Source organism: Electrona antarctica (assembly GCF_951216825.1).
Source record: "Electrona antarctica genome assembly, chromosome: 7".
NCBI classification, from domain to species: domain Eukaryota; kingdom Metazoa; phylum Chordata; class Actinopteri; order Myctophiformes; family Myctophidae; genus Electrona; species Electrona antarctica.
Window position 1 is genome coordinate 44,450,592 of NC_136812.1, and position 72,089 is coordinate 44,522,680.

The 72,089-nt window shown below is 42.4% G+C and overlaps 1 protein-coding gene across 1 annotated transcript; it reads left to right on the forward strand.

Moving 5' to 3' along the window:
- Window positions 1–9,961: 9,961 nt before the first annotated feature.
- LOC306926276 (neuromedin-U receptor 1-like) lies at window positions 9,962–35,203 on the forward strand (the record flags this gene model as incomplete). The annotated part of the gene is made up of 5 exons (XM_079505545.1): window positions 9,962–10,228; window positions 11,660–11,803; window positions 12,588–12,926; window positions 13,877–14,066; window positions 34,779–35,203. 5 exons carry the CDS (start codon window positions 9,962–9,964, stop codon window positions 35,201–35,203), a joined length of 1,365 nt encoding a protein of 454 aa, XP_079361671.1.
- Window positions 35,204–72,089: the final 36,886 nt, after the last annotated feature.

Here is a 72,089-nt window from a genome sequence, read left to right on the forward strand (position 1 = left end):
TTTTTTACGCTTGCGTTGTTGCGCCCCTCTTCAACAGACCTGTTGCAAGGCCCTTAAAGGGCCTTGCAATACGAAATACGCTTGCGTTGTCGCACCGCAACTTCTCCGAGCAAAAACGCAGGCGCGTTTTATCGCTCCCCTTTTGCAAGGCCCTAAAAGCATACAAGTAGCGGATCCACAAGCTTGAAACGCAGGGCGATAAGCGACGCGTCTTGAGCTTGTAGATCTGCTCCTTTGGCATTCGAATACTGAAAAGTAACAGTTTGGAACTTATGAGGTTTCAACCTGACAGCGACGATAATGCTACACTGAATCTTGACACAAATACTGAAACTATGCATGACATGGTGTGGTCAACAGTAACTGTGTGCGTGTGTGCATGCGTGCGTGCGTGCGTGCGTGCGTGCGTGCGTGCGTGCGTGCGTGCATGCGTGCGCGCGCGCGTGTGTGTGTGTGCTCTAAAAAAGTAGTGGATCAACGGCCAAACCCTGAAGAGACAACATCAGACAGACCAGGGGGGGCAAGTGGTAGAGAGAGAGAGAGAGAGAGAGAGAGAGAGAGAGAGAGAGAGAGAGAGAGAGAGAGAGAGAGTCAGGGTACTGGAGGCAGAGCTTGCACACACAGCTCACACTCCACAGCAGAGCACTCTGTCATCAGGGTCTGCCGGCACACAGCTGCATGTACAACAACCAGGTAAGGTTTGATTGACTGATTGATTGATTGAATACTTTAGTCAGAAATGTAAACAGCACGTGTCTTACTGTAGTAAGACATTAACCTAAACAGGGAAAGCAGCTGTCATACAGATCTTAGCCATATGAGTGCGTGTGTGTGCGTGTGACGTGTGTGTGCGTGTGTGTGTGTGTGTGTGTGTGTCACTGTCACCATTTTACAAAAATAGCAGATATACAAGCTTGTACTTCACACAGGTGTGATTTTTTTAATGACATTTTGATTGGTGCAAATCTTTGAATATATGATTAGTAGTAGTAGTAGTAGTATTATTATTTGTTTTCAGTAGTATTGATTGATGCATTGATTCATTGATTCATTGATTGATTTGCAAAAAGTACAGTGGTATCATTATACAATGGTGCTAAAAGGATAACCCAAAATATACTGAGAGCTTGTTTCAATTGTGGTCCTATGTATTCAATTAATCAGACATTATAGCCTACATTATAGGATGTGTTGCCGCATGCATGTGGTTTGGCTGTGTGTGTATAGTCTTGATCTGATTACATGTCCGACACATCTCAACTTGTAGCATGCCGTGTAAAACATTCGACGACCATCCTCGCCGCTGAACTCTTGGGTTAAGAGAATGTATAATTAATTAAGTTTCATTGTGGTCTTTCTTCACCTTCATTCAGTAAAGTGGAAGCTCTATAATAACAGGATTATGATGGTGGTGGTGGTGGTGGTGGTTGTGTGTGTGTGTGTGTGTGTGTGTGTGTGTGTGTGTGTGTGTGTGTGTGCGCGCGCTCTCTCATTGGCTTAGAGGTCGGCTAGAGAAGTGTGTGGTTGCCTAGAGACGAGGTAGCCAATCAGGACCATAGGTCTCTACTACAGAAAGTGGGCGTGATAGCACCGGCAAGAGAACATTGACCAGCTGTGCTTATAGAGTGTGTGAGATGTCCAATAATTTCATTGATGACCGTCCAGGCCTCCCCGTACTGCTTCTCACCTTTGCGCATCCTGCACTCTCCGTACCCTCTCCATCAGTTCCTCCCCTTTGATCTCTAGGTCCTGAATAAGATATGCTGTTTGCAGCGCCTGTTTGCAACGCCCCTGTTGCAGCCTAGGCCTCATTTCACCATTTTTTTCCAGAAAACTAAGCCTCAGGTCTTAATGGGTTATGTCCATCATACATACTGTATGTCACACATGTAGCACGTCGAGAGTCATCCCATCTATTCCTCATAATCATAGTTCATAGAGTCCAAACTGGATATAGATTTATTTTTCACACAGCTGTGAAGAGATGCCTTTGATTGATTTCTGCAGGGGGGAGGGTTGGGGGGGGGGGGCTGACCAAAATCAGCAGAGAAATTTCCTCACACATGAAAGAGTGCAGTTATTACAGGAATATTAAAGAGCCATTCACACTGAGTGAGCATCTATACAAATATAGTTTTAAAACTTGTTCTTCAGTCTAGACGAGGATGGCAGAGTTCACACCGACTATAAAAATATAATGGTGAATGATATACAGTAGTTAGAGACTACGGTAGTTACCTTTTAATAGTATAGTGTGTGAATGGCACTTTAACCTCCAGTCACCTCCAAATATTGCAATGATAAAGAAATGGCTTACTTAGTATGGTTATATGTTTATTTTAACATTACATTGAACTCAAGCACCACCCTATGCATCATCCTGCAACACATCCGACATGACCGGTCGCATCTCAGAGCACACCCATCCTCACTGGGGACTAGGATTTCGTAGTCCTTTTTCGCACTTTGTCTCACCTTCCTCCTATGGATTACGGACTCGACCGTACCCAAAAAGGAGTTTCACGACTTCTACCTTCTCAACGGCTCGGAGGGCAAACATCTTCCATTTGGGTCTATGGCTATCCTCACGATGTTAACATCAAAACCCGGATCGTAAGAACAAGCCCCCGTCTGGTAGGATGGATCGAAGGCCCACAATCGTCCAATGCCTACTTATCTTGTATCATACTGTATACTCTACTTGTATTATTTCCCACCACGGAGTAACCTTGCATCCACCTCGGAGGACAGTCAGAACGGGCAGTGTCGGTAGGCCAATGACAGGCAGGCGAGGCGTTACCATGCCTGTGCTTGGACGCAAGCAAGATTCACGCATTACCAACGCAACCCGTCACGACTTCCAGGTCACAGAACCCACCACGGAAGCTAACGTTACACAGGGTCAGCCTGGGTGAGCTATGCTAATAGCATTAGCTCTCCATGCCGCAAACATCCAGCGCTCCCCCACTGACCAACGCAGCCGACCTCATCGCCTCCAGCCAACAGCGGGACGCTGCGGAAATCTCCCGCAACTTCCACTGAGGCCTGGCTAATACCCGACACCGCGGATCGGAGATACGTCATGGCCGACACCAGACCCAGTGGCGTCACCCCCCTCCCCCCACCCGGATCCCATCTACCGACTCCACTGAAAAAACACCCCCCTCCCTGCTTTCTGGTGAAGGGATTTGTTGTACAACAACCCTGCAACCCCTCTCTCAGCTGATCAGAGGATCTAGCTGCATAGGTTTTGCATTCATGTTCCTTGGCAATCAAGAGGTTTCATAATTAATTTTAGAGTTTGACTTTACACATTAGGCAGTGGCATTTAGTGATATTTTATTTCTTCCAGAAAATAAACAGAAAACAGTGTTAAATGAAATTCAGCATTCTTTTAAAAAAGAAGATTTACTGTAAATGCAGCAGAGGTTTCGAGGCAGGTTATTCCAAAGAGACTATCTATCTCTATCTATAAATAAATAAACAACCTCCTTTAAAGCATTGGTTCTTGGACCAGGTGATTCAAGTTGCCCCATTACTGCAACACGTTATGACGCTACAGTACTTACAAGATTCTCTCCACAGGTGCGTTTTCAGACCTTTTGACTTATGGTGACTTATTTGACTTCACCTGGTGTTAAAATAAGGACAATTTCAGACTCGGTGTGAAATAAATGACACAGGTAAAAGCCCTTTAATCCCTGAGCCATGTTACAGCCGACATATGAGGCGCTTTAAGGAGGATAGTTTGTTCAGTCTTGAGTGTGCTCCGATAGACAATCGCCCAGTGGGCAGTGTATTGATGCGACGAGAGGCTCCCAGTGCGCTGTCAAATATCACAGTAGGATCTGAGCTGAGGCCCATTCTACAAATGTCTTCTGAATCAGTAGTGCCCACACTTTCAAGATCTTTAAAAAAAATTGAAAAATGCGCTGTGAGGTTGTATATCTGCTTTTTTCTCTTTCTTTTTTTTAATAGCCAACGCTAATGACACGAATGCCACACTCTCAGGCTGTTGCAAACCACTCGTGTTTTATGAGAGAGCCTTGGCACCTGCATATTATCTGCATCTGTATTTCTGATTCCAGCCCAATGCCTGGCTTAATTGAAGGCTGCATCCACGGCATGCAGAGCTCTCACGCTATTAAATTGGAGATATATTATGGTCTGAATACTATTCATGGGGTCTAAAATGTTGTTTTTTTCTCCATACAGATACTATACATACAGAGCATGTCATTAGCAGCAGGGTGCGTTAAGCCATTCTCATTCTCTCGGTTCTCAGTTTAGTCAGGGAATATTATCAGAAAAATGTCCAATCTGAGAATAAATTCCTTTACCAATATATTTCTTTACCAATGTGTTTGTAAGCGTAACACATCTCATAAAGACAAAGTTATATTTGTTATATTTGTGATATACATACAGTAGCTGAGCCCGCTATTCCGACGCATCGCCATTCTGACTCACCGCATTACTAACCCTGTCCCTAACCCGCATGCAGAAGCCACGTAGGTCGGAATGGCGGTGTGTCAGAATGCCACTCTGTCACCATAGCGAAATGTGATGACCCGGAAAAGTTAAAGTAATATGTAAAGTAATATTAATATATTACTCTTGCTTAGACAGTGACAGTAACAACCCTAGTTTGACCTCTCACATGCTAGCAGAATAGGGAAGCTGAATTTGCACATCATTGTAGCTTCCCTTCAAAAACATAATTTGCATGCACAGTAGCCTACTACGTATGCATGCATGTATTGCGCCTGTCTGTCTGATCACAGTCAAAAGCAGCACGTCTACAGTATACAGTATTCATATTAATCTCTTCCTGTACCATACAGATACCCTTTAAAGACACTGTGTTTACGTGAAACATCACTGGAATCTCGTGCTGCGCGTCTGTCTTCAGATGAGCGACCCAACAGGTCTACAGTAATTGATTGCAAATCGTAATTTCACGTTTCAATCGTCAAAAGTGATGGATGTCCCCATCTCCTATAGCAACATCTGGAGATGTTATCAGAATAATAATGTCTTCAGATTGGGAAAAGGTTGCCAGGTGGCATGTTTTAGAATGTAGATAAATAAATGTCATCGGCTCTCTGAAGTTTGTCCCTTTTTAAGGACAAGTGCTTCTCAAGGACATTCCTCTGACAATCAGCCCGGTTATAGTGCATGTTAGTTAATAGTTAGTGCGACCAGGCCCCTTCGCTAACTCTTCATTCCTCATGTTTCTTTGACGCACTTAAGGCCCACTGTGAATTAAGAATTTGAGACAGTTCTGTGCCCTCTACTTTATTTAACTAATTGAAAATAGGGCTATACTTTTAAGATGTATTGTCTAGGATATTTTAGGCAGTTTATTTTTTCAAGTGGTCAAATTTGTGCTTGTAGAAAAGCTACAAAAGCTTTATCTTAACTTATTGCATTGTCACCTTACAGTAACTGACCATACCATCCCCACAACATCCAGACCCCCAGGAACGCGCCCAGGGGGGGGGGGCGAGACGGTTCGGACTGTCCGGAACGGTCGAGAAATGACAGACTTACCTTGTTGTAGCTTTCCGTGCTCGGACACGTACGTACCTTAGAGTATATATGAATAGAGACGTCACCCGAGTTCTCCTCCCATCCACTTGCATTAAGTTGCTCAAAAGCGCATGAGGCGATTTCACTCCTCCTTCCTTGTAGGAACAGAGTGCATTCTGGGATTGATTGGGCCAAACACATGAACGCGCTGCCATTGCACTGAAACCGCGTTCACGTGTCATCATGAACGTGCGCAATGATAGTCAACGGACCAGCGCGTTCATGTGTTTGGCCCACGCTGCAATACCAAATTCGGCCACTATGTCCATTGCGCCTCAGGGTTTCCTCCGGGTGCCGTCTCTATTCATATATACTCTAAGGTACGTACGTACACATACACGTACACATACCTACAGACACACATAGCTGCATAATGGAGCGGAATAAATACAAAAATATACAAAATAGCTGATCTACAAGCTATGTTCGTTTGAATGTCAATTAAAGACACATTGACCAAGGGGCAAGTAAAGTAATCTCGAATGCTGAACTTGAGAATCCAAATCCAACATACTGATCGCCCCTTGTAAGTGCAGCTGCAAGTTAAAGACTTGGACAAATTGGTCTTATCTTGAATCTTACACAAAGTCCGAGCTGTGAGTAATTGGCTTGTGACTCCAACCATAGATCTATCGTTTGAGCAATGCTAGCTCATTGTCCGATATAAATTAGAGTGATGATAAGAATCTGTCAGAAGGGTTTGGTTTTGTTCACAGCTGGCGCTGGGAGTGTTGTGTGGGTGGCTGTGACTTAGATCAAAGCAGACCACACGCATGCATGGGTCAGTGGCCTAATACATTGATGGACTAGCACTGTTACACCCAACGTCACTCTGTGTCCTAATTGGGCTTCACAGCCAGCTAAACTATCTCCTATAAGTCTCCTCCAATAAGGAACAGGCAGATGTGTTGTACATGGACTGGCTTTATTATAGTTAAGTGTGTAACTGAAAGACATAAAGAGAAAGAAAAAGACAAACCGCTTGTTACAGGTAACGCAAACAACAAGTAGACATGTCAGGTAAGTGTTAACTGCACAGTTAAGCATTTGGTACAACTACAAGCAATCAGAACTTAAGGTATGGTAAATATTGTATAACAGCATCCAAAAATAATAAGTAGGCCCAAAGCCTGAACTAACATCCCTACCATGCATGGCAATAAAGTATACAAGCAGGTAGAAAATATGTCCCAATAGTTCCCAATAAATACTAACAATAATAGATAACACATCCACTTACTCAGTTTGCCACTCAAGGGCTAGAAACCAACTGATGGCTTTGGATGAAACTTCAGAATACACTCAAACATGTTGCTTGTGTTGCCAACGCGTATATCTAGTGTGCGTCTGAGCATAGACATGGTAAAGGCCTATTCGGTGGTGAGGTGACCACCGGAGCTGTAATAACGTGGAGCGGTGGTGAGTACAAACAGAGAGAAGGGCTGGGGAGAGCGATGGTTTGCTCTTCACCGCGGCTCAGTGACGTCATGTTGTAGTTCAGTGGTCACCTCACCACCGAAAATATTAGACTATGAATAACGCTTAACGCCTCTCCAAGGACCATCATCTTATCGTAGTTTCCTTTATGGTGCCATTTGTCTTTCCACCACTGGTTTTCTGTGATGAAGAAGGACACCTTTCTCCACTGAGTGGCTTTCTCACCCCTCTACTCAGCCTCCTCACGATAGCTGGTTCAGCCAAACTGCTGATCATGGCACCCTGCTTGCACCTTTCTTCTCCCTCAGACATCTGTCCATAGACGTGTTCTGCTTCAGATATGACGCTGAAAGATGAGAAGCCGCCCATCTCCACAGCCATCTCATTCTCACCGTCCTCCCCGTCCTCTTCTGCAGGGTCGGTCAGCTGTTCCTGTTGGATCTCTTTCAGCTGCAGAATGTTCTCCAGAGCCTGAGGGGTCTCCTCTCCTCCCTGCCATGTCCCTCTTCCATCCTCTCCTGGGGGTGTCTCTTCTTCCACCTCTTGTGTGTTGTGTTTTTCCTAATGAATAACTGACTGTATTGTGTATCTACAGTTTCATGATTACTGTGATGTGCTGCTTGCTCTTTCCTCTTTTTGTTTTTGTCTTGTGTTTTTCTTGTTTGTATTGTGCTTTTAATTTATACCTTTCTAGTTTGTCTTACTTTATTTGTATACATTTACAATTCATCTTGTGTGAAAACGTAAAAAAAATCAATATGCCTAAAAAAAAAAATGCATGGCACTTGAGATGCAGTGCCATGTTTTCTTCTTGATAGCCAATGTGCCAAATCAACATTAATTTCAATTATTTATGACACCACATCAAACTTAAATATTTAAATATAACAGATTTTCTCTCCGCCTTTTCCTTTCTTCACCTTTCTGACCCCGCCCCGTAGCGGGAACTCACCCAATGGAACAAAAGTCATTTCAGACAGAACAATAACCTGCATGGCTTAAATTTCACCCTTAACACAAATCAATGTCGCAGGGAATCAATCCATGAATCTCAATCACAAAGTTTATTTGCGATCGAAACTAAATTGGAAATTAAACTCCAAACACTGACAAGTAAATCAACATCTGAAGCCAAGGCAATAAACACACAGAGAATTGTCACAAATGGATAGAATCTGGCGAGCTGCAAACTGAAAAGCAGGGTTTAAATTACAGTTGAGTGATTGGTAGCATGGTGTGCAGGTGTGAAGTTAAGGAGTCCAGTCTTGATTGGTTGGAAAATAATGAGCTGATGGAATGAGTGTACATGGAGACTAATGTCTCCATGTACTGAAATTGACACGGTGGGGCAAACACAGCATGGGCGCAATAAACACCTGCACCTCCTAAAAGACACGCATGCACACACACACACACATCTTTCTTTCTCGGTATCGCGCACGCACGCGCCTACACAGAACTGCTGATAAGGCTAAGCCTATATTGTTTATAGTGTATGAGAGTTTTAGACACACACACACACACACACACACACACACACTCACACTCACACTCACACACACACACACACACACACACACACACACACACACACACACGCGTAGACACATTTCTTTATACTGTGCTGCCTGCGGTGTCAAAAATAATCTCCTCTTTGATGGTGGACGAGGCATTCTCGTTGCGTGCAGAACACCAGCACCACAGAAGCGTTGCCTACTGGAGCCATACTGCTGTGCTGTGTTGCTTACCATTAGTGTGCGTTCAGGTAAACAGTTAAAGCTGTTGTTATGCAAAGTACCTTGAAAAGCGCTATATAAATTGTATGTATTATTATTACTGGGTACTTCACACGGTGTAAAAATAGGGGGGCACCGCCAGTAAACCTAGACTGGGTACTTTATAGCCGGGGAGCCACGGGCTTAGGGCCGATTCATACTCCTATTTTACCGCTGTTTCGGCGCTGTAGTGCCGAAATGATTTCGGCTCGTCAGACATTTTCAGTAGCTCCGAAGAGCCGACTTTAGGACGGTACCCGCCCCCCCGAACCTAAAATGACGTCACATTGTAGGCTCTACAGAGCCGAACCGACTTTTATTCGGCTCTAAAATAGGAGTATGAATCGGCCCTTAACCTGTGATGTCATGCCGTAGTTTTTATTTGTGTTTTCTCTATTCACTTGGTCATTAAGGTCCACAGAATGAGAGGCCTGCTCTGCCGAAAACATCGCGAAAAAAAGTTATGGCCATTTTTGTATACCACACCATCATGCTAGCATGTGACAATTGTGACGTGTCAAACTAGGGGGTTTCCATTATTCTGAATCCATTTCAAGCATTTGTTTTGCACGAAAAACTCCTCCTTGGCCTAAAAACGTCTATAGCCGTCATCACAAATGTGATGAGGTCAGCACAAATGTGATGAGGTCAACACATTTGGGCACATTTTGGCAAGTGGCTATGGCCGAATATACAAAAATGGCCATAACCTTTTTTCGCGATGTTTCCGGCAGAGCAGGCCTCTCATTCTGTGGACCTTAATGACCAAATTAATAGAAAAAACACAAATAAAAAGTATGGCATGACATCACAGGTCCTGTCCAATTTTGGGCCTGTGGCCCCCCGGCTATTACTACTTGGTGCGTCTTGGAAAGTCTGGTGAGTGGTGAGTCTGTTGTTGTTTGACCGAGGTGGTTAGGTGTGTCTTCTCTTGAATCTAGGGGGATGCGTTCTGGTGTGCATGCGCGTGCACCGTTCCGTTCCTGCGTGTCACAATTTATTTTGGTACCACGGCATGGTACTGCGTTCTACGACCATGACACCACTGCAAATCTCATGAATGATCTAAAACCTAACGTACAGTCCCCCCCCCCCCCCAGGCGCTGAGTCTGATTGTCTCCACCATGTTGTCCGTCACCAATTGCTCTTCTGAAGCGATGGCTGGGTCCGTTAGCTTGAACTGCCTCCCAGAAGCAAGGTGCAACAACCTCAGCTTTGCTGTGAACCCCAATAACAGCAGCAGCGGCGGCAGCAGCAGCATTGAGCTAGAGAATGAGTGTCTCACCGACGAGGAGTACCTGGAGAAGTACCTGGGGCCTCGGCGCTCGTCCGTTTTCCTCCCGGTCTGCCTCAACTACCTGCTCATCTTCCTGGTGGGCGCCGTGGGCAACGGGCTCACATGCACCGTCATCGCGCGCAACAAGGTCAGTAGGTGGAAAGTACCAGTAGTGGGAAAAGTACTCAATTGTTTTACTTTTAAGTAAAAGTACCAATGCTGCAATTTAAAACTACTCCGTTACAAGTAAAAGTACGGAATTGAAAATGTACTTGAGTAAAAGTACAAAAGTATCGGCATCAAAATGTACTTAAAGTACTAAAAGTAAAAGTACGCATTGTGCAGAATGTGCCATTTCACAAGTTCAAAATGTGTACAAAATCGACGCATTGTGAGCTTGTAGATCGGCTATTTTCAAATGGCCGAAATGTATATGGTTGAAGTGGTTAATGTATGTTTTCTATTATATTCTATATATTTGCCTCTGAGATGTAGTGGAGTAGAAGTAGAAGTATTGGAAATTGGAAATACTCAAGTAAATTGTGTACAAATACCTCAAAATTTTACTTAAGTACAGTAAAAGATACTTTCCACCACTGGAAAGTACATTTACTCAACTACTGTACTTGAGTACAATTTGAGGTGCTTTACTGAGAGTATTTCTAATAGGCTATAGATATAGAATGCTTTTACTTCTACTGAAAGCTTTAGTTACCATACTATAGTTACTTTGTAGATTTTGATTAGTATAAAGCATACACTAACCACTTCAGCCCTTGTGCATGTCAGCAATTTGAAAATAACAGATCGATGCATTGTGAGCTTGTTGAACTGCTATTTTCAAACATATTTCTTTTATTTACCATGTGCTGTGTAAGCACAGCATGGTCAATGTTCTGTTGCCGGTGCTACCACGCCCACTTTCTGTAGTAGGGATCTATGGTCCTCGTCTCTAGGCAACCACACACTTCTCTAGCTGACCTCTAAGCCAATGGGAGACAGTGCACTGCGCACACACACACACACACACACACACACACACACACACACACACACACACACACACACACACACACACACACACACACACACACACACACACACACACACACAGACTAAACGGTGTGCGCACACGTCACCTGGACAGATCCTGTTGTTCACACACACACACACACACACACACACACACACACACACACACACACACACACACACACACACACACACACACACACACACACACACACACACACACACACACAAAACTTTTAACATTCAGTAGATTTTCTGTGGTCTGGGGGTTTCTGTTTTTTTCCCCCTGCTGTTTGTGATGTCACAACCTGCAAATCCCATATTTATATCAATGGGATTTGCCAGCAGATGTCACTGTTTTCACTGATTAGCCTGTTTTCATTGCAGCTCAAAAGGCTTCCAAACCCCAGAGACAACTCCAGACCACAGAAAATCCACTGAATGTTCAAAGTTCCGTTTTTTGCATGTATATAATTGAGGTCATAAAACCTAAAAGAAAAAACGAAAAATAAAAATAAATGACAATTGATGTCATGAAATCTTTAAGGTGATGTGGACGCCAACCAACTACTACCTGTTCAGCCTGGCCGTGTCTGACCTGCTGGTGCTGCTGCTGGGCATGCCGCTGGAGCTGTACGAGATGTGGCAGAACTACCCCTTCCTGCTGGGCGCCGGAGGCTGCCACTTCAAGGTTGCAATAGTTTGGGATTATTATTATTTTTTTCATTATAGTTTAGTTTCATTTGTTTTTGGTTTCTAATTCAGTTAGTTTTAGTTCGTTTTTAGAGCGGGTTTGCTAGTTTTTTATTTTTTGTGACAACGCTTTAGTTTTTATTAGTTTTAGAGTTCGTTTTAGTTTTCTTTATACTTTGGGTTATTTCAGGTGCAGGATTCAAAAAGGTCAGAGTAAGTAGACCTATTGTGTAATAAAAACTCAACAAAAGTAAAGTTAAATAGCATTTAAAAAATATAATATAAAATATAATATATTCAGTTACTGTTGGTAACGAGAAAAACTAAGGACATTTTGTCTATAATTTCAGTTAATTTTAGTTTTGTAAACACACAATACAGTTTCAATATAGTTTTGGTTTTGCCCAGCTTTGTGGGTCTGTGTGAACACAAACATTGGCTGATGATTTGCTGATCACTGCATAGCGATGATTTGATTGGCTGAGCACGGCATGTGATGTATGATGATAAAATGGCCTTTAGGATTAGCCCTGGGGACTTGAGGATAAAAGGACTTGAGGATTAAAAGTGAGGACAGAAAAGTGAAGATGTAAATTGTGATGTATGATGATGAGCGCTCCTCACTTCTCACAGGTGTGATTTTTTTAATTATACTTTTTATGTAGTTCAGTTAACAAAAAAAGTTTGTATTGTATTTATTTTTATTCTATTTTATTTCAGCTTACGTTACGTTGTTAGTTTGTCGTTAACAACCTATAACAACCTTGTGCCACCTCCTCAAGACCTTCCTGTTCGAGACGGTCTGCTTCGCCTCCATCCTCAACGTCACGGCGCTGAGCGTGGAGCGCTACATCGCTGTGGTGCACCCGCTGCGTGCCAAGTGCGTGGTGACGCGTGCGCACGCCAAGCGCGTCATCCTGACCGTGTGGGGCGTGTCGGTGCTGTGCGCCATACCCAACACCAGCCTGCACGGCATCGCCACGCTGCCCGATCGATCGTCAGGCGCCAGCGGCAGCTTGGGAGAAGGAGAAGGAGTGAGCGACGGCGGAGCTTCATGGATGCCGGAGTCGGCCATATGCACGCTGGTGAAGCCACACTGGATTTACAACCTGATCATCCAGGTGAGCCGGTGTTGTCTCGATTCGGTTCAAATAAAACATGTCAGTGGTGCTCAACCTGTTTCACGTCAAGGACACCAAAACATATCTGTATTTGGCTGCTGACCCCCATCTGAAAATGTGTTTTTTTCCAGGGACCTCCTGCCCAGAAGCAAAGATTTGAGTTAAAAACGTTTGCTCTGAAAGAATGTATATTCAAAGATTTGCACCACATTTTCACGATTAAAAAAAAATAGCAGATGTACAAGCTCGTAACGCGGCCGCGCTACGAGCTTTTAGATCTGCTATTTTTCTATAGCTTAAGTATAACATAATGCTTAAAACACCAAAAGGGGTTCCTATCCTGAATGGGTTAAATATATTTTATTATAGGGTAATATATTGGTATTGGAAATCTGTATCAGCTGATATGACCCTCAAAATAATCTGAGATCGGTCATAATTTCAATATCATGCATCTCTGTGAGACTTAATCAACTCGATTCAGTTTTGTCGACTGAAACTAAATCATGCAGTCATTATTTACGAAATTACGATGCCATCACGGCCTGCCAAAATACTTTGTTGTCGACAAAATTAACCAAAATCACATGATATAAAAACTAGACAGATGACCAAAATATGACAAAAACTAAATCAAATGGTATTTAAAAAAACAAACAAGAAATGTCATATATGATAGCAGCTTGCAGCACGTTTTTGCTCCTGATCAACGGGAATAAACCATAGTTCAGCAATAGCATAGATGGTACTCAAGTAATACAATATGTCGATGCCGTTCAGACTATGGGTTGTATGGGTAATTCTCCCATTGGCTTAGAGGCAGCCTAGAGGCAGCCAATCATGTAAAAGCATACACTACGATCGTCTTTACGGTCGTTAGTAAATGCAGATCAGCTCTGCAAGCTGATAAAAACTAAGCTAAACTGCCGTCCATTAAATCCCGGCTGCAGGTGACGGCCGTGCTGTTCTTTGTGGTGCCCATGCTGACCATCAGTGTGCTCTACCTGCTCATCGGCCTGCAGCTGAAGCGTGAGAAGATGCTGCAGGTGCTGGCCAAGGCCGGCCTGGAGCAGGACAGCTTCTGCAACGTCCGCTCGCAGCAGCAGAAGGCACGTCGCAGACAGGTCACCAAGATGCTGTGTGAGTGATTCACTCTGATGACATCCGTGCGTGCGTGCGTGCAATGCGTGCGTGCATGCATGCATGCGTGCGTGCGCATTTGTGTAAAATGAGTGTGAATTGTCACAGTGTGACCCCAAGTCAGATACAAAATGACTCGGACAAATTATATCTCTCATTTAATGAGAGATATAATTTGTCCGATTGTAGGATCAATCCATTTCACTTGCTTTGGTGGAAATTAAAGGTACAACAGGTCCAACTGGGAGGCAAAAGCAAAACAACCCCCAAATGCAGAATGGTTTGCATGTGGCGCTGCTGGCCACACACTCGTTCCTACGACTGATTATTCTCTATAGTGCTCTGCTAAGAATCCAATTTACAATTTTAGGCATTTAGCAGACACTCTTAATCCAGAGTGATTTACAGTAAGCAAGAACAAAAACATGGTTGAACCTACCACGAGTAGTAGCATATCCTACTTTGAAACCATAAACACTATAGATGCCAGATCAATAATGACCTGGCATCTGTGTACATAACATGGCATCTAAATTACACATATTATCCTTTGCAGGGGCGGCAGGTTCAGTTCACAACAATTAACGAACACATTAAATTGTTTCAGCATCTTGTTTCAACATTTCAGCATGATCAACAGTAAATAATTAAATTGTTTCAGCCATAAGCGGCGGGTGGATTTTACCTTTAGCTAGGTGGGACGACGACGACGCAGATTTATTTATTTATTTCCCCCAGATGGTCTAACAATGTCATGATTTGACCAATGTATTACCAATCTCGTACACCATTGCTCACGAAAGCAAGATCCTTGACCCAATTACAGCCACTGCATCTTACCTTTTAATTAAAGTAAAAGTAGTCTGAGGAAAGGGAACAGTTCTGTTCCCCGGACATTGTTTTGGGATATTTTGGCTGAGATGGCTCTGTTTGTCAAGTCTCAAGTCAGTGTGGAGATTGGCCGGCGGTGTTGCTGCCCTCCCCTCCCCTCCCGACTCATGGCTCTTTACAGACGGGCCGACGGTACACAGACAGCAGCCTCGCCGCTGACTGTGTTAGTGTTGTGTTGCTGCAGGAGACGGAGTGTGAATGAACCGTGCGGTCACTGGAACAAAGCCACCGTATTAGCATTTGAATACCTGTTCTGTGAACACCGTAAAGGTGTGTGCCTACGTGACAAAAGTACCAGGGGGAGGGGATCTTCAGCGGGTGCTATTTGCCTTATTCTTTTTTCAGTGGGTGCCCAAGCCCTCAGGCACTCCCAAAGTTGACGCCGTTGCATATGCCTGTGAGGTCGTCGAGGCTAGGGCAAGTGCTACGGCAAGTCCTTGGAGTTCAAAATAATCCCTATCCATTTGCATGGAGTTTCTCACCCAGTGCATACCCCCTTTTCACCCCTTCTGCGCAGCATATTTGGGTCCTATTTACATAATTGAATTGTATTCGAATCGTGTTGTAGCGCTCGCTCATCTGTGTGGCCCCAGCTGCAGTACCTATGGTTGGCCAAATGGTAAATTGTGCATTTATATAGCGCCTTTATCCAAGGCGCTTTACAGAGATTGTGCATTACATTTGTGACAGGGTCAAGGAGAAGGGTTCTCTATGTTTCTTTTTTCATTTTCTTTATTTCATTATGTTTGGATTTATATAATCAAAACAGTAATAATCTTGGCGCAGCAATGCATTGTGTTGTTTCCACAACAATGAAACAAAACATAAGATTGGAAATTAAATTGCATATCAATACGTGTTTATTTCTATCTGCTGCAGTTGGAGGGACATGTTCCACAGAGACAATACAGTAATAAGTAATAAGTAACATTCAGCAAACAATATAACAGTTTTAAACAGTATCATAATAATAATACAAATCAGATGCAATGAAGCAATTATGTAGATAGATTGATGCAGGGGGGGGGGGGGGGGGCAAAATGGCAGAAGAAACATAGGCTCTAACAGACTCCAACACAAGTCACCACCATACTTTTCTGTTCTAATATTGTCTCTGAAAACTCTTGACACAGTGAATAAGAAATACCACTAAAAAAAGAACAGGTCAACAGTATATTAAGCTTGCAATTAATCAACTTGGTGTTTCTAACATGAAGCTCTTGTCATACTGTTAACACTAAACAGATGTATCATTCATATGTGTGCGCTCATGGCTTTTCCGGGCGCTTGAGGTAGTGAAACTCTTTCCACACTGATCACATCCATATGGTTTCTCTCCAGTGTGAATTCTCTGGTGGCTTTTAAGGCTTGACATCATGTCAACCAGGTATGTTCGTACAAATACCTAGGAGTAGTAATAGACCATCTGTTGTCATGGAACTATCAGATTGATTCAGTGTGTAAGAAAACAAAGCAAATAATCTACTTCCTTCTCCGTCTTCCTTCGTGCACGTAGACAGATTCTTCTTTTGTTTTTCACTTATGTTATTATGAGTGTTCTTCAGTACTGTAGTACCACCTGGTATGGATGTTTGTCTGCAGCCCTAAAGTCACAACTGCTGCAACAACTGAACATTTGTTCAAAGATTGTTGGACAACCACTTCAGAAACACTTCAGAGATATGGTATACCAGCATACAATAAAGTCAGACTAAAGAGTCGCTGGTGTCGACTGTTCGCCGCTTCACCTCCCAATGTATGAATGAATGAACCATTGTAAAGCGCTTTGAGCACTTGGAAAAGCGCTATAAAAATGCAATTCATTAATTCCAAGTGTTACTTTTCAACATTTGTAGTACTACTACTACACAAATGTTGAAAAGTAACACTTTTGTAGTAGTTTATGTGTGCTTGTGGTTGCTGAGGTTCGTTGTGAGTTGTTGGGACAGGGTGGCTGTATTGCTTCATGACTGGCATGATGACAAAGAATGTCCCTATATATAGGCTCTTTCTTTCTTTCTTTCTTTCTTTCTTTCTTTTGCCAGCCAAGTCTATGGACTTCATGACATACATTTCCACCCACCCAACCAGAACTTTGAACATTGTGTTGCCTTTTAAGATGCAGTGAAAACAGGCAAAACAGTGTCACAAAACCCATGTCATATGGGATTTGTGGAGTCTTACCGCACAATCCACAGGCAAATCAGAGCACTTGTTTGAGCCAGAAAACGGAATGTTAAAAGTTTAGTCATTGGGGTGCAATTGAGCTCAGAAAACCTACAAGAAATAAGAAAAAAAAATAATGTCACAATCCCTTTAATGTTTGTTTGGGTCAGATGAAATTAAGTAATAATGTAGAAAACAACAGGCTCTAACAGACTCCAACACAAGTCACCACCATGCTTTTCTGTTCTAATAAGGCCTCTGAAATTTCTTGAGTGCATAAAAATGACCACTAAAAAAAGAACAGGTCAACAGCAAATAGAACAATGGGACCATCTCACACCAATCACTGTCTAACATACTGTCCTCCACCCTCCCTACTCCCCCCAGATGTGCTCAATGGATCCACAATGAATAACAAGAGGGAGGAGAGACAGTCCCATTCACACTCAAGGACATGAATAGTTACCATATGCATGTAAATGACAGAAGGAAATGCACAATGGACAGCAGTTTAGGGCAGTTTGAGGTGAACTATCCATGTAGGCCTACTGTGTTTATGGTAACTTCTTCAATCATATTACATTCTCAAATAGCCCACCATCACCAGGGATTAAAACACATACCAAAACTCAAAGTTGGTCTGATACTCCTCACAGACATCTCAATTCATGATGACAACTCATGAACTGAATTTACTGATGATTGCTCCAAATTCCTCCAGAACTTGTTTTGGGCACAAATGTTCTGTTCTTTAGTGGTCCAATGTTTATTATTATCTTCCAAGTGGTCTACAAATAAAATGTATAACGTCTACAAATAAAATGTATAACGTTTGAGCAGCCTCTGGGATAAAGCTCATCTAAATACAGCAAATCTGCAGGTCTAATTTCAGGGAAACAAATAATAAGATTGGGAATTAAATTGCATATCAAGACGTGTATATTTCTAGCTGCTGCATAATGTTGGAGGGACATTTTCCATGGAGACAGTAGTAACATTCAGCAAACAATATAACAATTAAACAGTATCATAATAATAATACAAATCAGATGCAATGAAGCAATTATGATTGATGCAGGGTGGGGGGGTGATATGGCAGAAGAAAGCATATGCTCTAGCAGACTCCAACACAAGTCACCACCATAATTTTCTGTTTTAATATTGTCTCTGAAAACTCTTGCCACAGTGAAGGCCAGAAAGTATTTTTTTGCCACTCAGTTGGTGTCCCTACATAACTTCCGGGTTTGATGATTATGTCACGCGCATACCCTCTATAAGAAATATCACTAAAAATAACAGGTCAACAGTATGTTAAGCTTGCAATTAATCCACTTGGTGTTTCTATAATGAAGCTATTGTCATACTGTTCACATTAAACAGATTTATCTTTCATATGTGTGCGCTCATGCCTTTTTCGGGCACTTGAGGTAGTGAAACTCTTTCCACACTGATCACATCCATAGGGTTTCTCTCCAGTGTGAATTCTCTGGTGGCTTTTAAGGTTGGACATTTCAGAGAAGTGTTGCCCACATTGATCACATCCATAGGGTTTCTCTCCAGTGTGAATTCTCTGGTGGCTTTTAAGGTTGGACATTTCAGAGAAGTGTTGCCCACATTGATCACATCCATAGGGTTTCTCTCCAGTGTGAATTCTCTGGTGGCTTTTGAGGTGTCCCATTTGAGAGAAGTGTTGTCCACACTGGTCACATCCATAGGGTTTCTCTCCTGTGTGAATTCTCTGGTGGCGTTTGAGGTGTCCCATTTGAGAGAAGTGTTGTCCACACTGGTCACATCCATAGGGTTTCTCTCCTGTGTGAATTCTCTGGTGGCTTTTAAGGCTTGACATCATGGAGAAGTGTTGTCCACACTGATCACATCCATATGGCTTCTCTCCGGTGTGAATTCTCTGGTGGCTTTTAAGGTCGGACAATTTAGAGAAGTATTTTCCACACTGGTCACATCCATAGGGCTTCTCTCTAGTGTGAATTCTCTGGTGTTTTTTCAGGCTGGACATTTCAGAGAAGTGTTGCCCACATTGATCACATCCATAGGGTTTCTCTCCAGTGTGAATTCTCTGGTGGCGTTTGAGGTGTCCCATTTGAGAGAAGTGTTGTCCACACTGGTCACATCCATAGGGTTTCTCTCCTGTGTGAATTCTCTGGTGGCTTTTAAGGCTTGACATCATGGAGAAGTGTTGTCCACACTGATCACATCCATATGGCTTCTCTCCGGTGTGAATTCTCTGGTGGCTTTTAAGGTTGGACAATTTAGAGAAGTATTTTCCACACTGGTCACATCCATAGGGCTTCTCTCTAGTGTGAATTCTCTGGTGTTTTTTCAGGCTGGACATTTCAGAGAAGTGTTGTCCACATTGATCACATCCGTAGGGTTTCTCTCCAGTGTGAATTCTCTGGTGGCTTTTAAGGTTTGCCATTTGAGAAAAGTGTTGTCCACACTGATCACATCCATAGGGTTTCTCTCCAGTGTGAATTTTCTGGTGGCGTTTGAGGTGTCCCATTTGAGAGAAGCGTTGTCCACATTGATCACATCCATAGGGCTTCTCTCCAGTGTGAATTCGCTGGTGGCTTTTGAGGTGTGACGCCTTAGAGAAGTGTTGTCCACATTGATCACAGCAGTGGTGTTTTTGCTTTGCCAAACTTCTTTGTTCATTCACCTCTGGTAGGTCATGGCAGTCAGGCTGATGATGCAACACTGAATTGGAAACAAATACAAAAGAAAGATTGTTGATAGGTAGAAAGACAGCTACATGACAGGGATTTGTTGCACAACAACTAGTCCACAAAGTGCTAACTAACAATGGCCTAAACTACCTTACTACATTGCATGACTAAAAATATAGGAATTAAGTGGCTATACTTAATATTTAAGTTGAGTAACATACCAAGGTCTTTGGGTTCCTCCTGTTCAGCAGAAATATCCCTGGTGGGGTGGAGAGAGTTCATCTTTAGCTGAAGTCTGGAGTCCACAGTCAGATGTGATCAGAAATGATTGATATCCTGGAGGAGTTGTGGAGAAATGACACAGACCAAGTCTTCTTATACCAGAGAGTCTGAGGTATAACCACTAACTGATTTGATATGATTGGCCAAATAGAACAATAGGACCACCTCTCTCTCCACCAATCACAGTCAAAGATACTGTCCTCCACCCTCCCTCCTCCCCCAGATATGCCCAATGGATCCAAATTGAATAACAAGAGGGAGGAGAGACATTCCCATTCATCTCAAGGACATGTCATTTGCATGAGCTGTACATGTAAATGACAGACAGGACATGCACAATGGATAGCAGTGACCTTTACATAAATAAGGTGAAATGTGGATTTGTAAAATTCACTTTTTTTGGTCACATGTTCTGTTCTCCAGTGGTCCAAGGTTTATTCTTATCCTCCAAGTGCACATCTAAATCTAATAGTAAAATTACAATGAAATGAAGAATAAGATTGTGAAAGAAATTGAATAAAAATGCAGCAATATTAACAATGCAACCTAAAAGGGTAGCCTATATTATGTTACAACTCTTGCCTTTGAATATGTATTTAAATAAATCAGACCTGTGTGAAGTGAGGGGCGCCCTTATCATCTTACAACATGATGATGTAAAACAAACATTGAGACAGAACAAACATTACATTCTCTTTATTGTCAATGGTGTTTTTAAAACAAACATTGAACTAAAAACAAACATTAAACCTGTACATAGGAGGGGCCCCCAAGGACAAAAATACAACGCAAAGAAAGAAAAAAGTCTGTTTTTGTTCGTTTGTTTCAAACTGACACCCACCCCATGAGATGGACAGTTTTCATGAATCGTACACTAACACCAGCCTTCACATCTACACTTTGCACATAGCCTACTGTATGTTATCACTGTGCCCTGCACGCCAACAAAGAGAGAGAGAGAGAGATTTTTACATGTAGCTGTCATGTCTCACTGACAGCTGTTTGATTGTGCTGCGCTCTTGCATATTCCTGTGTTGTTTGTGATGATTGGGGGGATTATCTGGGATCGACTACTTCAGTTTTGACATACAACATGATGTGTGATGATGTTGCTTTGCCTTATTATTGTCTCCACCAGGCCGAAGGCATGGGGAGAGAGTATGTTTTGCACTCCGTCCGTGTGTGTGTCGGCATGGGGAGAGAGTATGTTTTGCACTCCGTCCGTGTGTGTGTCCGTCCTTCCGTCCTTCCGTCCGTCTGTGAACAGCTAATCTCCGGCACCGTTAACCCGGTCGATGCCAAACATTGCACACACACTCCCTGGATGCCAAGGATGAACCTCTGCCCCACATTTTCCAGAACGGCCTGTTATAGCGCCACCATGAGGCAGCTTTTCACATTTTTTACCTAAAACTGCACCGATCTGCGTGAAACGTTCCATGCACACTCCCTAGAGGCCAAGGATAAACCTTTGACCTGCATTTTCCGCATCTGCCTTTTATAGCGCCACCAGGAGGCCGACTTTTGTAAAACACATTTTTTGATATTACTCCTCCAGATTCTGTCCAAAAATCTCACAAATCGTTACACAGTATCTCTATGGTCATGTGCTCAAGTCGGATCTGTCCGATATTTCATATTCCATCCTAATTGGCTATAATTGGCTTTCACAGTTTGCAAGATTGCCCCGTTTTGAACAAAAGCCTCAAATCATGAACGCAGCATGCAATTTACGTGAAATCTTTCACACATGTTCTTACTAGGCTGAGGAATATATCCCACCCTTTTCACATTGGCCTGTTATAGCGCCACCAACAGGTTGATTTTTGCAAAACACATTTTTGGAACAAAATGCCTCAAATCATCCAATTGCCATCAAAGGCGTATGAAGAAATGGCACCCTTTTCACATTGGCCTATTAGAGCGCCACCAGGAGGCCACAACCTGACCTGCCCTGGTGGAGACCTGTGCCCCGAGGGGCACTTTTTCTAGTTGACTCTGAGTTTTGAAAGTAAAGAAGAGTTGTGTTTAAGCTGTCATGGTCCACTGATTCACAATAGTAGCCTACTTTTAAACAGAGAGAGATTTTTACCTGTACTATAAATAAACATCTGGATTACTTAATTTACAATTAGTCATACACATGACTACATTAACCATAACTATGTAGCTATGTAGTCATAGCACTTTATAGTACACATGTATAATATATAATATAGTATAGTATGTATAGTATAGTAGTAGGCTATTATCTGTACATTATGCTATAAGTCTAAAAGGGGGTAATAAGTCTAACTTCTAAGGTTTTAAATTCCTGTAATCTATAGGACTATATGGACCTGTATTGAGGTTGGAGTATCCATAACTATGTAGCTATGTAGTCATGTAGTCTAAGGTTTGAAATTCCTGTAATCTATTCTATAGGACTATATGGACCTGTATTGAGGTTGGAGCATTTGCATTCTGTAGGCTACATTCCAGGCCATCATTGATTAATTGACTTAATTCATGGATTCTGTTCTACAGAATGGCCCATCATCAAAGGTATCTGGCACACCCTAGCCTGGAATGTGAATGTGACACACACACAGCATACAATAACATAAGGACAGAGATAAATCAAAGTTGTATTGTATTGTATGTAGTTCATGTACTTCCATGAAGTACAAAATAATACAATTTTATGTAAGTGGGAAGCAACAAGAACTTGACACACACACAGCATACAATAACATAAGGGCAGAGATAAATCAAAGTTGTATTGTATGTAGTTCATGTACTTCCATGAAGTACAAAATAATACAATTTTATGTAAGTGGGAAGCAACAAGAACTTTAATGCCACCTGCTGAAATAAATGCAAAATTGCAGGTAGGCTATATTATTATGTTATTATTATTACCATGACATGCAACATAAACATGAGTTCATATGGCTAGTAGTAGTAGACTAGTATGGAAGTCTGTGAAAGATTCCACGTAAATTGCACGCTGCCTTCATGATTTGAGTCATTTTCAAAAATCCACCTGTTGGTGGCACTGTAAGTCTGTGAAAGATTTCACAGGCTCCAGGTCCCCAGCTAAATCTTTAACTCTAACGTTTTTTAAACAATGAAATAAGCAACTCCATACCATGACATGCAAAAACTAATGTTACTGGATAACATTATGTAAACATGAGTGCATATGGCTGTGGCCCAATTTTAACATAATGGTAGTACAACAACAACTAATTTCAGTAATGGAGGAATGGAACACCTTTCCAGAATGGAATTTCAAGTACTGTACTTGGAATGGAATTTCCAGAACAATGGAGGGGAGTAATCCATTCATTATCCATGCATAATTTTCATTTGACCAACAACAAACTGGTTCTAACTGGTTCTAAATGTTCTCCTTTGACAAACAATGTTCTAATATGAGAAATAAGGTAAAATAAACATTCAAATGGCCGACCTCAGTTTGCAGGAAGGGAGCGAAGAGTAAGGTTGTGCCGGCAGAGAGCTCCTAGGATCGAGCATTGTAAGAGAGAGGATTGTGACAGTGCAGAGGGGACTTGATCCACAGTACCCACGCCAGCTATCGAGTCGGGACAGTGACAACTCGAGCGTGGCTGTGTAGAGAAACGAGTGAGTGAAACAAAGTATAAATATTGAAACGGTGAGTCATTCTGTGATCGACATCGCTGGAGGAGAGAGAGAGAGAGAGAGAGAGAGATGAGAGAGACGAGCCTAGACAGCGGTAACCGGACGGAGAGGGACGGGGACCAGTGGTACTGCACGCCAGACACAGACGGACCCAGGCTTTGCCTGGGTTGCCTGTAAGTACCGAACCAACGCAGTACTCACCTGTATGCACCTGTCTATGGCTACATCTTAGCATAAGATAAATGTAAATGGAACAGTTGAATTGGCGCCAGCTTTCCTGTGTGTTACAGTACAAGAAGTAGACGCCTACCCTTGGGACACCGGACTGATGGTCCTCTGAAGCACCCCGCACTTTAATTGCACATCCTCTGGCACAAATGATGAACTGAACTTTTTATTTTCTTTTTCTTTTAGGGTTACTTAGTGTTTCATGTTTTTAGGATTAGGGTTTTAGCATTTATAATAAAATTGTGTTTTATAGGACAATATAGAGCCTCATGTCTTAGATAAATAAACTTTCATTTTGATATTGTAACCCCCTACGAAAAACGTTTCCGACCCAGTCCTTCTTCCTGGTATCCTCAATTGCAATGCTCTTTTACCTGGTGAAAAACACGAACCATGTGTGTACCTTATCTATTTAATGAATATATTGAATAAATTGTTAAAGTTCTATGTGACTCATTTTGGCCACCGGTCACACATTCACCCATTCGCACACCGATGCTGGAGGAAACCATGCAAGGCACCAACCTGCACATCGGGAGCAATTGGGCGTTCAGAGTCTTGCTCAAGGACACTTCGACACTAAGCCCGGGTTCGAACCTTGCAGTTCCCATCCGGTCACTCTACCCCTGAGCCACTACCGCACCATTCGATTTGGCTTCAATTGTTTTTCCGCCAGCATGTCGATTTGGCTTCAATTCTTTCTCTCGGCTCTGGGTGCTTGGGTGGTACCTGTAGTCCAAGCAGGTTGTACAGGTTGCCCAGCTTCTCACACATGACACATCCATACGTACGTACAGTATGTATGGAGGTAGAAGGTTTGCCGTGTCTCCCAGCACAGTCTCAAGTCATTGCAGGTGATACCAGAAGACTGGCCGTTACACAAGGACAGCTGCACATATAAAAGGACCATAAAGGGCATCGACCCAGCGGCAGGCCGAGGACCGGTATCTGCTTATTTGTGCGAGGAGGAACAGCTTTTAGCACTGCCTGCCCCCTGCAAAATGACCTCCAGCTACGCTACTTGTGTGCACGACTCAAACTGTCAGAAACAGGGTCCATGAGGGTGGTTTGGACTAATTTTTAATTTTCTCCAAAGTGCTTTACAATGTACAGTACTTGTATAATGTACAGTACTACTCTGCTCACCGGGAGGGTGAGCAGTTAGGGGTTCAGTTCAGTATATTGCTCAAGGACACTTCGACAGGTAGCCAGTTTCTGGTGTAGCACCCAGCCAACAGCCCTGCCAATCGTGCTCAGCCCTATTGGCACGACAGGTTGTGCGTCGGTCTGGCGAGTGGGAGACTGGGGTTCAATTGCCGCTCCTGTGCATCACTACACTGGGAAGACATCCTCAGAGAGAAAGAGTAATATCAGTTAAAACACCAGCTCTCACTTTACTCATTTTAGGATCTCTTATTTATTGAATAGAACCCAGCAGCAGACATTTCGGTCCACTGCCTTTTTCCCCTTCTGTTTAGGCTACTCTTTTCTTAAAGCTGCAAAACGGTGGGAGTTTGTAGCCTACTTGTATACCGTCACTGATATTTTAGGTATGCAAATTCCTAATACGTTTTCTTTTTTTTTTCCTATTATGTTTTGTTATTATTTTTTTAACGTATATATGTTTCTCTGTGACAACCTCGCGGCCGTTGTTTGCGTTCGTTTCCGACATGCTTTTGTTGGTTCAATCACTGTGTTTTGTTCTGTAGCTCCCGAGTGAAAATAGGCCAGGCTTCACCTGGCAAAATATAACAGATGTACTGTAATGAGGGATTACCAAGGGTGAGCCAGAAAATAGCAGCCAGGAGAATGAGACTAGCAGGACACTGCCAAAGGCATCAAGAACTGCCAGCCAGCAAACTGGTGCTCTGGGAACCAACACACGGGCATCGATCACCAGGACGTCCCACACTAACATACGTGGATGTACTCAAGAGCGATGCAGGAGTGCAAAGTACCAACAAACTGGCCAGATGTATGGAGAACCGGGATGACTGGAAACGGCGATGGAGGGCTCGTCTGAGGACGACCTAGAGAGAAGCTTGTGGCTGCTGTTTTTGAATACGGTAGTCAAAGTATAAAATATAGTTAAAAGTGTTCTATTGCTTTATTAACTAATTTGCCTGGTGGACCCCCTGGTACCCCTCCAACTCGGGTCGCGATGCCGTGGCCGGGAGACATCAAATTTACTCTTTCCACCAGTTAGAAGTGACATAGTACTAGCATCAAGCAAGTATTCAGTTTCATTCGGAAACACGTTTTGTACAAAATTGAATCCCGGCAACAGCTGTACAGCTGTTGGTCTAGGGTGGTGGTGATACTCTGGAAATGTGTCAAATGATTAGAGTTTGTCATCAAAAACCTGCGTCTTCCTCATTGGCCCTTCAGTAATGTCTCAACCTTGCCATATACATCAAACTTAAAACGTGGGTGTTTACCTCCCCAATTTAGTCGTTATACCTGCACCCTCCTCGTGTTGTCACTGCTGTTGTACCCTACTGACTGACCTGCCAGTGAGGAGCCCCCACCCGGAGGACGTAGAGCCTTCGTCCTACTCCTCCCGCCCGACTCTCCCTGCCGCCTCAGCCGGTAGGATAAATTGCATGACTATTATCACCCTCCCTGCTCAACTAATTTTATTGAGCCATATTGTTTCTCAGCACTGCGGTTCCAATTATAACAAGGGCACAGTGAAGAGTTGCGTCATATTGAAACCACTGCTTTTTACAGACATGGACTGCACTTGGAAGCTGAATGAACATAAACATGCGATAATATATGACTTAGTAGCAAGTACATTGAATCATTAAAATAATCTGGTAGGCTGGCACAGGCAGCTGCATTATGCTGACGATAATGTGAGGTGACAGAATCAACACACCAATGAGCTCATATGCTTTTCGTCCTGTGGAAGCAGAGAGCCACTCTGTGACAGGTCATCTAATCGGGTTTGTCAAGCGAGCTCAACGAGGCGAAGTGCCGGGGGAGAAGGTGATATCTCAGCTGGTCTTAGTGGAAGTGAATTACTTACTGTTATCATGATCTCATTTGTAATATGTTGATTTATGCAGTATCAGGCCCTCGGCTGACCGCAGTGCAAATTGTCAATAATTGCATTTCTACTTAAGCACTTAAACCCTACACTTAACTGGCCCGAGTCCCCTCTGAGGTCGATACCTTTTTTTTCCCCTCTACACCAAATCTCTTTACCGAAAATAGCAAACCTACAAGCTCACAGTGTGTCACATCACATTTGAAGAATGTCGCCATGCAGAACATGTGGCCTATGTGGTTAAGGCCCTTCACTCAAGTCTCCATAAGGGTTCATTTATAAGTTATAACTGAAACCATGCTGTTCCACCTATAGCTTCACATACCACTGTATACTGTGTGTCACTTTATTACATATCCCGAATCACGCATTTCAGGCGTTCATCAGCTTTCAAACTATACAGGGTGTACCAAAATCTCCTGGAGGGGGCATCAACATAATGTCTCACGTGGTAGCGGCCGCCATACTTGTTGGCTTGTCTGGTTTGTTTACATTGAGCGACCATCCGGTGTGCTTTATATACGTTCTTTTTTTAAACTGACCTCACAATGGTGCAGACTTGCTCAGCAAATAAGTGCCACAGCAGGTCACGTCGAGGAAATGAGCCAGAAAACGAAATGAGATTTTCAGCTTTCCAGCATGAAGACAGTATCAAGGAACCCAGATTGACGAGTTTACAAAAATATGTAGAATGGCTTGGATCTCGGCTGTATGGCGCACGGGCGCAGAGACATAACGTTCAACAAAGTATCTAAGCACAGCCGTGTTTGTTCACAACATTTTCCTTGTCCTTGTATTGTATAGGACAAGGATTTGGGCCCGACGTTCTTTCTATCCATCCTGGTGTTGGTTCACTATGTTGTCGCCAATAACGAGCTCAATATTTACAAAAACATACCACCGTCACTCTATTCTGAGTGATGTGGGATAGAATTTAATGCCCACGAGAGGGCCGTCCCTAGCTTTTCAGACGCCGCCCTCCTCTTGGTGACGTACACGTTTTCACACGCTATAGACTTATGAAACAATAACATAACCTTTGGGGTAAAAATAGAAATAGTGGTTCCATTCCATTAAAAAATGTCACAGTTCGGCTTCGTGACTTGAACTGCTCGTCCAAAGGTTAGATATAAGTAGAGTTGTCACCATGCAGAGACCAGAAGGACGGCGTTTCAAATCACCAGACCTGATAGGAATAAATCAGTGTTTAATGGAGACTAAGGGACCGAGTAACCATAAATTAGACGCTTCTGGGCCTTCCCACTGGCCAACTACAAAGTGTGATGAAATTGCATGAAATTGTAAATCTCTTTGTCTGTATGAATGCCAAAATTCCAAATTTGATGAATGTGTGGCAGGGAGTTGCACGTTTCCTCTGGAGGCAAATATTGATTTGTTTCCTGGCAGGTTGCCCTGTATGCCGTACAATTGAAGAAAAAAAAATACAAAAATGTGATTACAGCTAGGTCACTCGACCTGTAAACAAACGTGAACATATTTGCTATCCAATTATCATATTATTATAAAATTGAAAGTGGAATGTTTCATGGAATATTGATGATGTTACATACCTCAGTCCACCTCCACCAAAAGACATGGACCAGTCTCGACTGTGAAATAAACATTCACGATAGTAATGGCTCCAACTGCACTCTCAACTATTTCAATTATAAAGTAATCTGTACAATTATAAATTTAATTTCACAGTTGACAGGGGGCCTTCAGGGAAGCCAGGGTTTGTGCATGTTGTTATTTAATTTGTCGAGATGGTCTAAAGGTGAAACTGCCCATTAACACAATGAGTGTTCTTAACTGGCTGCTGGCCATTTCATATCAGGACATAATGATCATTAGCAATAATCCCCCCAGACTCCCTCCCCGTTCAGAGATCCAATTAATGTAGAATTGTGTGCAGATTGTAATTTGCATATAGATGTGAGGGGACTTCATTTAATTGTAAATGTTTAATGTGTTTATATATTTAATTGTAAAAGAAAAATGCTCTCTCAGGCCTCATTCACACGTATCAAACACCATCAAACAAATGTTTGGTCAATTTCTTTGTTTTTTTAGGCCACCACAATGCTTTTCCAATGGGAGTCACATGGTTTGACCAAACATTTGTGTTTGGTCAAACAACATTTGTGTCACATCAAACAAAAACAAACAAAAAAACAACCAAACTTTTGCTTGATCAGTGTTTGATACGTGTGAATGAGGCCTCACACACTCAGGCCAATGATCACACTCCCCTGTGCCTAAGGTTGCCTAACCCTGCTCTCCATCAATACTCTCTCTCTCTCTCTCTCTCTCTCTCTCTCTCTCTCTCTCTCTCTCTCTCTCTCTCTCTCTCTCTCTCTCTCTCTCTCTCTCTCTCTCTCTCTCACACTGACTGACATAGAATGTGCACACTTCAATGACAATCAATCCCGTTGCTTTGGCGCTAACGAGAAACACATAAGCACCGCTCTTCTGCCTGACTTAAAAAAAAAGAAAAGTGAGGCAATATGGGAGATGTCATTACTTTCTAATGGTGCGTCGGTAGCGGCTGCTCGGATGAATGTGGAGGAACATTTTCGATTATAAATCCAATATGGCTCTCATGTGCCTCTGATGTGCAGAACTGTATCCAGTACTGAGCTGTCAGGTGAGTTAGTGGCCTCGAGGCGGACAGCAAATTGAGAGCACAGGGGGCAGACTGACTGGGTCAATCGTGTGCTTCACTTAACTCATCTTTCTGCCTTTTCTGTATGCATCTATTTTAAAGATGGAGTGCCGTGGTCCCCCCCCCCCCCCCTAAAACATGATCATCAGGTACTATGATTATACTAGGTACTAGGAGGAAGATTTCTTTCAATAAAGTTTACAGAAAGTGTTAAAATTATGTTCATTAAGTATGCCTGGTTTTCACCTTAGCACCACCCACCTGAACTTAAGCCTCGCCCACAGCTGTTGTTGTATGATAATGTGGGAGGGGTTAGGGTTATGATGTCACTAAAATGGTGTTATTTCGATTGGGCCTTTTGCCTCAAAGGCTTTCAGCTTTCAGGAAGAAACCAAAAATACATAGGGAAGACATATTTGAATATTATAACCACACCTGGGGGGCTATTAGAGTAATGGTAACTCCATAGACAAAACAGGAAAAAAATCAGAGCACTCCATCTTTAACTTTTTGTGTTCTTTCGCATATTAAGCAAATGCCGTTTTGGACACCCGACAGAGACGATAATGTATAATGTATAGCCACACTATATGGCTCTTAAGAAATTAGTTCGTTCTTTCGTTCTTTCTTTCTTTCTTTCTTTCTTTCCTTCCTAATTAGTGTCCTTTCGTTCCAGTGAATGGAAATCTTAATGCTGCAGCTACAATGGCATTCAACTACTTTCTACCAAGGGCCAATGATTAGACAGTATCACATTACAAATAATATGCTGAATATACTTAATTGCAAAAGAAATGGGCTATTAGACCATGAAATCATCTATAATCAATATGTCATTGCATAACGATGTGCTATTAGAGAATTAGATCATGTTAGAAATATAATGAAGTGCATGGTCATCATCAATATCATGATGCCTCTAATGTTACCCTGTAGGCTATCATCAGCTTTGTTTGCAAAAGTTTGTGTTTAAAAAAGTGAGTTTAAGACTTATTTTGTCATACAATAGAAGTCAATGAGACATCTTTTGCTGATATGTAATCAACAGCAATAGAGCGACATATCTCACCAATTGTTACATCATGACAAGGTAAGTACACAACCCCGGAGAAAGGAGGGACACCCGCACACCGCCACTTGCTAGGTTCAGAGCATTTATTGTTAAAGGAGGAACGTTTCGGTCTTGCGACCTTCCACAGTGTTTCTGTGAACATTCCTCATATACCATTGAAAACAGGGGTGGGTATTTAAATAGTGTAGCCAATTCAGGGTCAGAGGTTAAAATATGCCAATGTTTTTTGTTTTTTTTAATGTTTTTTTTTGTGGTTTTCGCCTTTATTTTATATATTTTATGGAGGGACAGACTGACAGGAAATGGGAAATGGGGAGAGAGATGGGCGGAAGACATGCAGTAAAGGCCGTCGTGATCGGGAGTCGAACCCGCGGCACACTGCCAGACTGGATTACCAGCCAAGGTGCCTGGACCACTGAGCCATGGCCCAGGCACCAATGTTGTTTAAAGATTGCTTTTATCGTATGCGAATAAGGAGAATATGTGGTTACACATGTGACCGAAAACGTATTCTCTTTTTTCTGAGTTGTTTTCAAAAGCTTATTTAAAGCTAATGTGTACGCTTTGTCAATACACTCAAGTGATTGACCTCTTTGGACCAACTTGGCTTTCATCTCAGATGATTTCTCAATAAAATCCGCATTAGAGGAACAAACTCTTTAGTCTGTAAAACTGACTAATGGGAAGACTTGATGAGAGCGGGGGGGGGGGGGGGGGGGGGGGGGGGGGGGGTGGTTACTGGTGGCCAATAATAAAGTATTACGATCCGTTTCTTTCTGATAGAGGGTCGTAGACCGGTTGAGATTAGAGTCAAAGCCATTCAATAATGTCAAAAAATGTTGAATTTCATCTGAGCCACTGTCACACTTTGCCCTATAGTGTGGGTAGTGTTTGCCGAAAATATAAAGCACATGTAGGAAGAACAGCCAAAAGTTGGAGAAAACTGTCAGACAGAGACCTTGGATGCAGAGAAGTCGGTTCTTTATTCACCTTTTCACAGACCATCAAAACTGAACGAAGGTATGTACATAGCAACTGGGCAGGTTGGCCCTAGGTCCTCACACCTCTGCAGTCCTGCATTGACTGACTGGCAGTGGGAAGTCTCCCTACTTATATAGGCTAAGCCCCTCCCACGGACCATACCAACCCTAAATTGATTCCACAATTTCCCCAGTTACTCAATGTCCAGAGACATCACATTTCATATACACACATTTAAAGTGTTACATAATATTCCACACATTATATACACACAACGATAAACTCTAAACAAACCCTCATACTGTTGGTATGTTCCCCACACCCCACAGCTGATAGTTGCTCCCTGCAATGGAGTCAACCAATTATCAATCAACTTGAATCAAGCATCAAATAATATATATATATAAAGTTCAATTCAGTGTCAGTGGCACAGTGAACTGCCACAGCCACCTTTAAAGACACCGCATATATCATCAATGTATCTATACAGTACCATTTAATAATGTTTTGTTTGTACATGTTTTTTTTTCTTCAGAATTATAGACATATTTCTCTTCAAAATGTCCCATGAACAGATTGGCAAAATTGGGTGCAAAGATGGAACCCATGGATGTACCAGATACTTGCAAATAAAATTCATTATCAAAATTAAAATAGTTATATTTCAAAACATAGGAGGCTAAATCGCCACCACCACCACCCACCAGGCAAACCATGCAGGCATACTTAATGAACTGGTGGGCGTGCCCACACAAAAACAATATTTTAACAAATACTCTACACTTTTTTGAAAACATTATACCTCCTTATATAACGATAAGATAATGATCATGTTTTAGGGTGGAAAAAAATCACGGCACTCCATCTTTAACAATAAATGCTCTGACCCTAGCAAGTGGCGTTGTGCGGGTGTCCCTCCTTTCTCTTACATTGTATGCCTCGTCACCATCGCACCTGCTCCAAATTGCCTACCGGGTCATCTCTCTAAGTACACAACCCCAAAAGTGCTGTTTTTCCTTTTTAAAGGACTATTTCTAACAGAACCGTACACAAGATGCACACATACTGTGAATTACTCGTGATTGCTTCTCTCTTTTTCAAGTACACACCCCAAACCTCTGCCAAATGAAGTGTCCCTTTTTGCTTTAATTAACGGACATCTAGCAACCAATGACTATAATCGGCCTTCTTTGATTCTGAGATAGAGCTGTAAAAGTTGTATTGGAAACTGGTATGGAAGAGGCTGCTTGTCAGAGAAGAACGAGTGTTCACTTCATGTTCTTCTAAGTTCTTCTAATTGCTTACATTTTGTCAAGTGATGTGAGCTCTTGTTTGGCTTTCAGACCTTAATCACCATGTCAGACTTCAACAATGCTCTTGTGGCTGACTGGCTGAGTGGAAGCAAATTGGAAAGATTCACAGTTTCAAAGGGCATCTATTTCAATGTGCGTCACTCTATCGAGTGGGAAACCTCATATGTCCAAAAACTGTTACATTTCAGGATTCAAATTCTTAAATAAAAGTACTGTTGCAGATCTACAAGCTTTCAGCCTTGTGGATCTGCTACTGTTGATGCTTTAGTGTGACGCGGCAGTATGATCAATAGGGCGGTATAATTTACAAAAGGACACACAAAGATTAAATATGGAGATATGAGGTGTCTGCCCGACAGCGACAATTTGCTTCCTTTTAGTCAACAAATGAGGTCAGACATTGATGTCGTGTGATTAGCCCTGCAGCAGTGCAGCTGCAGGCACACATTTGGCATTCCATTTCATTTCAACAGTGTTTTATAGAGCTACTGTCAGCACTCTCTGGACCTGTTTCGAATGCTTGGAGACAGGGACAAAATCACGTTTAATCAGAGCATCAGAGCTACCAGCAACGGCGCGCGTTGTCGTGGCCGGTTATGATGACTGATGAGGTGTCATTGTGAAACAGCAAGGACATGGCCTTCGATCCGTTCAACAGGAGGCACACAAGTGTTTACATTACAATGCCATTGTAGCTCTAGTAGCATTTAAGAGTTCACTGATTGGAAGCACTAATTAGAAAGGTGTCCTCCGAGGCTCCGACATTGCTTGATCCCATGCTCATTATCTCTGCCTTTCGCGAGATTGCTCCGTCTCACACTTCTATCTTTGTCTGTCCGTCCGTTCCCCCTCCTCTATACTCTCCCCTCCTTCTCATCTTATTATTTGCATTTGTGAGGAAATCTGTCAGAAACAAAGACTCCGAAACAAAGACACACGAAAGCTTATCTTAAAGCATGACAGATTTGTGTTATGTTGAAAAACGTATGTTTATAGCTCAGTGGTGCTCAAACTTTTTCATGTCAAGGACCACCACCAAAATCATATGTATTTGGCCGCCGACTCCCCATTATCAAAATATTTTGCTCCAGGAACCCCCACAAGCAAAGATTTGAGTTAAAAATATGTACCGGTATTTATATTCAAAGATTTGCAAGATTTTTAAATAGCAGAACAAGCTTGTAGTGCGCCACAAAGTCACGCGTTAAGAGCTGGTACATCTGGTATATCGTTGCTGTCGGGAGGAAAACTCCTAACTAAATGTTTGAGGTTTTGATTGTTTTTGAGTGCCATTGCACATGCACCCTTTATGTCTGTGTGTTGTTTTGAAAATATTGAACCAATGTTAAGTAGTAAAAAACGCTTCGGACAAAACCTCTTAACTCCATTGGACCCTCAAAATGTTTGCTAAAGCAACTAACTCCACCACCTCTCGCCCTCTCATGGAAGTGATTAACAATAAAGTCACAACACCAACTTTGATGAGGCAGTATTGCTTTGTTTTCAAAATATACGGTTTTCAAAATTTCCTGAAAAATAAACATTTTGGAGTTAGGTGGTTTATTCCCCGACAGCAGAGATATAATGTATTTTATATGGTCATCATCATGCTTCTTTTTCTTTGATAATCTGTATGTATTGTATGTATTGCACTGGAGCTGTTGAGGAGAACAATTAAGAATCGGAATTAATAAAGTCTCTCTCTCTCTCTCTCTCTCCCCCTCCCTCCCCTCCAGTCATCCTGGTGGTGGTCTTCGGCATCTGCTGGGCGCCCTTCCACAGCGACCGCCTCATGTGGAGCTTCATCAGCGGCGACTGGACGGAGCGGCAGCTGGCGCTCTACGAGTACGTGCACATCATCTCCGGCGTGTTCTTCTACCTCAGCTCGGCCGTCAACCCCATCCTCTACAACCTCATGTCCACGCGCTTCCGCGAGATGTTCAAGGAGGTCATGTGCAGGAGACGCCTGCACGCCGCCGCTGCCCGGGCGCAGTCGCTGAGCGTTACGCGGACCGTGACGCTGCGCACGCTCAGCGACGCGCCGACAACGAGCGCCAGCGGCAACGGCAGCTCCGCGGTGGAATGCTGTGGCGTGGCCGAGAAGGTAGAGCTGCCGTACGCGGACAGTAAGGTGGAGGACCAGACCAGCTTTGTGTGTTGAAGGAAGAAAACTCATGCTGTGAGATGTGATTTAAAAAATGTGTCACGCTTGAATGTGCTGTACATAGCCTGTCGCACAACAGCGTCACGTGTCAAAAATACATGATAGCTAGTTACGTGTCGCATCGCAATGCCGTGCGAGACCGTGGCAAGACTAGGCCGAGGTCCAACAGAAAGCAGCCAGCCTCCATCTCAATGCATTGTGAGCTTGTAGATCTGCTATTTATTGTGTGTGACAATGCTGCGCAACGGAGTGAAATTCATAGTTGAGTATAGTTCACCCGAAAATGTTTCATTGAAGCCTTCAATTCATGGAGATTTTGGCTCACCCAGGGATCATCGGATCATTGGAGGTATAGACACTCCTGAGCCACAGCCGCCCCTCTAACCAATAACAGTGCAGAGTCAGGCGTCGGTCCAAATTTGGTGATGTCAGTGTTTTCTACCGGGGATGGGAGGGGAGGAAGGGGGCGGGTGCTCAGATCGGTGAACCAATAGGATCACTGCCTGTTTGCGCCCCTCTAGACCGGAAAACACACTGGTTGGGCCAGTCTATCAAATTATTGATTTAGGAATGCAAAATAAATCTCCATGAATTCAATGCTTTTTCGGGTGTGCAATTGATAGAAAATAAGTCATGTAAGTCAGGTAATGTTTTGGTGAATACTGCTGAACAAATCAGACTGGGTCATTCAAAAATGCAATCATTGCCCTGAGGTAATTGGAAATGACTATACGCTATATACTGCCATTAATAACCTATGATGGAATTTTGGCAGCTGAGCACAATTTCAAATGAGTGTTCCCACTTAGTGCTTTAAACGCTTCATGGGGAGCCCTTATTGAGCCCTGAAACCAATGAAAGCACCTAGGGAATTTGTTCTGGGGTGTTTGGGTTTTCTTAAGAATGTATTTCATTTGGTATGCTTTATTATGTAGAAAGACCAGCAAAAAGCAAAAGCAACAGAGAGAACAGGTGAAACGCAGCACGCACCCACGCACGCACGCACGCACGCACGCACGCACGCACACACACACACACACACACACACACACACACACACACACACACACACACACACACACACACACACACACACACACACACACACACGTGTCTGAGCTGGAATCAAAATGGGGACACAGGAGTTGTGTTGTTGAGTTGTGAATGTGAGGTGTAATTTTTGAACAGACATAATCTAAAAATCAATCCATCCATCAATCCATCTTCATCCGCTTATCCGTAGTTGGGTCGCGGGGGCAACAACTCCACAAGAGAGAACTCCACGCCCTGCTGGGGGATCCCGAGGGATTCCAAGGCCAGTGTGGCGATGTAATCCCTCCATCTGGTCCTTGGTCTGCCCTGGGGTCTCCTCCCAGTGGGACGTGTATCGAGGACCTCCCTATAGGGAGACGCTCGAGAGGCATCCTAACCAGATGCCCGAACCACGCTGTCCTCCTTTCTCAAGCGAAAAAGCAGCGACTCTACTCCGAGTCTCTCTCACGTGACTGAACTTCTCACCCTATCAGGGAGATGCCAGCCAGCCGTCGGAGAAAACTCATTTTGGCCGCTTGAATCCGCAACCTTATTCTTCCGGTCATGACCCACACTTCATGACCAATAGGAACAATCTAAAAGTCATAAAACATATATAGAGATATTTTCCCACATGAGCCAGAATGAGTAGTTTTGGAAAATGTAATGTGACATCTTTAACGATATTGAGTTAGTGCTTTTCTGAACAAAGACAGCCTCCCGATGACAGTCAGTGAAAGTGAAATTCATAGTTGAGTGGTTCCCCCGAAAAATTACTTATTTTCTGTGAAGCCTTGAATTCATGGATTTTTAAGGGACTAAGAAGTCACAAAGTTCTTATTGTTTTTGTGGGTTTTTTTCTTCTCCTTCTCCTTCCGCCAAAAATAGCAGTTCTGACTGAACCATGCAGTCGGTTTTCGCGAAACGCGGGAATCTGGTAGAGGGCCATGCCTTTGGCCCATGACCATTGACAAAAGGGTGGCGCTATAGCACTCAATTGAAAATGCAAACTTTGACCACTCATGAACCGTTTGACCGTCTGCAATAAAACTTCGATACACATATGCGTCTCCTCATGTCGAACAACTTTCGTGTTCTGACTTTTGACCTCTGACCTTTAGATCACCCGCCATTTTGAATTATATGAAAAACAGTTAAAATGTATATGCTCCCAGGATCTTTGATCAAAATGCACAAAAACGTCTACACGTGAACTTTGGACCTATAAGCCAATGAAAATTGCTGTTTTGTGAAAATTCTTCTTCTGCCTATAACATGCAGCGTCATATGCTTATGTCACTTTACAGTATAGTAGAAGGTCATGCCAAATAGCACTTACTCCAATAGGCCAATTAGGCGTTATAGCATTTTTTTTTTTAAATGAAACCTTTGAACAGGCATAACTCATGCTTTGTTTGGCCAACATTCATGGCACTTGTTTCCACATGTTCCTTGACTCATGGGGAACACATGTCACTTTGACAAGTAAGTTCCGCCCTCAGATTTTCCGCCATTTTGAGCAGTTTGAAAAATGCTTATACCTGATTTTCTGCCTGGACAAATTTGTGTGAAACGTCCTACACACAATCTATGGACCATTATCTGAAATCCCGGTTGAAGAGAAGTTTGTACATGAAAACATGAACATCGAACACACTGTAGTAATGAACAATGATCCCATAAACCAGGACACACGATTGTTGTCAAAAACACTGAATGATTTTGCTGTTTACAATGAAGTAACTGATTGTCTCCGTGTAGCTCAGTCAGTAGAACTCTTGCCCTTGGACCACAAGGTTGTGTGTTCAAATCTGAGTACTGACAACTCAGCACCATGAGTCTTATTTGTGCATATTGTTCTTATTGCGTATTGTCTTCTTTCTTGGTCCCGCCTTATTGCTGCTTGCAGCTATATTTTGTTTTGTTTTTGTCACATTCCTGAGCCAATAATTTGATGACCGGGTCATCGTAAAGGGTCATCGTAAAAGGTCATCGCACATATATAGCCATCATCACACATCTTATTGAAATCATAACAAATCTATATAATGTGATATATATAAACACAGCTAATATTGCATGTGCAGAGGGTTTTAGCTACAGATTCGGTACAGAATCGGTGGGGATGATGATGAAGACACAAAACATAATTATTTAGTTCTATAAAAGGCAAGGGAAGACTGTTACCCCCATGACCCGACTCCGGATATAAAAGCGATTGAAGATGGATGGCTATACATTAAAAAGCTTAGTGAGCACATGTCAAGTATGTGATAGCTATGAAGGACAACAAAATGTCACCTTAAATAAAAGAATGTAGTCCTACTACAACGTCATTTTTTGAGGGAAATTATATATTTTCCTAAATCAGCTCTTCATGACACTGGCCACCTCTGGTAAAATTGCCTATATCCGTATTGAAATTATCATACTGTTCCCGCCCCAGTAGTATAATGGCTTATATGATCAAGAGTGTGACCTATAGGCCATTTTATGTTGCCTATATACCAAAGACTTGTGACTTAGGCAAAATAATTTGGCCTAATTCAGGTTTAGCAGGTGTTAATGATAAATGTACTGCATGGCTAGCACAAATGACTAGAGTTGTCCCAATACCATTTTTTTCAGACCGAGTATGATTACAAGTACTTCATTTTTAGTACTCGCCGAGTACCGATGCGAGTACCTTATTTTTGTTGAGTAATCACTTATTACCCCCTTTTTCTCATAGATGCAGATGGATGTCCGATCTACACTTGTCAGTTGTCATTTATGCTTGTAGATTGGCTGTTTTTGGCGATTTGCTGCAGTGTTGGGTCAGACTTGCTCCCGTAGCATTCGTTCAGCCTAGTGTCAATATGTTTTGGTACTCGGGTCAAAGTATCGGGGCCGGTTCCGAGTGCGAGTACTTGAGGGTGGTATTGGCCCGAGTAGCCGATACCAGTATCGGTATCGGAACAACTCTACAAATTACCAACCTGTTGCACATGGAAAAGATAAGATATGATGTTTCTCTTAAAGCAACAGTATTTGACAGAATGTGGAAACTGTTTCTTTCTCACCTATCGTTAACGGTATGTAGTACCTGACATGAGTATTATATATTTTTTATTTTCATTTTATAATATTTTGTTGCCTATTATCATTTTCCGTGTGTGTGTGTGTGTGTGTGTGTGTGTGTGTGTGTGTGTGTGTGTGCGTGTGCGTGTGCGTGTGTGGATGTACAGTATGTCTTTCTTGTCTGTAAACCTGAAAATGTAAAAAGAAATTTGTAAAAAAAAGAAAAAAGAAAAAAAGTGATGTAAATTAAGGGCTGCAAGAAATGTGATGGTGTGTGCATTACGAGAAGTGCACATCTTATAGGCCTATCTGTAAAATGATGTATAGTGAGAAAGGGGTGAAATGACTATGTTGTGTCATGGCAGAATTGCATTGATTAGAATCTGTACTATGTGTTGATAATGTGTGTTGGGGGGGGGGGGGGGGGGTCTACCTGCTGCTCGGAATGAGAGTCAGTTTGCGACTGCATAGTGCACCCTTTCGTGTGGTGTTAAATACAGGCAATTTACCAATATTGTTGCCTGTGGATAACAGCGCAAGTGCTGGTAAAATAGACTCTAAATTGAGCAAGAGAGATCTTGATAATTATTTGAACCACTCAGATGCCTTTTTGGGTAATATTAAAGTTCCAAAAGATGTGGTAATGTGTAGAGATATGAACTGTTAAAACCCACTTCATTGTAATGCATTAGGTTCCCTGTACGAATCTATTGTGGAGTCTCTGTGCATCTCCAGCAGGGCTCTCTGTAAACAGAAGGCCAAAGTGTCTAATGCCAAGCCAGGGTGGAATGACCATGTAGAAGAGCTCTCCATCTAGAGGCTAGAAATGCTTTCTCTTTGCCGAGGCAGGCAAGGAGAGACATGGACCTCTGTTTGAAATGAAAAAACGCACTAATGCTGACTTTAAATGTACCCTTCATTTCATCAAAAGGAATGAAAACACTATGAGGTCAGATTATCTGGCAAGGAAGTTGCATAAGAATAATGTTATTGGCCCGGTTTCCCAAAGGACACATGGTGTAAGAGGTATGGTGTTGCACATGTTCAGATGCCCTCTAGGCCGCACACAGAAGCCTGTGAACATAGACATTTCGTGCATAGATGTGCACGGTATGGTAGGCCTCAGGTATACCATTCTGAAATTTAATTTAATAATATTTGGACTGCTGGACAGCTGCCAGTAGGCTCTCTTTACTCTTTTATATCTCTTTACTCTCTCTCTCTCTTTACTCAGAAATATTAAATAACGCATCAATGAGCACAAGAGCTCAATTCGCAGGAATGATCGTGAGTATCCTGTTGCTAAAGTGAGTGGCAAAGCTACGTAGTTTAACATTGTTTAATGAATCAGATGTATGGGCTGGCAGTTTACTTCCAGCACCTCTCTGCGACGACCTATTCAGTGGAAGCTGTTGCAACAGTCTCAGCATGTGTGATCCAAGTTACCCAGAATGAATATAAGCATTAATCAACTGACCACAACTGCTGCATCAACGCTATGGAGGACAAGAGTAGACACTTAAAAACAATCTTCGTACAGCTGTAATGTTGGCGTTGGCGTTGACGTTGATAGGATGTATGGCCTGTCAGATAGGATGTATGGGCTGTCAATAGGAAATTGCATCTAGTTAGCGCCTTGCTGGCTATATGCATATATGGTCAATGGACCAGCATGGAAGCTCCCCTTAAGCATAACATGACATGTAGTAGGCCTACAAATGACCCACCACCACCGATACAGACAAAACGATGTAAATCTGCTTGTAAAGCTGCTTGTCTGGCTGAATTAAATCTGAATAGTAAAGCTATAGACAAATCAATGATAAGGTGGAACAACCCCTAACTTGGGTAAAACAATGTTGATATAGCATTAGCATGCATACAATTTATAATTTAGGCATTTAGCAGACACTCTTAACCCTTGTGTCCGGGTAGCTCAGTCGGTAGAGCTCTCGCCTTTGGATCACAAGTTCATGGGTTCGATCCCCTGGCACCACCAACCTAGCGAATGAGTATCACGGCTTGGTGCAGCAAGTTGTACTGGAAGTACTGGGAGCCGATGGTAGGTGTGGCGCTCCAACTCGGCAATCCATCTCCCAGGGGTCTAGCGCATTGTACTGATACTGACAATAAGCCACTCCCGACCAGAGTGACTTACTATAGAAACATGCAAATAGAAACAGAATGTTTCAATATGTCAGCAAAAAGACATGCATGTTAAACTACCTATAATGACCAAATTACATGTTTACATTTTAAAGAAGGGTAGGCCTACCTCAAATTGCCATGTATTGCTGTAGGCTACACCCCATACATCCAAACACTAGTTTAAACTATGTTAAACTTGATTTGCCACTCCCTTGCGTGTGCAGATTTGGGTCTTTCTGACTCTCTAAGTCTTCAATGAGTCTAACATGTTTAAAATTGAGAGTTACAATGGGTACAAATGATGTACATAACAATATAACAATAATTAATTTTCATATTGTTGTGCCAATTGCACAACAATATGAAAATGAATTATTGTTATATTGTTATACACATCATATTTTTTTTTTCTGTTACTTTGTATAAATGCAATAAGATACTCAAGGCTCCGCACTATATCATGGTTATAGGCACAGTTAAGTGCCTTAAGGGCTGAATGGAGGTCCGCTAACCATTAACCAACCAGTAATACCAGTTGTTCCAGTTGGCATGGGTTAGGGTGGCATGTCCCACCCCGGCATGTCCCACCCCCCACTCTGATTGGTCTCATCAGGCCCAATCAGTGCATATTTAGCAGAGCCCTGCTTTGTTTAGTCACACTTTAATCCAGGTGTAACTTGGTGAGAGCTGAACTCCTCTCTTCTAGGTAGACAGGTATCTAGTTTTTGGACGAGCAGTGAGGGTGCAGTCAACCAAACAGTTGTGCAGTTTCCGCCTATTGTTGGCTTATTTGGATCAAGAACACAGAGAGCTGACAATATGGCTTACTATATGGCTTTACTGCAAACATTGAATTCCTTGGTAAACAAGCAACTATCTACAGCTGCTGTCCACGAGATACTTGGGATTGTTGGAAAAATTATAACGGAGTACGAGGACCAAGCTTTCGAGAGCTTTCGGCAAGGGATTGACCGCCAAGGTCGCCAACAACCAGACGCTGAATTACACAGAGCAGGTTGGTAAAATCTCTTCAAACCTACGGTAAAATAGTTGATAATACTGGTCTGAATACAACATTGTGTAAAAATAATAATGTCTTTGATAAACCAAACCAAAGTGCATGTTCTTTATAATCTGATCTAGTAGATCAGAACATTGGCCAAATCAATTGACTTGCAAACACAATGGAAACTCTGTTTTAGGTCACATTCCCACCTAATACTTCGGTAGACTCGATGCGAATGGGAGGAGAATTGGGACTTCTTGCATATTTAATTTACTGCGGTTTGCCTTCACACTGTCATCCGAAGCTATGGAAACGCAGCAGGGGGACCTTTATCAATGTGTTCGATTCATAAACTATAGCCTACACAGTGAAATATTATGGTGATCAAAATTGATTCAAATTATACTCATAACGTGCATGTGTCGTGCCGTCTGGGACTGGACCCACCCCTCTCTCTCTCTCTCTCTCTCTCTCTCTCTCTCTATACGCACGCAGCCACGCACTGTTCTTTTGGGCATGGAAGGAACGGCGCTGAGCGCACTGATATAACAGACAGCAGCGCAAAATGTTTACAAGTTTATCGAGATGAAAGTCCCTACTCCCCACACAGTGACAGCACTCCATGTGTACGGCACGCACAGACAGACAGACAGAATATTCTGTAGTGTAGGCTATAATACACTGCAGTGTTTGTATATGGGTTTCCTTAAGCAATTGATTAATGTACTCGTCCTAATTTAATTTCGATCATGGCTTCAGTCTCCTCATTCGACCACGTCTATCCACGTTAACGGGACATCTTTGCGCTGCGTAAAATATGCCTTCTCCGTCTCCAACTGTGTTCAGCTCCTCACCCGCCACATTGTTTGCTTCATTTCCTTTATTTACTGCGGATTGCATTCACACCTGCACCGAATCGTAATCAAGTGCGATTGGAAGCGAAGTGAAACCCCCGTTTTTGCTCGGAGTAGAATGCGGTTCTTTGATACGCATTAGGATTCAAATGAGCCTTCACACCTGGCAAACGAAGTGCACTTTCTGACAATGCGCAGCAGGATTCGTTTTAATCGCAGCAAAGCTTTCTGGTGTGAATGTCACCTTACTCTCTTCCCATCTTTTGTCTAGATTTCTTCCACCTCGCTGGGTTACAGGAGGTTTACCCTGAACAGCATAGCTCCAGTCTGGTGCAGGAGGCACCAGAGCATCCACAAATTAAAGATGAACAGGAGGACGTACCCCAAAGACCAGAGTATGCTGATGGGTCACTACATACATTACTAGCAGTGAAGAGTGAAGATGATGATGAAAACATCTCCAGAGCGACAGAGCCTCTAGCCAGCACCCCAGTCGAACACACAGAAAGATCAGCTGATGTAGAGAACAGTGGATTATTACTGCCATCTACTGGTCTAAATGTCACCTATTTAATCTTTTCTGAATCTGACACTGAGGACAGTGATGATTGGGAGGAGAATAGGGAAGACCACTCCGATTTAAACATACCGAAAGCACACAAGACACATGTGGAAGACAAACAATTGTCTTTGAGCCACAGGCAGTTGTGCATTAGTTGTCCATTGTGTGGCAAGGGCTTTAAGTTCTATAGTAGCTTGAGGAGACACATGATGCTTCACGGAGGGAAAGGGCCATTTAGTTGTACTCTTTGTGATAAAAGCTTCACTTTTAACATACAGCTTTAGGCACACATGGTGGTTCATTCAGGTGGAAAGCACTATAGCTGTACAGTCTGTGGCAAAGGCTATAATCGTAATGGTAATCTGAAGGTGCACATGATGATTCATACAGGAGAAAGGCCCTATAGTTGTACAGTCTGTGGGAAATGTTTTAACGAAAAGGGTAGCCTGAATAGACACATGAGGATTCATGCATGGAATACTACTTTAGTTGTCCCTATTGCAAATGTTTAGGTCAAATGAATAATCTACAAAACATGATGATTCAGACCAATACAATAATTTACAGTTGTAAATTAAGTATTTGCCACAACTGTAGTAATAATGAACAGTCAAAGGAATTTGTTAATTGCACTGTAAAACAAGTATTTTATTTTTTACAGAACACATTTTCTGAAGTAGGCCTATAATATCACACAGAATGGTCATTTATTCTATACATCACTCTTTGTGATCATTTCAGATGACTAAATAAAATCAACAACATGTATTCTTCTGTTTGTAATTATTTCCCAAACCTCTAATATAACTGATCTAATATAAAAGAAGGTTTGTACAGTGAAACTGCAACATTTTATATTTATAATATTTTAAAACTTTAACCATTCACCAGTCAGAAAAATAATGTGCGTAATGATGGTGTGTTCATCTCAATTGAACACATGAAAAGACAAGCTGATGTAGAAAACAGTGGATTACTTCATCAATCTACTGGTCTACATGCCCTCTCTTCACATTGTTCTGAATCTGACACAGAAGACAGTGATGAGTGGGAGGAGAATAGGGAAGACCATCCAGATTTAAACATACTGAAATCACACAAAGCTCAAGTGGTAGAAGAAAGATTGCATTTCAGCCACAAATCATCCAAGAAACTATCACAACAAAGTCACAATGGGGAAAACCCCTTTAGCTGTAACGTTTGTTACAAGGGCTTTAATTTTAAGTGTAACTTGACTACACACATGATAATTCATACAGGGGAAAGGCCATATTGTTGCACAGTTTGCAAGAAAGGCTTTGTTCAAAAGGGCGATCTGAAAAAACACACCATGATTCATACAGGGCCCTACAGTTGCAAAGTTTGCAGCAAAGGCTTCAATCTTAATGGAAATCTGAAGAAACACATGATGATTCATACAGGGGTAAAGCCATATAGTTGCACAGTTTGTAGAAAATGTTTTAATCAAATGGGTCACCTGAAAAGCCACATGCGGATTCATACAAGGGAACCCCTTTAGTTGTGCAGAACAACGTTTTTGGTCAAATGAATAATTTGGTCAAATGAATCATTTGATACTATAGCACAGCATGAAGGCACTTTATGAAACAATATGTTATACTTATGCCATAATACAAGGAACAATAATGCATATATACACACTCCACTAATTGTTTGGTATATTGTCAACATTATTCTAATGACTGTTGCTGCCACACAGCAGTGTTATCATTATTTAGTAGTACTTACTGACTGAATTGCATATCAATGGTAAACCTATAGACCAAACAATTGCAATGACCACCACCGATACAGACAAAACTATGTAAATCTGCTTGTAAAGCTGCTTGTCTGGCTGAATTAAATCTGAACAGTAAAGCTATAGACAAATCAATGATAAGGTGGAACAACCCCTAACTTGGGTAAAACAATGTTGATATAGCATTAGCATGCATACAATTTATAATTTAGGCATTTAGCAGACACTCTTAACCCTCTTAACCCTTGTGTCCGGGTAGCTCAGTCGGTAGAGCTCTCGCCTTTGGACCACAAGTTCATGGGTTCGATCCCCTGGCACCACCAACCTAGCGAATGAGTATCACGGCTTGGTGCAGAAAGTTGTGCTGGAAGTACTGGGAGCCGATGGTAGGTGTGGCGCTCCAACTTGGCAATCCATCTCCCAGGGGTCTAGCGCATTGTACTGATACTGACAATAAGCCACTCCCGACCAGAGCGACTTAAGAAACATGCAAATAGAAACAGAATGTTTCAATATGTCAGCAAAAAGACATGCATGTTAAACTACCTATAATGACCAAATTACATGTTTATATTTTAAAGAAGGGTAGGCCTACCTCAAATTGCCATGTATTGCTGTAGGCTACACCCCATACATCCAAACACTAGTTTAAACTATGTTAAACTTGATTTTCCACTCCCTTGCGTGTGCAGATTTGGGTCTTTCTGACTCTCTAAGTCTTCAATGAGTCTAACATGTTTAAAATTGAGAGTTACAATGGGTACAAATGATGTACATAATAACAATAATTAATTTTCATATTGTTGTGCAATTGGTGCAAAGTAAACATACTTTGCACCAATTGCACAACAATATGAAAATGAATTATTGTTATATTGTTATACACATCATATTTTTTTTTCTGTTACTTTGTATAAATGCAATAAGATACTCAAGGCTCCGCACTATATCATGGTTATAGGCACAGTTAAGTGCCTTAAGGGCTGAATGGAGGTCCGCTAACCATTAACCAACCAGTAATACTCTTAAGTAAACTTTGCTATTTTTCCCCTCCAAACCGATTCTGTAGCTGAGTAAGCCTCACTCACCACTCACTGTGCTGGGAAGTGACGATGCCAGCAGCCAGGCTGCAGCACAGCGCAAATCAGTGTGACATGCTTGTTAAGAGCAACACACACACGCACGCACGCACGCGCACGCACGCGCACACACACACACACACACACACACACACACACACACACACACACACACACACACACACACACACACACACACACACACAGTAAAGTGATTAGATATATAATTGAATGAATTCAGGTCTGCAAAGAATGCATAATTCTCAGATAAAATGTGCTTGTATATGTGAATATGGAAGGAGAGCACTATGGAAATACGTATGGAAAGGCCACCCTAAATCTTTAATTTTGCATAAGTGTCAGTTTGACCCCAACAAAGCCCCCACACACGTACAGTAGCCTACGCCCATGCTATGTTGGATCCTCCAGGGATCCAATTAGAGTTGTCCCGGGCCTTTCCGATACCAGTATCGGAAAAACTGCCGATACTGCCTAAAACTGTGGAGGAAAAAGTTCTCAAATTCTTTACTTCAGTAAAAGTGTCAATACTGCAATGTAGGCATACTCCGTACTTGGGTGAAAGTACAAAAGTATTGGTGTCAAAATATGATTAAGGTACTACAGTAAACTTCTGCAGTCTGAAGAAGAGCCTTGTGCTCAAAACGTCACAGGTATAGGCCTATAGGTCATTTGGTGCAATAAAAAGCATCTGGCGCATTGCAGCCCTCAGTGTGTGCGCATTTTATTTTGTTCTTTCTTACAGAACAGTAAAAGTAATCATTATGCAGAATGTCCCATTTCACAAGTTTTTCAAATGTATTAAATTCTTTTGAAAATGTAGATCAGCTATTTTCAAATGGCCAAAGTGCATAGGGCTGAAGTGGTATATGTTATATATTGTTATATATATATGAATCAAAATCTACAAGAAGTAGGTCGTGAGTGGTTTATTGTCACAATGTAACATGCAGAAGTCTATCCCTGTTACAATTCGCTAGACCCCTGGGAGATGGATTGCTGAAGTGGAGCGCCACATCTACCATCAGCTCCCAGTACTTCCCGCAAGACTTGCTGCACCCAGCCATGCTACTCATACACTGACACCACGGCGCGTAATCAGCACCTCAAACTGTGACTCCGCCCACCCCCTGGGGAAGTTGTGATTTGTGCTCGTTCACTGCAATGCAATTTGCGGCATTTTCAAAACAATATTGAGCAGAGTAGCGATTATCAAACGTATTTGCAATGCCATACGTTGAAAGATCTGTTGCCCGTGGACAAGGCACGCTACCTCCGCAAGTTAGATAGCATCGGCATAGATGTTTGTCCGTTCCCATTAAGGTTTGGACCAAGTTGCATTGGCAGCCATAGAAAATTCTTACCCCAGGCTAAAACCGGATGTGGCGTTTTTGGGCGTTCCTGTCTAGCGTGGTGTCAGTGTATACACTGAGTTGGCGGTGCTCAGGATCAAACCCATGAACTTGTGGTCCAAAGGCGAGAGCTCTACCGACTGAGCTACCCGGACACAAACACTACTTATTTTTGACACTAGTTATTTTTGACACACAGCATGTCCTGTCATCGCCTCATGATGCTGTCCTCTCCACAATTTCATGATGGGCTAATTGTGGCTCTATCAGCTGTCAGCCGGTGTAATCGTCAGGCAGTAATGACCACGTCAACTTCGGTATAGCCACTACCTTACCGTCACCATTTTCCCCTCCTGCTGTACTAAATGGCGTAAATCAATTCTACACTAGAGCAGATGCTTTGGATCACTCAGGAAGATGGGTCGTGTAATAGGGCTGTAGTAGGCAATCATCGTCATTTGACGTGATGACACATTTATTCAGGAAATGGTAAAAGGAATTACACTGGAAACCAGACAAATGTGCCACAGGAGGAAAAAAAAGTCACTGCAGAGATTGGTCTCGTACTCAGCAGTTTGAATTACATTTCGCTTTTTGCTGTGACGTTGGAATCCCTTATAAATAATTCTTCCACAAATGGCATATTTACAGAGCGCCTTTATCCAAGGCACTTTTACATAGATTCATACACCGATGGCTAACTCTGGAGGAGCCCAGGATCAAACTGGGAACCTTCCTCTTCCTAAGCGGCCACTCCCACATACATATATATAATTTTTTTATTATTATTTTGCTGGCTGAACTTAATTTTCTTCACAATCTTCTTCACCGACACGCCATAACATGTGCCGTATTTTCCAACGACATAGTATATGTACTACTATACTGCTGGTTATAAGCAGAGTACATGCAAAAGGTGTCACAAAGTAACAAAAAGGCACACACATCCTGTCCTGTTAGGCTGGATGCTGGATCAAAACTTAAACATATAAGATAGCAATAAAATCTGCACACCAGAATGATGATCCTCTCATGGGTAGTTTTTTTGTGACGTGAAATGTTACCACACGTTATCATGCAAAAGTAGCAGCAATATGTACAAGCTCACAACGTGTAGATATGTGACGAATTGTGAGCTTGAAAATGTGCTATTTTTTTGCAAATTTTGAAAGTTTTGAAAGTGTGCCTGTCGGTTTTATGAATTTTTAACAAAATAATATTAAATTGTAGGCTATTTACAGGTTCTTCTTCAATGTAGGGGTGCCCTAGGTAGAAAAAATATTAAATTAAAAACTATATTTAACACAAATCACAAAACTCCTCTTTTTGGCAAATGCCACTTGAATTAAGGTTAACTTGATTGATTGACATCAAGAAGGGCCTGTCAACTTCCTTCATGGCTTCAATAGTAGGCAAACCCACAAGGCAATGCTTTTTCAAGAGTGTTGTGCGCAAGGGGCAAATGCCCCATTCCAAGGGCATCAAAACAAAATTAAATTAAATTAAACAAAAATAAAATGATTCACAGGGGCCACCCAGAGCACTGATAATTCCAACAGTTAGTTTTCACTGGGCAATATTGAAGTAAAAGAATATATAAAGAACATCCCATGAAAGACACAGCTAACCGTCAGCTAATGCAAAAAAAAAAAAAAAAGCCCATCCATTCATGAGTTGTCCTGACTGAACTGTTACTTTTCAGGATTCAAATTGAAAAGTAGCAGATCTACAAGCTCCGAGCTTGCGGATCTGCTACTTTTGATGGACATTGTTGTATTATTATGTAGACCTGACCCCAGGAAGAGCACAGCTAATGGGGATCCTATAAACAAATAAATACATTAGATCAACTGGCTGGCACTGGCCCCATTACTCACAGAAGAATCACACCAGCTAAATAATGCCATTAACAGCAGCAGCAGCAGCAGCAGCAGCAACAACAACAACAACAACAACAACAACAACAACAACAACAACAACAACAACAACAACAACAACAACAACAACAACAACAACAACAAAGGGATTTAAGAGAGGATCATCAAATGTTAGGAAATGCCAGTCGAAAGAAGTAATTCTAATTGATTCACTGTGTTGTGTAGCTCCATATTTAAATTACAGTTTAGATTGTATTTTTAAATCTCTGTGACTACATTTAAAATGTAAAAAAGTTGAGAATCATGCACTGCCTTAGGCAATATCCTTGAAAGAAAAAAAGAGCCCGGCTCATAACCTCATATGAGACATGATGAGACTTAATGAAAGTTAAGTTCCTTTGGCCTTTGACCTTGTAGGATGACATGTATTATGCATGTCTTCTTATCCAATGGCCTGTTTGTCAAAGCACAACCACAGAATCTGAATATTTTGTTCAAATTCAAGATCTACAAGCTTGCAATATGTTGCATTGGCACGTTGTGGCTTGAAGTATTTTCATGTATTTTGTGCACCCCAGGCTATACCACATTTAAAACATAATTCTAATATGCCTGTGTTCACTTACGGGCTTGTGTATTGAATGGAGAGAGAAGAAAAATAGTGTCCCATCTCTGCAATTAGGCTATGTTTCATTGATCATCGATCGAGTGCAGTCTAATAAAAAGGACAGTGCATGATGCACAGTATTTGTTCTCACAAATAATGGGTCTCAGAGGAATACTGCACATTAACTTCATGCCCATAATCATAATGCATTGCAATTGAATAGACGTGTTTTCACGGCAGCCAGGCCCAGGTACCAATCAGTCCAATCAAGTATGACTTGTTTCAGAGCCAGACTCCATGATGGAAAAAGTTCGCTGGGTCTCACTCTCAGGTCCTCATTCCTTGCTCCTTCCTTACTCAAATTTGATTGACTAGATCAGTGGTTCCCAAAGTGGCCCCCAGGGGGTCCCCCAGGGAGTTCCAGGGAGTCCCCAGCTAGATGATAGTTTGGAACCAAATGGACCCTCATGGGTCTGTACGTCAGAGAGTGTAGTTAAATTAACATTGATTGGGGGTCCCAGAGATAGAAATGCCATTAAATGGGGGACCGTAGACTAATGCATGTCAAACTTGGGGTCCTTGAAATTAAACGGTTTGAGAATCACTGCTGAAGCCGTAAAAATCTTCTCTTATGGTGGTCCCTGGCATATCTTTTCTAATGGGGGTCCGCGGGCTAATTAGTGCCAATTTGGAGGTCCTTGACATGGAAAAGTTTGGGAACCACTGGACTAGATCACTTGACGTGCTCCGTGGGGCGAGCGTCTAGCAACCTATACGGACCCTGGACTTGAATCATTTCCCCCCGAGTTTGTGAATAGAATCCGCCCGGATGGGCTTAACTCTGCTTTGTCTCTCCTTGCTGTGCATTGGCTCACACCACACTCGAGTCATAACAATTCTAGGCTTAAAATAATTTATATAAATATTTTTTGTAAATCTCTATGGGAAACATGAATTGGAGATTTTTCAGTGGAACCAGAAAACCCTATAGCCAGAGCCATAGAGTAAGACAGAGTTACGCAAACTCTGTTCACTTCATGGGGCCAGTCCAATGGCGGCGGCTCTTCTACACAGACTTCTATTGGTTTGTCTCTATTTGAAGGCTTCAAATAGGGACAACTGGAAGTTTAAAGGCTCATACATAGTCTGGAGTTTCGGTGGTGAGGTGACCACCGAACTACAACATGACGTCACGAGCCTCGGTGAAGAGCAAACCACCGCCCCAGCCCTTCTCTCTGTTTTTACTCACACCACTCAACGTTATTTCAGCTCCGGTGGTCAGCTCACCACAGGAGCGGTGGTCACCTCACCACCGAAAATCCAGACTATGAATGAGCCTCAAGAATGCATTGGAGTTTATGGGCTCGCACGAGTACATGAACCACTTGGCCGGGCTGTTTTCTGCCCCCTCAATATCGCAACTCTTCTATTAGATGGCTCTGGCCAGCACATCTGAGTGCTGCACATCATGCATGCACATCATGCATGCACGCTGCATTCCTGCTCAAAGGAGCAAGGAAATAGGATTAGGAGGCATAGGAGATATAGGAGTGAGGAAACAAAAAAGTGTGTCCTACCAGGAAGACAGCATGACACATGATTACACCCGCCCCGCCAGCTGGCACGGTGGCACCACCACCCATGCACCACGTGGGCCCAGGATTCAGTTTGGAATTCAGGCTACAGTTTGGGAATCGCTGGGCCAGAGGGATGAGCATGTGGTAAAGAAATTGGTGCTTTTGTCAGCCGCTTCCACATTTCTTTGCTAACCTCCCTCACTAATAGTGTGGTACGAGGCGTCAAAAAAAAGGCTCCCGTAGGATTTTTGTGCTAAAATTGATTTTTTGCAGATCTTGGTTCTATAGAGTCCAAACTATGAGAAAATGATGGGGTTCAAATTTACCCGACCCCCACCCCGTTTCTGGGGGGGTCATCTATTTGGGACCTCCCAGAACAGTATGCCAGCCAGTTAATGTCTGATTTTCATAATATTAGAATTGTTTTGTATGTTTTAAAACATTCTGAGTTGATTTCTTAAACTTTTAAAGTGGTCAGAATTTTGACTTTTGGTAGGGGTGTTTCCTCACCTGGGACCTCCCGGACTGACCCCTGGGCCTATCCCAGTTCTCATTACATTCTTCGCTCTGCTCCTGATTATAAATGAAGCATAAAAGTATTTGTAGCTGGGCTCTGATATCAAAAAATAGTAGTAGCCAATACCAGGGGTCTTCCACAGGGGGCCCATGACCCCTAGGGGGTCCTCAGAGTTACTACATGGGCCCACCAAATCATTGTGGGATAGGAACTTCTTTTTTTTTTCTTTTTTTTTTTCTTTTTTACATTAAACCACTTGAACCATAGCATCCCTTTTCCAAGGAGAACTGATGCCAGTCTATCTTGCCCAAATGAATGCTCTTGAACAGGATGACCCAGAAACATGGAACGCACTGAAGTCAGGTGAATTTGTGGTGGCAAGTTCAGAGATACTGTTCATTCATCTCTTCACGGATCAAGCCCTTGAGCAGGCAATCAAGAAGCTAAAGGGACATGGTGGGATGGTTGGACTCAGTAGAGATGAAGCAGCTCTGGACCGACTAGTCACTACCACACCTCATCTTTCTGGTCTAGTGAATCAGTACCTCAACAGCTTCCCAAAAGCTTCCAGGTCTTCAAGGAAAGAACATTATCAGCTCTCAGGAGAGATTGCATTGAGGTCAAGAGAAAATGCTCTCAAGCAATGTAAATTGATTGAGTTGCACTGTGGAGGCAATCCGTTCAAAGAGAACACACCATTGAAGAGTCTGGTTTCATCAGCGCTTGTGTCAGATGGGGCAAAAAATGACATTCTTCATTTTGCAGATAAGGGCCAGAAGCGCTTTGAGGAGTTTGTTTCTGAACGATTGATCTCTACATCAAGTCTCTCAGTGTGGGACAAAATGACAAAACTCAAGTTGAAGACCTTTTCAAATTGGATGGAAAAAACTAAAGTACGTATCGGAGACAAAGTCATAAAGTTGCGTGAGGAACGTCAACTACTGGGACGATTTTTATTCATCCAAGGCAGCCGACCAACTTTAGTTCCTAAACTTGAGGAGACAATTGGTGAATATGAGATGTCAATAGTTCCCCGTTCTCCGTGTGCTGTTGATGGAACCCTGTATATTCCCACAGACAAAGCCAGTCTGATGCACGCAGTAGAAGATGCCAAGGCAGAGCCTCTTGACGTTGTCCCAGAGCCTGATCTGTTGCAGGAAGATCTTCCAGGTATCCCACAGCCTGTCAAAGTTCTGATAGTTGACGCCATGGGTGTGCTTCAGAGCATGAAGAAGACACCAACCATGCTGAAGCTGACAGATCTTCAGGATGCATTCAACAAACGCATCAAAATGATGACGGCTGGCTATGATGAGGGACGCATTGTCTTTGATCGGTACATGGATCAGTCTTTAAAGAATAAGACTCGACAGAAGAGAGCAACTTCATCTGTAGAATACGAAATCCATCCAGAGATGAAGCTCACCATGTCCATCAAGGAACTCCTGTCTGCATCATCAACCAAGAGGAAGCTGACATGTGTGTTAGGCCAGGGACTGCTTGAGTATTTCTCAAGGGACAGCTCTTTCACGCTGGTTGTCATATATGATAACTTAATCAAGGGACGTGATTTTGAGGAGGTGCACACACATGAAGAGGCTGATACCCTGATTCCTCATCAAGTCCTTGCCTCTGCTGCTAATGGTGCTTTGCGAGACATATGTGTTTGGTCACCCGACACTGATGTTCTCCTGCTGTTACTTGACTTGGTGTCTTGTGAATGCATTGCAGCTCCAACGTCTCTGACATTTTCAACAGGCAAAGGTACAAACAAAAGGGAAATAGATATATTTGAACGAGTTCAAGTTCTTGGACGTCACAAATGTCAAGGATTCCTGGGCCTACACAATTTTTCTGGTGCTGACTGGGGAGGAAAATGTGTTGGAATCTCCAAGAAGACATGGGTCAATGCCTACTTGAGGCTTGATGATGATGATCCTGCCATTAACTGCTTCAAGGACCTTGGAAAGGGTTCCATTCCTCCTGAGCTTGTTAACGGCAAGCTTCCATCACCATTGGAGTCATTGGAGCATTTTGCATGCCGTGTTTACAGTCCAAAAGGTCCAACAACCTTGCCATTACTCAGATGGGAACTATTTCGGTCAAAGAACTTGGAGGGTGAGATGCTACCTGCCAACTACGTCACAATGCGGGATAAGTCATACCTGACAAATTGCCCTGAGCTTCCACCAATCGAACAAAATGGATGGAATTCAGATAGTGGAGGGTATGTTCCAGTCAGGTGTCTTGCCCTCCCTGCTCCAAAGGCAGTACTTGAGCTCATCAAATGTGGTTGCAAAGCAGGTTGCAAGGGACGGTGCAGCTGCTCAAACAATAACCTGCCTTGCACTCCTCTCTGCAAATGCTATGGTGGAGACTGTGTCAACACTATTAGGGAGGACATTCAAGATGATGATGACGAAGATGAATAGATCCTGCAAATAATGTATTGTAGGCATTGTATTGTTGACCATGGGCTCTTTAAGAGGATAGGTGTGTGCGTGACTGCGTGTTGTTGTTAGTGTGAGTGCAGTGTGTGAAATAAATGGACACGTTCTGCATGCATAAAGTGAGAAGTTGCAATACCTTTATTCCCTGCAGTAACACCTGTCAACCATAATGGTAGAATACTAATAAACTATCAAAGTACTTTACATAAACGCAAGATATTCTAATAATAATATTCGAAATACTTGCAAATCACATACATGGGTGCAAGAATAGGGGATAAACTGGTCCCGGACCCCCTGTGGAAGACCCCTGGTATTAGCTACTACTCATTTTTGTAATCAGTGCCCAGCTACAAAAACTTTTAATGCTTATATTATTATCTAATTTGACATGTTCTGGAACAGGAGCAGAGCAAGGAATGTAATGAGTACTGAGATGAGTCCGGGGGGTCCCGGGTGAAGAAAGACCCCAACCAAAAGTCAGAAAAGATTATTCTGGCTACTTTCAAAGTGTAAGAAATCAACTCAGAATATTTAAAAACCTATAAAACAACACTAATATTATGAAAATCGGACATTAATTGTCTGGCGTACTATTATGGGAGGTCCCAAAATATATGACCCCCAAAAAAGGGGTGGGGGTCGGGAAAATTTGAACCCCATCTTTTTCTTACAGTTTGGTCCCTATGAAAGCCAAAAAAGCAAAAAAATCACTTTTAGCAAAAAAATCCTAGGAAATACGCCTCGTACCACACTATGGCCCTCATTTATCAATTGAGTGTAAATTCTGCCCCAAATTCGAGTGTAGGATTCGTAGTACACCCACGTCGGGTCGGCATTTATAAAGTGATCGCAGACAGCTGATCCTTCCTTAATTTCGTTCGGACGTTTATAAATGTGACGGCTGAAATCTATCTGGCACGCCCTATGAAATCAAGCCTCGCCCTCGTTTTTGCGACATGAACAACTGCAGTACGACCTTGGAAACCATAGTTACATGACGAAAAAGTCAATAAAAAATGTCACCCCCCTCTCATACACACAGACGCATGCACGCACACGCAACTTGCAAGTCCAACTGGTTTGTTGTAGCCTATCTTAAATAAATAAAGAACGAACACCTGTATGAATTAAATAAAGCTGTAGCTGTTTCTCCTCTCGCCTCGCTTGCCTTGCTGCCCACACACACACGCACACACACACGCACATACGGGCCGTGGCCCAGTCAGTTTAGAGCTGGCCCAACTTTGAGCCTTGTGCATGCAAACCCCAAACCGTTCACAGTTCACACTTCACTATCGGCCGGGGATGCGCCCCCCCCCCCCCCCCCCCCCCCCATGCTAATTTGCCCAGTCAATCATTTGATCCGCGCTACGCGCCTGCCGTGTGTTGTTAGTTGTAGCCTATATTAAATTATTAAAGTATTTATTCATTTAATATAGCCTACAACAATATATTACTGAACGAAAATCTGAACCTGCATGTGAACAATGAATTAAATAACAAATAGGCGCGCACACACACGCTGCTGTTTTCCTCCTCTGTCCTCTCCTGTCCTGTCTGTCTCTATCACTGTGGTCCGTGCATGACACCGCGACCATGCACGTTTATGACAATCTATTTAGATTACCTCGCTAGTCGCAGTAGTCGGTGCAGTGGCTGGGCTGTCAACTGACAATTATATAAATGTGCAGCCTAAACCAGCCTCATGTGGCACACTGGCACTGGTGGGCTGGCAGCCTGGCTGGGTGGTTTAGCCTACCTAACTCCGATGCGGTCAGCGGTCCCCAATTTTGCGCTGGCAAGCCGGCACGGCACATTTGGCATTCGAGCGACACGTCGGGTTTATCCTTAAAACGACGAGATGTAACTCGAGAAAGACATGGCTGTAGATTGCACTATAGCCTACCCGTTGGTTGGTAGACTTGACTATAGCTGCAGCACTGCAAATGCCTCTCGATCCAGTTAACTATTCCAGGAGGGGGGGGGGGGGGGGGGGGGGGGGGGGGCACCGGCATGCGCTCATGCAAAACACTGTTTAAATGGCTTAAGCATCTAAACTTGCAACATTGTTTTAATTGCGCGATTTTAACTGCTTGTAAAGTTGGTAATCTCCTACCAATTTCATATGACACAGACACATCGTTGATGTAGGCCTATTCCTTTTTTCCTTTTCTTTTTCTTTTTTTACATGTAGCCCATATACTATATGGGCTATATGGCATATAGGCCTACATACATACTACATACATATACTTTTATATTAACATTTTAGGAGTGAATACATATGTTTAGATGCCTGTGACAGCCTCTCAGCTGGTCAAACAATGCTGCTCCGCTGTTCTACGACAGAAAAACAGCCGAGGACAAAGCATACGACAGCTCCCGACCAGACGTGATTTTTGTCTTGGCTCAAGTTCAAATTCAAACGTTGGCGCAAATCGTAAATGCCGAAAGTTGCGGTAATTTTGGCGTACACCCATATTTTGGCGTACGCACGGTTGATAAATGAGGGCCCATAACTGAGACAGAGACCGAGACAGAGAGATACCGAGACAGAGACGGAGATAGAGAGACAGAGGGACAGAGGGACAGAGAGAGCCTATAAGAGTCCATGACAGAGAGAGCCTATAAGAGTCCATGTGCTGAGTAGAAGCGGATGATGAACGGGAGCTGGAGGGGCAGAGCATTGATGATAGACTGTATATTGCCCACTAAACCACTGTTGATAGACTGTAGTGTAGATCTATTGCCCACTAAACCACTGTTGATAGACTGTAGTGTAGATATATTGCCCACTAAACCACTGTTGATAGACTGTAGTGTATATATATTGCCCACTAAACCACTGTTGATAGACTGTAGTGTAGATATATTGCCCACTAAAAAGTGGTGGAAAAAAACGAAGTACAAATACTTCGTTACTTTACTTAAGTACAAGTTTGGAGAATTTGTACTTTTATTGACTACTTTTCTTTTGCTGTATTTTTACTTTTACTTCGTTACATTTACATGGAAAAAATCGTACTTTTAATCCGCTATATTTAAAATCTGACACCTCGTTACTCGCTACAAATTAAATAATGCGCAGTTGAGAACAGAACAACAGGGCTGCGCTCCACTCTCAGATAATAGGGGGGCGGAGTTGTGTTCTGCTGCCTGGCCTGCTTGAAGACGGCAAGATGCACACACACATTGTCACACGCATTCAACATGGATGAACGAGACACAGTCTTAGCTGAAAGAATGGATCATTCCGACGTGGACGTCATGGAATCCTCCTCGGATACAGACGAAATCAGTGCCAGTAGTGCAACAACTTCTACTGTAGTGGAGCAGATTAAGTCAATATATCATAAGAATCGTTCACTTGATCATACAAGCACCAAAATTGGCACACAAGTGCTTCGGAACCTACTCTCTCAGAAAAGTACGTTGTCCACTTGAAAAAACAAAATGGACACCACTTTTTCAAGATGGCCGCCATTCGAGGTGGTTTTAAACAGTGTTTGAGTTATATTGAGCTATAAAATCCTATTTTGATGGCATATACATCAAAATATATGTTTCTGAGTATGATAAATCCAATTCTGCATTTAGAACATCAAAATTATTGAATATTATGATGATGTGGGACAAACAATGGGAATTAAATGATAAAGTGCGGCAGATTAAGTCCATATTCCATAATAATCCTTCATGTGGTGGTACAAGCACCAGATTTGGCACAATTGATGTCCAGGATGTACTTTCTAGGAAAATTATGTTTTCCAGCTGAGAATCCAAGATGGCCGACCAGTTTTCAAGATGGCCACCTCGTCAAATTAATAAGTAGAACTTTAGTGAACAGAAATGTGTGATCCACACATTGATCCAAACATCAAAATGAATGTATTCTGATGGTGTCAATTTAATTCCAATATGGCCGCCGGTTTTCAAGATGGGGGCTATTACGCAACTCAAAAATTGCGTTTTCGGAAGCTGTCTGATCACAGATATTGTTGAAGGGCAACATCACCATTCATTGAAATGCTGTGATCAAGCTCTATTGGTTTGTAATTTTGTATATAAGAGTGATGTCAAAGCACAACCAGGACACACTGGTGACATCACTGCTGTGAGACTCCGCATGGGGTTCAGTGTCGGCTTGTAACGTAGCTGTAGTTGTGGTTTACTAACTGTTGTAGTCGTGTACTCACTGTAGTTTGTAGTATACTTTAGTGTCCTAAATGCTATCTAATAAGCCCCTGTATACTGTATATCTCAAATAGAAGTTTAGTTAGTTGTAGCATTGTAGTTGATAGCCGCACCTGAATTGACAGGATGTGTCAGCGTGGGAGAGCTGAGACAAGGGTAACAGGGATTCAGTTACCTGGATGGTGTACAGATCGCACAGGACTTGCACTGGATGAATGGTCGGGCTAGGTGTAGGACACCAGATGCTTGAACCTAGATGCATCCCATATTTCAATGTGCTTTGATGTTTTGTACGTTTGGGTGGTAAAAGGATATAGCCCTCTGCCTTTAACCGTATAACACAAGATGTTCCGCTACTAAAACTGATTGGAGGAAGTGTCAAACAGATACGAAAGAGGAGTTGAAGTCTCCCCGTATTTCAGGCAATACACCTGTTGCCCATCATGTTAGACTCATCCAGATTGGATGATGGAGGTGGCAGTGAGGATACATTGAGGCAAAACAGTACAAAGTATCACCAAAATTGTCGGGCAAATGTTTAGCAACTGAAACTCCAGCGTTCCACTAAGAGAGCAGCTGAAATTCAGAATGATCCTGGTGAAGGACACGCAAAAATTCAAAGAGTGCAGTGCAGCGGATGTGATCTCCCCCCCATCGAAGCCCTGTATGACGATCGTTGTGTCAGCAAAGCTCGTCGTGGAATTATGAGGGACCCAAGCCATCCCAACCGCAGGCTGTTTGAGATGCTGCCACATGGAAAACCTTTTCGCAGTCTCGAAGCCACTGGAAATAGACTGCAAATAAGCTTCTTTCCCCAAACAATCAGATACATGAACGAACTGATAAGAACCAGGGCGAGTTTACCTAACTTTGCTACTACAGGGAAACATGTACATATGTTACTATTTTTCTAGCACTCTTTATTCTATCCCTTTGTTTTGCTGTGCTTGCTGTGTTTTTTGTTGTTTGAATATTATGCTATTATATCTATGCCGCTGCATTGTCTGTAAGGAAGCCAATTAAAAATAAGTTTTACTCTTATATACCTGTACATAAGATGTAACAATAAAGTCCAACCTTGAACCTTGATCTAGGTTCAAGCATCTGGTGCCCTACACCTAGCCCGACCGTTCATCCAGTGCCATTTAAGTCCTGTGCGATCTGTACACCATCCAGGTAACTGAAGCCCCTTGTCTCAGCTCTCCCACACTGGCACATCTTGTCAATTCAGGTGCGGCTATCTAACTACAATACTACAACTAACTAAACTTCTAGTGGAGATATATACAGGGGCTAATTAGCATTTAGGACACTAAAGTATACAACAAACTACAGTGAGTACACTACAACAGTTAGTAAACCACAACTACAGCTATGCTACAAGCCGACACTGAACCCCATGCAGAGTCTCACAGCAGTGATGTCACCAGTGTGTCCTGGTTGTGCTTTGACATCACTCTTTATACAAAATTATAGAGCTTGATCACAGCATTTCAATGCATGATCAACGAATGATGTTGCCCTTCAACAATATCTATGATCATATACAGCTTCCGAAAACGCTAATTTTGAGTCACGTAATAACTGCATCTTGCAAACTGGCGGCCATATTGGAATTCAATTCCAACACCATTAAGTTCTTACAGTCAGAATACTTTCATTTTGATGTTTGGATCATTAACACATTTGAATTCTACTTCGAAAACCTTTTTGTTGTTTTGTTTTCTTGCATTTGGTGAGGCGGCCATCTTGAATACTGGCAGCCATCTTGGATTTTCAGCTGGATAAGGTACTTTTCATAGAAATACATCCTGGACATCATGTGTGCCAAATGTGGTGCTTGTACCACCAAGTGAAAGATTCTTATGGAATATTGACTTAATTTGCCCCAGCTTTTCGTTTAATTCCCATTGTATCATCATAATATTCAATCATTTTGAATTGGATTTCTCATACTCAGAAACATACATTTTGATGTATAGGCCATCACAATAAGATTATTCAATCAAACTATAGTTCAAACACTGTTTAAAACCATTTTGAAAGGCGGCCATCTTGAAAAATGGTGGCCATTTTGTTTTTTCAAGTGGACAACGTACTTTTCTGAGAGAGTAGGTTCTGAAGCACTTGTGTGCCAAATTTGGTGCTTGTATGATCAAGTGAACGATCGTTTCAGTAATCTGCTCCACTACTGCTGGTGGTGAAGAAGATGACGAAATAGCACACCCGTGGCCTTATCTAGCGCCAATGTTTTCATTCATCCGGAAGGAAGATTCCTCCTATAGAATGAAATGCAAGTTGTGTGCGCCTCTCAATAAAGAACTGTTGGCGTTCAATAACTCGCCCTCAAACCTCAAGGTGCACATTAAGGTAAGTGTCATGTTGTGCCAGTAATCCATAAAGATAAATATTGTCCATAAAACGAATTTGCCAACATTAACAATCCAACTTGTACGTGGGCAGCAGACCCCCCCCCCCCCCACACACACACACACACACACACACACGTGTTGTGTGTTCTTAGTCGTGCGCAGCGTAGGCTATGCCTGTGAGGACAAACATTTTAAAATCGTGATTTTTAATTGTATGAATGTATTGTTTTATTGCCATTTTAACCATAAATCTACAAAGCATAGTGCACAACAACCCCCTGGCACACTCATCTTCTAAATCAGTGGATTCTCAACCCTTTTCATAATAAGGGCAAGGCCCATTATTTATTTGGCATTTGAGCCATTTGATGACATTTAGCCTCTCAGAACCAAAACTAAAGAATAGGTGTTGAGTATTGATGTTGGTACTATTAGGAGAGAACATGCAAACGTTGATCAAACAATTGTTCTACATTCTCTAATTGTGTAGATTGTAAATTAAGTAATGCAGATGTTTAACAATAATTTAACTCTTGAGCGTAAAATAAACTCAAGTGTTAAAGATTTAATAAGGGTCCACTTGGTTACCAACTCCATAATTTAGCTGAAAACCACCTGGAGACCACATGGTTGAAAACCACTGTTCTAAATGTCTATGACCAGCCAAATGGTCCTCAGTCACAATGTCTATTTCTCAAATTATACTATACTTGTGGGCACATTTGGTTCTCACAAGTATAGTCTCTCTCTCTCACACACACACACACACACACACACACACACACACACACACACACACCTGTCAGTTTGACCCTAATTGAACACAATCTTCATTTGAATCATTGGTAACAACTGTTTATCCTACATATCAAAATGTATTGACATTGTGAGAAGTGATTTTCACTGATGTCTTGAGTAACCTATTGTTAAGCTAACCTTTTTCCTTTCACATTGATGTAGAGGAGGCATCCAAGTCAATTGAAGAAATATGAAGAGCTGACATCATTGAAAAGGAAACGCCGGGCTCCTGAACCAGCTTCCAGCCTCGCACAGAGCACATTGCTCAATTCCAGTTCCATGGTGTCTCAAAGCTCGATAGAAAGAGCTATTGTGAAGTATGTCACAGAAGCCACAGAGCCATTCTCTATTGTGGAAAAACCAGCCTTCAAAGAGTTTGTCACTGATCTTCAGCCTAAAGCAAAAATTATCTCAAGGCCCACCCTGCGTTTAAGAATTGGCGATGCTGCCAAGAAAATGAAAACGGCGGTCATTGAGAAAATGAAGGCTGTGGACCATGTTGCCACCACCACAGACTGCTGGTCAGCCAGAAGAAAGAGCTTTATTGGTGTGACTGCCCACTGGGTTGACCCCGAGAGCCTAGAGAGATGCTCAGTAGCCCTGGCCTGTAGACGACTGAGAGGTTCCCACACGTTCGATGTTTTGGCTAATGCACTCGACGACATCCATTCAGAGTATGGCATCCGTAACAAAATTGTGAGGACCACCACAGACAACGGTTCCAACTTCCTAAAGGCTTTCAAGGTTTACAGTGCGGCTCCGGACATGAACAACAACGTCGGTGGTGACCCAGAGCCCGACGGTGAGGAAGAAGAGGAGGAGGAGGAGGAGGGAGAAGTGGAGTTCATTGAAGTGGCAGATATCCTAGATGAGAATGATGGCTTTGAATTCGAGCTCCCAAAGCATCAACGCTGTGCTTGCCATCTACTCAATTTGGTCTCCACAACTGATGCTGAAAAAGCAACTTCCAACGACGGATACAAAAGAGTGTATCGCTCAGCATTCGGCAAGTGTCAAGGGCTGTGGAATAAGTGTGGGAGATCGCCTAAAGCAGCTGAAGCTGTGGAAGAGGCCTGCTCGCTCCAGTTGTTGCGCCCAGTTGCCACCCGGTGGAACTCTCTGTTCATGGCTGTGGAGAGGCTGCTCAAGATATTGGAGAAAAGGGGGGAGCCGGCTCTACGAGCTATCTGCACTGAATTAAACGTTCCAATGTAGGTTTAACAACACCACAATTGTCTCACACAATTTAACTCTTTAAAACTGAAAGCATTTTGTGTTTTAGCTTTTATGTTTCGAAAAGATATTCAATAATAGCAGATCTACAAGCTCACATCGTATCGTCTAAGTGTTGTGCTGCAAGCTTGTACATCTGCTATTTTTTTACCTTTTTTGAAAATTCTTGCATGTTGATTTTAACACATCTTCTCTTCTGGGGGTCCCTGGTCCAAGTTATTGATGCATTTGATTATAATGCTTGTAAAACAGAATTGTAAAAGTGTTATTCTTTTTTTACACAGGTTCAGTCCGCAGTCGACATCACGTTCCTGACAGAGTATGCCGCCATCATGAGCCCAATGGCCCAAGCCATCAACATCTTGCAGGGAGAGAAAAATGTGCACATGGGGTGGCTGCTTCCGACCATTACCTGTCTGACTTCCAAAGTGGAGAAAGCCAAGTTGCCGCTGAAGCACTGCAGGCCATTGGCTGACGCCTTGCTAGCTGGCATAAAGAAGCGCTTTGATGACATCTCAAAAGATCCTGAACTGATTGCCGCTACAATTCTCGTCCCCAAATTCAAAACGACATGGACAAAAGATGATGCTACAATCAGACTGGGTGAGCACATGGACATAATGTATTTTTACATGTATGATAGTGATGCGTAGTTTACGATGTTAGTTCAGGCAGTATACACTCGAGAGGTTAACACTGCATTATAGTATGTGGATGTATACAGTGTTATGAAAGACCCATATGTCAAACGCTGATGTGGCAATCAGCTGACTAATTTGGGAGGGGTATTTATTTAAGCTCCCCTAATTGTGTTATTTCTGCGTTAATTCTGTATATGCATTCCTGGTTGTTATGACTGCATGTCTAATTGTGCTGAGCAGGGAGGAATAATGTGGCAGAGCCTGAATGGCAAGATATTTATTCATTGTATTTATTTTGGTATTTCAGCTGTACTAATTGTATTTCACCTTCCCTGTGTTTCAGGGATGGACTACATCAAGGAGCACCTGGAGGATCCTTCGCTGACAGGAGATGTCACCAGAGCCAGGTCATCTGATGACGGAGACTTCTTTGCTGACCTTACGAGTTCTAATGTAAACCAAAGCCGCACCATACAACTGGACGGATACCTGGCCCTTTCAGCAGATCAGATGGCTGTACTGAAGTCGTACCCTGCTGTCTGCAAGTTGTCCGTTAAGCTCAACACACCTCTACCTGCCTCTGCAGCCTGTGAACGACTGTTCAGCACCGCAGGACAGATCTTCAGCCCAAGAAGAGCACGGCTAGATTCTCACAATTTTGAGAATCAACTGCTGTTGAAGATCAACAGTAGACTGATAAACAGCAAGTTTGCGTACTTTAGAGCATAAATTACATTTTGATGGAGGTTTGGATTGTGTAGTTACTTTGCCATGCTAAAAAAGATTGACAGGGACTGATTTGTCACTGCATACTACAGGCCGGGGTGCCACCTGTCAGTGGGGCTCCTCTGGCAGGTGAGCCAGCAGGGTACAGCAGCAGTGACAAGCAAAGGGAGAAATTATAATGGAGTAATGAGACAAAAGGGGTCAGTGTTACATTCAAACCCAAATGCATTAAAGTTGCACATTTCATAAACAAGGAATGCAGAGGTTCAACTAGCAATGGGGAACTGGGTGCCCCAGTGCTGGTTGAACCTCTGCATTGTCGGTTTGGCGACGCAACATGGAGGTCTTGTGTGCCCCGGGCCATATGTGTGATTATACAGCAGTGATTTTCAAAGTGATGTCCAGAGAATCGAGGACCCTTGGGTCGCTGGGAGGAATTACTTTAACCTGTGTGTTTCAGAACCTGGGAGGCTGAGGTTCAACTAGCACCGAGGAACTGGGTGCCCCAGTCTTGTTGAACCTCAGCCTCCCAGGTTCAAAATGTTCCATTCAAACCCAAATGCATTAAAGTTGCACATTTCATAAACAAGAATGCAGAGGTTCAACTAGCACTGGGGAACTGGGCATCGTCTGTTTTGCAACGCAACATGGAGCTCTTGTGTTAATTAATTATGCATGTTGGTCCTGTATGTTATTGATGTATGCTGTTGGGGGTTCTGTATTTTAATTATTTGTATGCCATTTCATTTTTTGGAATAAAGCCACTTTGACAGGACAATTTTAGGACTTCATTTATTTGTATTCATTTTGAAAATAATTTTGTACTTTGTACTTGTACTTTGTAATTTTTACTTTTATACTTAAGTACATTTTTACACCGGGTACTTTGTATTTTGTACTTTTACTTTGTAATTTTTACTTTTATACTTAAGTACATTTTTACACCGGGTACTTTGTATTTTGTAATTTTTACTTTTATACTTAAGTACATTTTTACACCGGTTACTTTTTGTACTTAAGTACATTTAATTTGAGGTACTTTTATACTTTTACTTAAGTAACTTTCTTAATGGGTACTTTGTACTTTTACTTAAGTAATTGTCAAGTAGAGAATCAGTACTTCTACTTATTTTTGTACTTTTTCCACCACTTTAAACCACTGTAGTGTAGAGCAGGGGTAGTAGGCCTATGTGTTATGGGAATCTGCAGGATCTGTACATGCTCAGAAAAACAATACACACATGAGGAAAGACAAGAATTCAGACTTAAAAGTATGAGCGTTTTTACTTGAGTACAGGAGCCAAACACATGATTGATCACATACCAGATAGCCATGCAGATCTGGCGAGTCCCCACAAGCAAACAGTTAAATTAGAGACAGGTACTAAGTTTAACTCATGGGGAAGAGTTAAAAAGATACTTTTATGAAGGGGTGTTGTTAAATGTTTACATCTAAGAATTTCTAGGTCAGTATAGGCAACCTTAGGCAACAGGGTGCCAACATTGGCAGAGGGGACGGTGATCACTGGCACACTGGCATAAGTGTGAGAGAGGTTTTTTCTTGTAAAATGTAATATTCAAAAAAGGGGTTTAGTCAGTTAAATTAAGTCACTCACATTATATTCCAATAGCATCCTGCACATAATTCTACATTCATTCATACTCTGAACTCTGCCTGGGTACAGAGTCTGGGAGATAGGTGGGTTGTTTCTTTGAGTCTAATGATCATCACATCCTGAAGTGAAAACATATTCCTATATATGGACAATCAAAATCAGTTGGACTGTATTAATTTTGATGTCCCGGGTCGAAACCGAGACCGACGGAAGGCGAGACAGAGACCAGCTTTTTATTTATTTGTTCTTATTTGATAAAACAATCCTTATCTGAAACACTGACCACGAGAGCAGGTATAGGTTTTTGATTGATTGAAGTATTTATTAACAGATTGGAGAATTACAGTACATTTCAAGCACAACTCAATACAAAACTGTGGACGACACCATGGCATAAGGCATTACACTTGTTTACAATAGGGTCCACCATGTTCAATTCATCATAACATTTAGAGACGTACAAATATACACTTCTATATAGCCAAAAACAGGAAATCACCATAGAGGAGTGTGTAGCAACTCATAATGTAATAACTGCTCATAATGTAATAAGGGCTCATAATGTAATAATTTAAATGTAATAAAAACTCATAATGTAATAATCAGCTCATAATGTAATAAAACTATGAGCGCATAACGTAATAACAGATATTTCTATAATGTAATAATGTAATAATGTGTTACGTTATGAACGAACACATGGCAGTTCATAATGTTATAAAAAGTTCATAATGTAATAATGGCCCATATTGGTGAGAAAAGTCTTACACTGTCATATGTATTACTTCTGTTGACAAATGTAGACTTTCTTATGGCCCATATAGTCTTACTGTCATATTTATTACTTCTGTTGACAAATGTAGACTTTCTTATAACTGGACTTTCAGATCATAATATGACCTTGATTGTAAGAAAACTAACAGGAAAACGTCTGGTCCACCATTGTAAAATGGAAAGTCGCACCTCAACGACAGGAATTCCCAGGGCAAACATAGTTAACTTTGAACAGGATCTAATGGAAATCAACTGGGAAGGGGTAACTAGAGAGCCAGATTTAAACAAATCTTGGGCAATTTAATAAATAAATACACCAAAACGTGGAAAAGCAGGCCAAATAAATATTCTCTCCCTTGGTTCAATAAAGAAATCCTCCAGCTTACTAAAAAGCGAGATCTTGCCCTTAAAAAGTCCCTAAAAACAAAAAACAATACTGTACTGTCCTCGCTACGTGTACATTAGTGTACATAGTTAGACAGTCAGCCAAACTCCTTTAAAAATGAGATGGGAGTCAGGATGTAGCGTCCAAGCTCCAGTATTTAATGTCACACTTCATATCACCAATAAATGGAGTAAAACTATAAAAAGGAAAGAAAAAGACAGGCTGTAACAACCATCAAACAAGCAGGTGAACACACTGAGCTATAATCTACACAAAATCTCAATCTATCATAGCACATGTGGAAATAAAACAATTAGGCCTATGCATGAACAAACTATAAAGTTTGCATACCAAAACAGTGAAAATAAATCGATTATGCATGAACACACATCATAAAGTTGCATACCAAATCAGAAACTACATGTACTGACATAAGAACATGAAAAGTTCCCACTTACAGACAATGCTGTCGACTGCACAACAAGAGATGGTGTAATGAGGGTTTTCAGAGCACACACATAATTAACAGCACATACACCTGTGTGCTTCTCCTAATCAGGGCAATACACAGCACCTGTTCTATATCATGAATTGAATGACCAGTAAGTGGCTCTGGTAACACTTTGCCAGGGCAGAACACTCCCCGCCTGGTGTTATACACCACTACAACATTTTGACATACTGTAAGAAATAAAGAACACTCAGTCCACCTTAGGTAAGAAAAGTACTGATAAGGTTCTAAAGAACTGCTTTACTGCCCCTTGCGCTTCTTCGGGCTGGCCGATTCCGTGGGGTTCACTTCCCCGTCAGGGGTTGCGGCCGGTTCCATGTTATCATTAATCTTGGAGTAGTGGTGCTTCTTTTTCTTCCTCTTCCACAGTCGGTCGAGCATTTGTCCATATGGGCTGCTGAGGTCTGGCTTCTGGGGACCGGAGATGGGTCTTCTGGAAGACGTGGGTCTCTTTGGAGAAGGAAGATGGTTGATTTTAAGAGAGCGGCTGGTGTTTCTGAGCACCATGGGCCCCCATGCTGTGTGGTAGCAACCATCCTGTTGCTCCCCGCCGTGGCTTGTCCTCTCTCGCATGTGGATGTGACTTGGGCAGGGAGTGAGGAAAGATGGCTTCCTGCTCTCCAACACGTTTGCTTTGAAAGTACGTTTTTCAGGCTTATGGACTTTGCCAAGGCAAACATCTCCCACCAACACCCAACCCAAGTCCAATCTTTGGGCAAAGGGGGCATCGTGAGGTCCATTAATTTGCTCTCTTGCTTTATGCACCCTTACAACATCTCTCCCTAGCAGGAGGAGGATAGATGCCTTTGGGTCCAATGCTGGGATGTGTGGGGCTATGAGCTTTAGATGGGCATGGTGGAGTGCTGCCTCAGGTGTCGGTATCTCCAATCGGTTATTAGGGATTTCACTGCATTCTATCAGTGGTGGTAAGTCTATAGCCACCCCTCCACTAATGGCCTCCACACAGAACCCTTCTGCCTTTCTTCCCATCATCTCCAATTGTCCAGCGCAGGTTTTCAATGAGTAACGGGCTCGGCTGCTCGCAATGTCAAATATGTCGAAAAGGTCTGGTCGTGCGAGTGACCGGTTACTTTGGTCATCGATTATGGCATATGTCTTTACTGAACGATCAGATTGTCCCGTGAAACCGTGACCGCACACTTCTGTGCATAAGGAGCTCACTGGTGGCGCAGTGGTTGAGGCTCCATTTTCCTCATCAGGCTCTTCGATAGGGGGGTTACTGGTTTCAGAGGCAGGACTGGGGTGCATAGCGGTGCTGTGACGTTCGCTGTCACACTCCCTGCATCTTAGCACTGTCCTACAGTCTCTTGCAATGTGGGAAACAGATGCACAACAGCGAAAGCATATCCCCCTGTCCTTGAGGTAGGCTTTGCGTTCCTCAATGGTCTGGTTTCTGAAACCTCTGCATTTTGCAAGTGGATGAGGCTTAAGGTGGATAGGACATTGTTTTCCAGGATCCTCTTCCTCCTTTGCTGCGTCTGTGCTGGAGTCAGTTTTAGCATCTAATTCCGTCTTATGCACAGATATGGGCATCCTTGTGCTTACGTACCCTGACATGGGTTTCTCAAACTTTGAGGGTCCACTACTGAAGCTGGACAAGGCAAAGGCTGGATCATTTCTAATTTGGGCTTCTCTGTAAATGAAATGGGCAAAGAACGAAAAGGGGGGGAAACACCTGTTTTCTTCTTTGAATCTCGAGCCTACAGAAATCCATTTCTCTTGCAGAGAGTGGGGCAATTTCTCTACAATTGGGTTCATGCCACGGGGAGTATCTAAATAACTAAGCCCAGGTAGGTATCCATCTGCTTTAGCTGCCATTAACTCCATTAATAGGTCTCCAAGCTCTCTAAGTTTGTAGTAATCTTTGTTACCTATTTTAGGAAAATTGTCTAGCCTATTAAAGAGGGCTTGCTCTATTACCTCTGGGGCACAGTAACACTCTCTAAGCCTTTCCCAGACCATTTTAAGGGCGGTGACAGGATCATTGATGTACACGGAACGGATCCTCTGGGCGTGTACTGATGATTCTTTTCCGAGCCATGATGACAATAGATCTAACTCCTCACTAGCGCTCAAGCCTAAACCACCAGTAGCATTAAAGAAGGATGATTCCCATGCTCTAAAGCTCTCGGGCCTGTCATCAAATTTTGTGAGCCCCGTTTTTACAAGTTCTCTGCGAGCTAAATATTGGGCAAAGTCTGTCATGTTGGGAGTCTGTGCATGAGTTGTTAGAGTGTGATCATGTTGGGAAGACTGTGAATGGACAGAAGGCTGCCAGGCTGATTTACTGAATGTCACCGTGGGCGGTGACTGGGTGGGGAACTGCCATGCCGGTTTGCTCATTGTAACTTTGGTCTGTGACTGGACAGGAGTCTGATATGACGGCTTGCTGGTCGTCGTGTCGGACTGTGACTGAATGGGAGTCTGATATGACGGCTTGCTGATGGTCATGTTAGACTGTGACTCGATGGGAGTCTGATATGATGGCTTGCTGACCGTCATGTTGGACTGTGTCTGGTTTTGATTAGTTATGTGTTGAGCATTGGCATGACTACTGTTCAAGCCATTGGGAGCAGTATATTGAGACACATGTAACAAGTGTACCGGTAATACCTTTGTATAATGGACGTATGACCAAGAACAATTAAGTATTACAGCTGGACTAGTATTCAGTTAGGTTCGGCTCTGGGAGCATAAAAGAGTAAAATGATTGAGATGAGACCACACCAGTATGTAGCATGTAATAAAGAACGGCCGGCTTGTATTATAGAAAATAGTAAATAAATTGAATGTACCAAAAACACACATACAGACATAGACAACAGTAAACAACAATAATGAGCTCAGATAGTGCGTAACTTGTAGTCACCTCTTGACGTCAGTGATTAGATCACTATTATCTTTCAAATTAAACCCTTTAAATATTTTGGGTGAAGTACCCTTTAATTTATGCTACAGGTCCTATGGGTTTGAACCTATGGGTTTAATCTAGTTTTAGGATCTACTGGTTTTTATCCTCGGGTGCACCCTGGTAAGTATCTTTTTAGTTAGTATCCTTTTAACTATAGATATCTTTTTAATTGTAAATATCCTTTTAACTGTATGGTAAGTATTTATATTTATGAACTATGGATCCATGAACTCTTAATCCCAATACAGAATGAAATTACAATTACCTTCAATTCAAAACACAGTATACATCAATGCACACACTGTCCAACCACACTGTGAGGTGTAGTAGTGATGTGCAATGGATGTTGTGCAGTGTTCACTTTGTAGTGTTCAAGTTCTGTGATTGTGCTCAGTTCTGTCCTACCACATTGATAGAACACACAGACTTGTTGCAGAGTGAATCGATCTCCAAGGAAAATCAAAGATGGTCTTCGCATGCAATCCTCCTGGGTTAGTCGCTCGCCATCCTTGGTAGACCTAAACTCTGGCCTCATCCAAAAAACCTGACCTGTATGGCATGCATACAGGACAGCATGAAGAACTATAATTAACAGTAATTCTTTACAGTGTTTCCGTTCAGTGTGTTTCAATTAATTAAAATAAAATACAACAAACTTCTTTCAGTATGAAAATAAAATACATTCTCATTCAAATACAATGCATTGTAACAAAAGTGCTTTTCTCACCAATGGTATGCAAATAAAGTGCTCTCAATCACCAGGAATGGTGATGCTGAAGCTACCCCCAGCACAGTCACAC